Source organism: Oryctolagus cuniculus, chromosome 11 (assembly GCF_051225735.1).
Source record: "Oryctolagus cuniculus isolate XC-2025 breed Fujian yellow rabbit chromosome 11, ASM5122573v1, whole genome shotgun sequence".
Classification (NCBI taxonomy): Eukaryota; Metazoa; Chordata; class Mammalia; order Lagomorpha; family Leporidae; genus Oryctolagus; species Oryctolagus cuniculus.
The window spans coordinates 27362093-27431190 of record NC_142877.1 but is presented as its reverse complement, the minus strand read 5'-3'; the positions used below and the strand labels follow the sequence as shown (position 1 = coordinate 27431190).

The 69098-nt window shown below is 52.5% G+C and overlaps 2 protein-coding genes and 1 pseudogene across 7 annotated transcripts; all 3 read left to right on the top strand.

Moving 5' to 3' along the window:
* Window positions 1–9815: 9815 nt before the first annotated feature.
* LOC100351236 (signal-regulatory protein beta-1) lies at window positions 9816–22505 on the top strand. Of its 3 annotated transcripts, XM_008256207.5 has the most exons (6): window positions 9816–10170; window positions 11225–11545; window positions 13199–13507; window positions 18198–18512; window positions 19356–19465; window positions 20069–22505. In XM_008256207.5, exons 1-5 carry the CDS (start codon window positions 9831–9833, stop codon window positions 19460–19462), a joined length of 1392 nt encoding a protein of 463 aa, XP_008254429.4. In that variant the 5' UTR covers window positions 9816–9830; the 3' UTR covers window positions 19463–19465; window positions 20069–22505. The 3 variants fall into 3 exon arrangements, with proteins under 3 accessions (XP_008254429.4, XP_089163366.1, XP_089163367.1); XM_089307240.1 differs by lacking the exons at window positions 9816–10170; window positions 11225–11545 and adding an exon at window positions 11850–12084; XM_089307241.1 differs by lacking the exons at window positions 9816–10170; window positions 11225–11545 and adding an exon at window positions 12633–12723.
* Window positions 22506–35290: 12785 nt separating this feature from the next.
* On the top strand, window positions 35291–55538 carry LOC100350480 (signal-regulatory protein beta-1). Of its 4 annotated transcripts, none has more exons than XM_070051988.2 (6): window positions 35291–35504; window positions 43090–43446; window positions 47787–48107; window positions 49034–49366; window positions 54282–54402; window positions 54969–55538. In XM_070051988.2, the coding sequence occupies exons 1-5, from the start codon at window positions 35432–35434 to the stop codon at window positions 54398–54400; spliced, it is 1203 nt and encodes a 400-aa protein (XP_069908089.1). In that variant the 5' UTR covers window positions 35291–35431; the 3' UTR covers window positions 54401–54402; window positions 54969–55538. The 4 variants fall into 4 exon arrangements, with proteins under 4 accessions (XP_069908089.1, XP_008254428.3, XP_069908092.1 ...); XM_008256206.5 differs by having other exon boundaries at window positions 54950–55538; XM_070051991.2 differs by having other exon boundaries at window positions 35329–35504; window positions 43093–43446.
* LOC108176686 (regulator of microtubule dynamics protein 3 pseudogene) lies at window positions 38403–39821 on the top strand (annotated as a pseudogene).
* Window positions 55539–69098: the final 13560 nt, after the last annotated feature.

Genomic DNA, 69098 nt, shown 5'->3' with positions numbered 1-69098 from the left:
GAAGGTTCCTGGAGGACAAACCTGCAAGAGAACGAGGGCCTCCCTGCCCTCCTAGGACCATGTCCGCGCTCCTGGGCCTCATGTGCTGCCTGCCTGCACCTGGGCTGCAGCAGTCCACCGGGATGACCAGGGAACGCTCTGGGTTCAAGCAGATCTTGGGGACTGGATCCGTCTGCATGCACCGACTCCCCAGATTTGGGGCTGGCAGTTTATTCTGCAAGCTCAGTTCTCTGATGGGCTCCAGAAAAGCCATTGACTTCCCTCTTGCTCAGCTTTTTCTTGCTATCAGGACGAGAGTAATGACCTCCGGGCTCCTTACATGTCGGAGTTGAAACCAAAGTCCTCACTGCGGCCATTAGGAACGTCAATATACTACAGCTGGTAAGAAATACTAAGAGTCACAAAATCATAGGACTGTCATCTTGGAATCATAAAGCCTTTGGCAATAGACTCGTAGAGTTTTACAGCTGGGGAAACATAAATTCTAAGAATGAAAATTCCTCATTGAAAATCTCCATGGCCTCGCCACTGCTTATGGGATGACACGGACATAAAACGTTTCATGTGATCTGACCCGTTCCATCTCTCCAGCCTCATCTCTCACCACTGTCTCACCTCCCACTCAAGACCCACTCTCCTCCCCACTCCCTGCCAAGAGCAATTTCTGCCTCCCACCCAGGGTGCCTGCCCTGTCTGCAATCACTTGAGATTCCCTGATAGATCCTGAGTGTTGCCTGGAACACAGCAGACTGTCAGCAATTATCTGTTAATCTAATTAAAATTTAAATTATTGGACTGGGCACTTGGCACAGCAGCTAAGACATCATTTGGAGTGCCTGCATCCCATATCAGAGTGCCTGGTTCAAGTCCCAGCTGCTCCACTTCCAAGCCAGCTCCCCACTAATGCGCCTGAGAAAGCAGCAGAGCATGCCCCAGGTGCTTGAGTTCTTGCCGCCCATGTGGGAGACCCAGATGGAGGCCTTGGCTCCTGGTTTCAGCTTGGCCCAGCCCCAGTTGTTTCAGCCTTTTGGGGAGTGAACCCATGGACAAAAGGTCTTTCTCTGTGTGTAAGTCAACTTTTCAAATAAATAAATAAATCTTAAAAAGAAAAAAAAAGGCCCCGTGCTCAGTTGGCCTTGGGTTCAAATTACGGGTCAGCTGGGTGGCCTTGATTAACCTTTCCTGCAACCATTTAAGTCTTAATTTCTCTCATCAGCAAACTGGTAATGAGAAAATGAGCCTCCTCCCGGGGCTGGGTGAACCATGCACCAATCCTAGCCAAGGGCTGAGTGTCTCCCGGCTGTGATGGTGACCATCTGTTTGAATGCCTGTCTCTGTCTCATCCCCCCTTCTCTGTCACTTCTCTCGAGGGCAGGGGCTGATTCTGATGAATCTCTTTGCCCCCGGCACTCAGCATGGCTTATGTTAAACACTGGAGAAATGTGGAGTTATGAATGAAAAGAAAGAAACAAATCTGAGCATGCCATTCTCATCACTTGACTCGTAAAATCCGAGAATCTCATGTCACATTTATAACTGCAAAGTTGGGAGCAGCTTGGAGATCAGCGTCGTGAGGCTTCCAGTATTTTGGATGATCCCCCACAGTTAGTAGCATCCTTTTTCGTGCCTCCTGGTGCAAAGACACACACGCGCACACATGCACGTACATGCACACGTCAAGACAGTACTTGTCCAAGCTATGTGAGATAAACACAGATATGTCCTCTCCCCCTCTTCTCCCTCCCCTTCTGTCTTCTATGTTTTTCCATTTGGAAAACTGCTCATTTCCATCAGCGAAGCTGAAAGCTCTGTGACCTTGGCTTTGAAAGAGCACTTCCCAGTCCAACGGCTCAGCCAGACTCCTTCTGCAGCCCCTGCACCCGGCTCTCCGGCGCTTGCACGCAGCCGTGGGGGGAAGTTCCCCACAGAAGGTGAGAGGTTTCATTGCTGGATAGCAGCCATTGCTAGACAGTCCTTCCTTCTCTCAAGCTGACGGGAGCCTCCGTGACTTCCCCACCGGTCCCCGCCTTGCTCACAGGGCTCTCTGACAGGTCCCCTCGTCTCCCCGAGTGTTCCTCTGTCCTCGCCGCTCCTGCACAGCTGCCTCACCCAAGCACACACATGGAAACCCTCCCCACAAAAAGCCTCTCTTGCAGGTGAAGGCATGGATCGTCACCCATCGCTTCCCATTCTCACATTCACCTGCTCTTCCGGGGCTGGGAGACCATGAGGCCAATTCCTGGGTAGCAGCCGAAGTCTTCAGCTCCTGGAGCAGAGAAGAGCATTGGGACTGCATGAGACACTAAAAGAGGGTTCCCAAGCCCCCACCCCAACTCTCTCCTCTTCTTGTTTCCTTTCTTCGACTGCTTAAGTCTTTCCACTGAGATACCTAGCATTTCAGGAATCAGAACCGGGCAAGGTGAGAGAGTAGGTTGGTGTTTCACACCTTAGTCCGAATTTCCCCGGCCACTCTTTGGCTCCACCACCCTAAGAGCAGCCAGAGGTTGGAATTCTGATGGCAGCCCTCCATGGGGTCTCTTCAGGAGCAGGGAGGGAGGCCCTCACCCCGAGATAACAGAATTCTCAGCTCTGGACAACATCCTTGGCTCGGGAGGTCTAAACTCCTTCTTCACTCATTCCCTGGGCAAGTATTTGTTGATCAAATTGTGCTTGATGTTGAAGATAGCACAGAGGCCAAGCCAGCCCTCCCTGGAGGGTTCAGGGCAGGAGTGATAAGGACAAGGACCCCATGGCAGCAAGATGTGATAGGTGCTCAGTAAGGTCAGGGGTGGAGGGGCTGGGAGCCAGGTCCCCTTAGCTCACTGGGTGCTGGGGCCTGGGAAAGCTTCGTGGAGGGTGCTTTGGAGCTGAGACCTGCAGGACAAGGAGCCTGGGCCAAGTGCTAGCCTCGGGCTCTGGTTTTCCCCATCAGGGTTTTCTTCTCAATCCAGATGCTGCTCTATTTGGTTTAACTGCAGAGTTGAAGACTTCTCTAGGACCCGTGTCTGGGATGGGACCGTGATGGTATCTTGAGATACCATGGGACGGCTGGTATCCTGAGACATCCAGGTCCAGAAGTCCGCCATTTTGGCTTCCATTTGTTCAACTCTCGAAAGAAGAGAGAGGGAAAGGACGCTGAGGCAGCAATGTCAAGGCCATCTTCCTGGGGTTGCAGAGCTGCCCAGGCAGTGACGCAGGGACTGGGATGTCACAGAGGGGTCCTGTTCCTCTGTGGTTGTTTGCCTCACCTCAAAGCAAAGGCCAAGGGCAGCACCTGTCATGGAATAAGCAGTGCCCTTGTTCCAGGTGTTTCAAGGTAGCCACGGCGGAGCAGTGAGTCAGGCTTGCGTCTCTTTGAGCACAGGCCCTGTGGGACCACAGGGGTCAGGCCGCCAGCAGACACTGTGCTGAGGGAGGCCTGAGTCCAGCTGGGACCCCCAGAGTGCAGGAAAGGAACAATGCCTGCAAATATTCAGGACTGAAGGAGCCTTAGAGACCACTGGGCCCGCACCCTTGGCGACCCAGCTATACAGTGCAAGTCCCCGAGAGCTGGCCCAGGCTTACCCTGTAACCTGGAGGCAGAGCCAGACCTGCACCCCAGCCCCAGCTCCCTCTCTCCCTAGATGTCTCCCCTGTTTTCAGAAGCCCCCTACCCCTCGTCTACCACTTGCCAATGTCTAGCCCTCTCCTCAGGCACCTGACTGTCCACACTGCAGCAGCCTCTTGCCTCCTCCTGGCTGCCCCCTTGGCTTCCTCCTTTACCTTCCTTGAAACCATCCACCCCCACCCCATCCCCCAAGCCAGCAGAGCCTAACTTTTCAGTCTGCAAATTGGAGCCAGTCAGCCCTGGGCTCAGCCCAAGACATTGCACACTGATGGCAATCCCACGGCCTCACCTCACACTGCAGATTTGCCTGTGACTGCCTGCCCCCAACTCTGCTCCCACCACAGAGGGAGGCTCAGAGATGCACACTCCTCTCTGGAACACTCCTTTATGCTGACTCTTCTCTGGCACACAGCTTCCCGGAGTGAAGGCCCCTGTCTTGCTCACCTCCCTTACTCAGTGCCCTGCATGGTGCTTGGCACAAAATTGGCCCTCCATAAAGAGTTGTAGGAATGAGTGAACAGAGACCGAAACCAAGTCAGTCAGCAAACACGTGTACAGAGGCTGTTCTGGGTCAGGAGCTGTGGTAAGTCCTGAGGACTCAGGCCTGGAACAAGTGGATGAGAGAGGGTCCTCGTCCCCAAAGTCACCGTCTGGGGAGACACACATCTTTGCCGAAGCCTTGGAGTGACACGAGTGATTTTCCTGCTGAGACCAAGCCCCGTCTAGGAAGATGGAGTGAGAACGAAAGATCCAACTGCAAGGCATTGGGTGTCAGGGACCCTGGAAGTCCCTTTTCAGGGATGTGAGGGGCTCTCTGTCAGCCTGAAAGGCCAGGGTGGGGTCCCCGGGATTTCAGCCCCAACAAGAGGGCAGGCGTATGGACTGGGTGAGAGCCGGGGCCCACTGGGACTGGAGGCAGGAAGAGGACTGAGAGGAAGCAGAGCCTTGGCCAGCAGGCAGGGGCCCAGCCCGGGGGAGCCCTATGGGTCTGTCAGCACTCCTCATCCCCACCCTGGGCCTCCAATCTCCCCACTTCTCCTCACGCCTTCCCACCTCACAAGGCAGGCTGACCGCAGCTCCCCGCCCTGCTGCGGCCATTTCCTCATTCCATGCAGACGCTGTAGATTCGAGAGCCTTTGAAAGCAAACCCACTTCCTCCAGGAAACCTTTTCTGCTTTCCCACTGGGAGTACTTCCTTCTTTCCCTTACCCCACAGCACATACCCTCCTTTTACTTTAGTTAGCCAGTGACCCATCCATTCTTCCATCCACGAATTCATCCACCTGTCTATGGACCCAAACCTCTACCCATGGATCCATCCATCCATCAATGGAGCTATCCACCCATCCATTCTTCCATCCGTGGATCCATCCATCCATCTATAGACCCAACATCTATCCATGGATCCATCCATCTATCCCTTCCATCCATGGATCCATCCATCCATCTGGGAATCCAACATCTATCCATGGAATGATCCTTCCGTCTAACAGATAGATGTGAACCAAACCATCCCACTGACTCCTTAACTGTGTTCCAGATACATATTCACAGTAGTGGACGAGCACATAACCCCTGTCCTCCGGAGTCTACAACCCAATAGGAGAAACAGCGTTGGACAAATAATTGCAAATCTGATTACACCTGTGCTAAGTGCTATGCAAGAGAAGTACTGGAACCCTTGGGGGAGTCAGGGTAGGATTTCCTGAGAAAAGTATGCTTCATCCAAGACCTGGCTGTCCAACATGGTAGCCAGTAGCCACACGTTGCTATTGAGCACTAGAAATGTGGCACCAGATAATTGAATATTTTATTTTATATAATTTTACCTAATTTTTATTTAAAAACTAAGCAGTGAAATTTTGTTGCTGAAACAGGACTTTATTGTTTTGGTGGTGTAACCAGGAGTATTGGGCAAGAGAGGGAACAGAGGCAGAGGATCTGAAACTGTTTGCTGGCTGAAGCCCGTGTCTCGGAGGATGTCGCAGGCGCCTTCTCTTCCCCAACACTGTACTGGGAGGCGGAGAGCTCAGCGGGAGTCAGATTTTCGAATGAAGATGCCTGTGGCTGAGCAGGAAGCGCCCTCCCATGCTCTGGTTTCTACATCCTGGACGCTCCCCTCCCCCCCCCCCCCGACCCTCGCTATAGAACCCTGGCAAACTGCACCCCAGGGAGGGAACCAAACCTCCCCACTGTCTCCTTCACTTGTCCCTGGTAAAGAAAGCTTTCCTGGCCGGCACCGTGGCTCACTTGGCTAATCCTCTGCCTGCGGCGCCAGCACCCCGGATTCTAGTCCCGGTTGGGACGCCGGATTCTGTCCTGGTTGCCCCTCTTCCAGTCCAGCTCTCTGCTGAGCCCGGGAGTACAGTGGAGGATGGCCCAAGTGCTTGGGCCCTGCGCCTGCATGGGAGACCAGGAGGAAGCACCTGGCTCCTGGCTTCGGATCGGCGCAGCGCACCAGCCGTGGCAGCCATTTGGGGAGTGAACCAATGGAAGGAAGACCTTTCTCTCTGTCTCTCACTGTCTAACTCTGTCTGGCAAAAAGAAAAAAAAAAAAAAAAAAAAGCTTTCCCCCTGGGAAAGCCCGCGGCTGCTGATCTGGTGACGCCCCCTGGGCAAACAGAACCCGTGCCCTCTAACAGTAGCACTGCACTTTACTTTGCAGAGAACGCAAGGTATTAAAAAAAAAAAAAAGGCGTGTAAAGTATCACAATATTTTATAATGTTTCACATGTTGAAATGATGCAACTTTGGATATTGGATTAAATAAATTATATTAGTTCAGATGAATTTCACCTAATCCTTTTAAATTTTTTAAACTATTTTATTTGAGATAATAGTTTTTAAAGATTTATTTATTTATTTGACAGGCAGAGTTGCAGAGAGACACAGAGAGGGACAGTGAGGTCTTCCATTGGCTGTTTCACTCTGAAATGGCCGCAAAGGCCAGTGCGGTGCCAGATGGAAGCCAGGAACCAGGAGCTCTCTGGGGCCAAGCCTTGTTGAAAGTCCAGTCCTAACTAGCCTGCTATAAAATGTCAGTTTCATGTCCAATTTAGTGCCTACGTCCCACCTCGCCTCCGCCGAGCCCCGCCCTAGATCCTGCGTGCATGTGAGCTGATCTTTGAATGGGGCTCCTCTGCCCCTGCTGTATTTGGGCCCGGGAAGAGAGGGAGGAGAAGTGAGCCTTTCTCGCCCAACAGCGCTCTGCCCTCTGTGGTGGGATCTAGAAGCTGGCGGTCTCCTGGGCACAGGTGCGGTCCCCAAGAGGCACCTCATGTGCACACGCATGTGTGTGTGTCGCGGGGAAGCTCCCTGCACAGTCTCCCTCACGCCAAGTACACCCTGCTCCCCAACTCCCAGCCTGCAGTCCGTGCTGCATCCCTCCTGCGGGTGGCCAGCGCTCCCAGTGGACTGCAGGCAGAACCCGGTAAGCCCAGCCACCCGCCTCCAGAGGGGACTCTCGAAGGCCCCTGGCCCCGGCTCCTCTGCATGGAGGAAGTCCTGGCTGCTCCCCTGCCACCTGATCTCTCTGCCAGATCAGTCTTTTCAGTACCCTTTCCTTCTGCTCACAGGGGCACACGAGTGGATCATCAAGTCCACAGTTGTCTCGGGAGACACGAGGAGAGAGACGAGCCGGCCTCCTCCTCCTGCAGGCCGTCATATCTCCAGGAGTAACCTGGTCGTTATGACTCGCCGAGCCGGGCGGCCGTGGAGTAGAGAGGAAGGGGAGGTTTCACAAGATGCCCACCCCAGGCCGACAGCTTCTCCTGGCTGGTGCTGCGGTATGGACCGGGGCACTGCGGTGGCCAGAGGAGCAGGCCAGACTTGCTGCCTCCTAATCAGTCCTCAGGACTTCCCCGGCCCCAAAGGCCCGTTCATCGCTACCAAGCACCCACGATGCTCCTGGCACCGTGCTAGCTGCAAGATGTAGCATCTTCCTGGCAAATCCCCTTTCTGGGCGGAGACAGATCAACGCAGGCAAGCCTCTGGGTCAGGGCCAACCGTGGGAAGGCGCAGAGTACAGTGAGGGGATGGCGGGAGGCTGGGGGAAGCCAGGGGAACAGGTGGCTGTTCTGTTACAAATTCCTTTTCCCCCAGCTGGGAGCTCAGTGGATGATTCTGGGCCTCCTGAAATGGCGAGGCAGGGGGGCTTCCAAGTGCATGCCCTTTCTTCTTCGCATGGTGGCATACTCATCCAGTTCTGATCCAGCCAGTAGCAGCAGAAGCCATCCTGAGCCTGGAACAGATCTGCTTCTCAGTGATGCCTGTTTGATGTGGAGGAGCCTCCAGATCCGGGACTCCCAAGGCCAGCATATCAGAAGGCAGCTCCAGGGCCTGAAGCTTGAGGCAGAGCCCCAGCCCCTCCCAGCCCAGCGCAAGTGCATCCGAGAGCCAGTGTCCAGCCAGAGCAGGCAGCAGAAGCCGCCCTACCCAGGGGTTTGGGGTTTGGAAGAGGCCTTGGCCACAGTGACCACTTCTCTCGTGGTGGCTCAAACCTTGCCCCACGCTTGGGGGTGGGTGGGCAGTGGAACGTATAAGGCAGACCCAGCCATCAGGACACCTAGGCTTGTGCAGAGCCTCGTCCAAGGGTTGTGGTCGGGCTGGACCAGGGACGCTGTAGCCTCTCGCCATGCCTGCCCCACCTGGGCAGGCGCTGGACTTCCTCCTGTCCGCCCTGCTGCTGGGACTCACAGGTGAGTCCTGAGCCCTGCCCCTGGGGATTCCAGGGAGACCCAATCCCCACACCTGGGTCCCGGGCAGAACACAGCCTCAGGCTCTCGCCAAGCCATTTTCTTGCCTGCCAGGTGTCATTTCTCCTCCTCGATGAGGACCTTGTGGGAGAAGGGAGACGATGGAGTTGGGGGTGAGAGCAGGAAGATGCGACACATGGGTCAGGGCCGTGGGGAGGCCCGGGTGAAAGAGGAGCCCACCTCCCAGCCGGTGTCCCTGCTGTCAGCTCTGGGCTGGGTCAGAGGGTGTGGGGGGCAGACAGACAGGGGGAGAGAGAAGTCCCCTGACCAACCCAGTAAGCCCTCAGCAGCCACTGACAGGCTGTGCAACCTGGAGCAGCTTGCTAACCCTCTCTGAGTCTCTGCCTCCTTTTCAGAAAGTGGGGGTGCTCATGCCAGACTCCCACGGGTGGGGTGTGGGTGAAGATGAGCACGCACCCCCAGAGCATCTTGCAAATGGCAGGGTGCTGTGTGCAGCGAGAGGACAAGCCCCACAGCCTCCTGCTGCCCTCTGCCACCTGTCCCTGTGTTGTCCCTGCTGGCCTGTCTGCCTGTCCCCCGCATCTACCACTTGAGCAGATGCAGACTCATCTCTGTGCCCCCAGCACCCCACTCCTGGCCTGGTGTGGAGCAGGGGCCCAGGGATACTCTGAGGACCTGGACAGCTGTCCTCGTCTGCTCTTCTGCTCAGAGACAGCACTGGTGCGTCCCAGGATCAGGGCGGAAACTCCTTTGCTTCAGTCCTGGGTGAAGCTGCCAGGGTGGGGAGAGCTGCCCATCACTGGGGGAGAACAAGCAGGGGACCCAACCCCGTGGTGATGGGGGAGTCCCCTGAGGGTGGCTGCCAGGAGGCTTGGTGCTCTCAGTTTACATGTGAAAGGAGAATCTTGACCCTAGCCATCCAGCACGGTCCTCCCCCAGTACTTCCCATCTCAAAAACACAGGCTCACAGCCACCTGATGCTGGGGGTCAGGGGGCCCGGGCAGGGGTGCTCATCCGGGATTCACTCTGCTTCCACCCACCCAGGACTCCGCCAGGCTGGCAGGCTCCGTCTCTCACATGCATTCCCAGTCCCTTCGTTCCTCACCACCCCAGTCCAGGCCACCGTCACATCCCCGTGTGACCCCTTGCTGGGCTCCCTGAGCCGGTCCCCACCGGGGCTGCACGCCCAATGCCCTGCTCATCTCTAGAAAGGGGGAAGGAGCCAGCTCGCCCTCTGCTGGAGGGCCTCTGTCCCCAAGCCTGGCTGCCTCCCACGCTGATGACCCACACAGCGGTGGGTGCCTGCTGTCCCCACACTCAGCGAGGCTCCCGTTCACTCCTCACTTTCAGCTCCACCCTTGGGGAACCAGCCCCTCGCTGTTCTCTGTCTGCATCCCAGCTGTATTTGCTTGTGCCCTGGCCACGTATGTCTCCGTGTGCAGACCCAGGACCTGCCCTGCTGTGCAGCCCTCCACCTCCGTCCCTTGCCAGCCCGCTCCGCTCCGCGCATGCGGTCATGGACCTTCTGTTTTGCAGCTGGGAAGTTCTTCATCACCCTCACGGGCCCTTCCTCAAGGACAACCCCTGGAGCTTCCGTGCCTTTCAACTGCACGGCTGGCCCCTTCGGCTCCCAGGACATCAATGTCACCTGGCTGAAGGACAGCGACGAGCACCCAGCCTCGGCGCAGCACCTGCTGCCTCACGATGGAGGCAATTACTCGGTCAGCAGCAAGGCCTGGGTGACGCTGGCCCGCCAGGACGTGTGGTCCACGATCGCCTGCGAAATCACACACCGCGTCCTGCCCAAGCCCCTGCGGGCGGCCCTGAACCTCTCGCAGGTGCTCCGAGGTGAGCGGGGCAGGGGCCGGCCCTGGCGGCATGGACTTGCAGGGGTTCCCCCAGACACAGCCCCATCTCACAAATGGGGGCCCAGAATCGCCCAGCCTGTTCCCAAGGCCGGTGCCGTGGTGCCGCCCGTTGCACCAGCGTCCCACGGCAGAGCTCCGGTTTGAGTCCTGGCGGCTCTGCTTCCCCACCAACTCCCTGCTGATGCACCTGGGGAAGCAGCCGACAATGCCCCACGAATTTAGGCCCCTGCTGTCCACGTGGAAGACCCAGATGGAGTTCCTGGCTCCTGGTTTCAGCCTGGCCCCGTCCTGGCCATTGCAGCCATTGCAGCCATTCACAGAGTGAACCAGCAGTTGGAAGATCCTCCTTTCAAACTAATTAATTAATCTTCAAAAAAAAAAAAAAAAGGAGAGAAAACACTGATTGCAGAGGACAGCTGTCTGGGCTCTAACACTCCTACTTGAGTCACTGCAGGCCGTGTGGGTTTGCTTGTGCTCCTTCACCCTTTTGAGCCTGTTTCCTGGTGAAATGGGAATGATACTAAGCCCTTCTCTGTCCAACCCCTCTGAAGAGCACGTGTCGCCCTTCATAACACCCCTCGGAGAGCACCGGGCACAGTAGAACCGGCCACACGTGTTTCATTGTCGTGTTCTCCACTGGTGTGGCCTCGCCCTCACAACCTCTTTGTTTGTATGTTACTTTTGACTGATTTAAATGTTTATCATTCATTCAATTAATATGGAGCACCCACGGTGTGCCAGGTACTTTCACAGTGTTAGGGATGTTGCGATGAACAAAGTGAAGTCCTTGTCCTCAGGGGGACTTTTAATCACCCTGAAAATTCGACTGTACCGTATGAATTATTTCAAACACAACAGAAAACAATACGCCAGCCACCCCTGAGCCCCTGCCTGTGTCTAATGGACTTGAACATTTAACCCCATTTGCCTTACACTGAGCGAGCCATCCTGAGGCTGGTCCCCAGGAGGGGGCACAGGGGCGGGCAGGCAGGGGTTAAACCCCACCACACCCTAATTACTGTCTCCCTGTCCAGTCATCCCCACCCTGAGGATCACCACCAACCCGTCTGCGACCCACGTCCGCGAGCGTCAGAGAGTGAACCTCACCTGCCACGCCAGCCACTTCTACCCCTCCCCCCTGTCCCTCACCTGGATGGAGAACAGGCACACCTTCCTGACCGTGGAGTGGCCCGCGGTCACAAGAAACGCAGACGGGACGTACTCTCTGAAGCACACGTGGCAGGCAGAGGCCACGCTGGAAGGGAGTGAGTTTGCCTGCTGGGTGGTCCAGGATGATCAGCCTCCTGTCCAGGCCAACGTCACCCTGCGAGCACAGGCACCCGAGCCCAAGAAAGGTGGGTGCGGCTCTGGCCCGGCTCCCCCGGGGCAGCGTGGCCAGGAAGGGGCGGGGACTCGGGCTAGGAGTGCGTGACGGTGATGGGCGCAAGGGTGCAGAAAACCCTCACACATTCACCCCAAATCCACTTTTCTCCAACCTCATACCTAGAAGGAGGGGTGCGACGCCCCCTTCCCAATCCCACGCACCTGCCTCAGCGCCTGGGTGCGAGTTAAGGACAGCTGGGCACTCAGACTCCTTCTAGGAAGGACCCTCGGAAGCTTTTGAAAGTGAACTGTGCAGAGCAGAATTCCCGACTTACACGGGAAAGAGCGTGGATGGCGAGTCCTCCTTCCCTCGCCCCAGCCCCAGCCTCTTTCTCCTCCAAGTCCTGGTCCATCCCTCTCGCACGCATCCTTAGATCCTTTTGCCCACCAGGGGGCGCTGCCGGCCGCAGTCCGGGCCAAAGGGCCCGCTTTCCTGAGGTCCTGCTAGGAGGAGCGTGGGAGAACGAGTTGCTGGGGGTAGGGGGAGGGGACTACGATTGGCCCCGCCCAGGTGAGCGGGCGTCTGGACCGGCCGCTCTGCCGGAGCGCGGGAAGTGGGACGGGGCGCTCCCCAGGAGGCGGGGGTGTGAGGCGCCCTAGGCGCGGCCGGGGACGGGGTGGGCGAGGCCGCGGGGCTTCCACCGGCCTCTGCCTCTCCGGACCGGCGCTGGCCTCGGCCTGGCCGCCGCGAGGAGCCGGGAGCGGGTCGGGTTGCGTCCGCGTCGAGTCCCGCCCGCCGCAGAGCGCCGCGGGCGTGGGCCCCTGCCCGCTGGCCCGGAGCCGCGCTCCCGTGGCTCCGTCCTTGGTACAAACGCCCGGTGTCTGGGATCCGGTTCGGCCCACACCCGCTGAGCACTTACTTCGGCGCCCGCGGGACGGCCGGGCAGGCCCCTCCGAGGGCCTGGGGAGCGGCGCCGGGGCTGGAATGCAAGCCAGTCCGCTCTCCTGGCCCCCGCCTGCCCCGCGTTTTTCTCTTCTCTCCTGCCTGGGGATGCGAACCCGAGGGTTATCTGAAGCGTCTCCTCAGATCCCGGTCTTAAATAATTTTTTTTTTTTTAGGATTCATTTATTCATTTGAAAAGCAGAGTTATCAGTCAGCGCTGAGAATTGAGTCATTCCCGTCTTACAGATGAGAAAGCCGAGGCTTAGAGTTGAGTGGCTCAGACTCACCCAGAGGAAGGGTTGGGGTGCAGACTTGGACAGGCGACCCCAAAGCCTGTGCCCCTCACCTCTGCCTGGCTGCTCTCACCCCCTCACCACCCACCCATGCCTTGGTCCAGGAGCCTGAAGTCAGGCCCGGGGGCCAGACTGCCTGGCTCAGCACCTCAGCTCTGCCCCTGCCAGCCAGCCAAAGGCCTTGAGCAGTTACCAAGTCTGTCTGGGCCTCTGTTTGCCTGTCTGTGGAATGGGCTGGCAACAGCTCCCATGCCCCAGGCTTTGTGGGAGCTCCCAGTGAGCTGGGAAGAGCCCGTGCCAGGGTCGGCATGATGGGCATGCTCCCCCTCTGGCCTGACCTCGGCTCCTACGAGAGCGCAAACCTCGAGCCTCGGGCAGGAGGAAGCCAGGGCTGGCTCCCAGCCGCCTTGGGCCCGGCTGTGCCCTCACACCGGCGGCTCTCCCTGCAGGCAGGATGGCCCACTCCGTCAACCTGGAAGGCCCGCGTCAGCGCTCCAAGCCTGGCACCAGCATCCAGCTGACCTACAGCTCCTCGGGGGTCTACACGCAGCACGTGACGGTCATCTGGTTTAAGAACAGCAGCAAGCTGCCCAGGTCGCAGACCAGCGTGCAGCCCAGCGGGCACACCTACAACGTGACCAGCAGCGTGCTCGTGCCGCTCCGGGCGGACGACCTGTTCTCCTCCGTCGTCTGCCATGTCAAGCACGGGCCCACGCTGGTCTTCGAGCAGTCTGTCCACCTGAGCCAGTACCTCCGGGGTAAGGCCTTTCTCTCTGCTGCGCCGCCTGAGTGCCGAGCCGGGTCGTGGCCATGGCTGAGCCTTGGTTTCTTCGCTGAAGAAAGCATAGTCCTCTCTTGGCTCACACAGTGATTCAGTGGAGCAGCACCTGCAGGGTACTTAGCACAGTTCTGCACAGGATGCTTAACACCTGCAGAGCACTCAACACAGCACCTGCAGGGTACTTAGCACAGTTCTGCACAGGATGCTTAACACCTGTGGAGTACTCAACACAGCACCTGCAGGGTACTTAGCACAGTTCTGCACAGGATGCTTAACACCTGTGGAGTACTCAACACAGCACCTGCAGGGTACTTAGCACAGTTCTGCACAGGATGCTTAACACCTGTGGAGTACTCAACACAACACCTGCAGGGTACTTAGCACAGCTCTGTACAGGATGCTTAACACCTGCGGAGTACTCAACACAACACCTGGGTGCTTAACACAGTGCCTTGCTCCCACTCGCCGCTCAGACGGGGCAGCTGTTACCAATCATTAGCCTTCAACAGTGCCTTCCAGAGGGTACTCCTTGCACCTGCAAGGTGGAGACAGAATATTTCTCCTCTGAGAATGCGGCTTTATTATTATTGTTTCACATGAAGAAGAGTGAAGGGCTTTGTGAGCTTCGAACTTCCAGGGCTCTGGAGTCTCTAGCTCTTTCGTTGTTCTTGGCGTGGGCCTGATTCTTCGTCTGGTCTTTTGGTTGGTTTTTCCATGCTTTGGCAGATCTGTGAATTCTGTGAGGTCAAAAGGTACCGAGCCCGGAGGGAACGGTAGTGACCATTCTATCGCCGAAGACCATTCTAAAGCCCAGAGAAGGCAAGTGAGGGGTCCAGGCATGCACAGCAGTAAATGCATTCTTTTTTTTTTTTTTTTTTTTTTTGACAGGCAGAGTGGACAGTGAGAGAGACAGACAGAAAGGTCTTCCTTTGCTGTTGGTTCACCCTCCAATGGCCGCCACAGCCGGCACACCACGCTGATCCGATGGCAGGAGCCAGGTACTTCTCCTGGTCTCCCATGGGGTGCAGGGCCCAAGTACTTGGGCCATCCTCCACTGCACTCCCTGGCCACAGCAGAGAGCTGGCCTGGAAGAGGGGCAACTGGGACAGAATCCAGCGCCCCGACCGGGACTAGAACCCGGTGTGCCGGCACCGCAAGGCGGAGGATTAGCCTAGTGAGCCAAGGCGCTGGCCGTAAAATGCATTCTTTAAATGCGTATCGGACTTTACAGTTCGCACAATATTTTCTTCTTCACTTTCTCATCCACAAGATAGGGGAGGAGCGTGCTGTTATCATGGAAGGGAGCCGGTGCTTTTACCAGGAGGCATGCCGGTGGTAAATCCTGAAGCAGCCGAGCGCGCCCTCAGTTACGCATGGACACACGGTCCTGTGGGGTAACGTCCGGTGCACGCAGCTGTTGGTCTCGTCCGTGGTGTCCGGGAGTGAAGGCTTCCAAGATGGTTGCGCTGCCGCGGGGCAGGGTCTCCACTCCACTGCCTGCACCTGCTGCGGGCTCACCTCCAAGCTGCCTTTGTTCTCTCAGCCTCAGTATCTTTGGCTTACAATAGAAAATGGATAGTTCAGGGGGTCCTCCTTATCCGAGTCATTACTGTTCGTATTTGAAAAGCAGAGACAGAGATCGTCCATCCTCTGGTTCACTCCCCCAATGCCTGTAGTAGCCAAGGTTGGACCAGGCTGAGGCCAGGAGCCTGGCGCTCCATCCGGGTCCCCCACAGGGGTGGCCGAGACAGTTGAGCCATCACCTGCTGTCTCACAGGGTGTGCATTAGCAGGAAGCTGGGGCCAGAGCAGAGGTCTCTGGTGTGGAGTGGGTGTCTTAACTGAGGCCAGAAGCCCGTTCCTTGAGCATTTATGACGCAGTTCCCTATAGCAAGGACAGTTGTGTGGAGAAGAAGTCATAGCAAATACAAGTATTGACGAGCGAGATGATTGCATATAAAGTTAGCTGCTGCTCTCGGGTTGTGTCTCCCATCGCACAAGTCTTGGGGGTAGGGTGCGGGGGGGGGGGGTCTTTATTTTGGATCCCCTGAAAGCAGAGCCTGAAGCCCAGAACCAGGGGCAGGAGGTTGGGAAGTGGTGCCCAGGGGGGTGCCCCCAAGGGTGTCTAAGAGACCGTGGACAATGGGGGCTTCTTGCCAGTGTGTGTGGGGGACCATCTGAGGCACGTGCACGCAGGTGATGCCTCAGCGCGTCCCATGGAGGGGAGACTGGGGTGTCCCATAGTTGCAGAGAACCCTGAGGCAGATGGGGCAGGCAGGCGTGGCAGCTGGGGTGGGACTCCATGTGCGGGTGGCCCCCTCTCCGTGTGCAAGGTGGCTGCCTTGCGGTCCGGGAGGGGGCGTGGGAGGGGAATTGGAGCTCAGACGCCTTCTGCAGGAGGCTGGTCACCAGATCGTCCCGTGTGAACAGGACCCACTTCTGCTGCAAGGGGAAATCGGAGGTCTAGCCACAATCATCTGTGAACTTGGTGGGAATGAAGTGCGGCGGTCTCAGACGAAACTCTGTGCACCTGGGTGTGGAAGCAGAGGGGTGGGCGTTTGGTGCAGGGGTGGAGACGCTGCGTACGACGCCCGCGTGCCATGTCTGAGCACCTGGACTTGAGTGCCAGCTTCTGATCCAGCTTCCCGCCAGTGCACACCCTAGAGCAGCTGATGATTCAGATACTGGGGCCCCCGCCACTCACACAGGAGACCCTGACTGAGTTCCAAGCTTCTGCCTTCAGCCTGGCCCAGCCTTGGCTACGCGGGCATTTGGGGAGTGAACCAACAGATGGAACTTCTCTGTCTCTCTGCCTTCCAGATAAATAAAACTAAAAGTTATTTTTAAAAAATAGAAGAAGAAAGGAAAGAAAATCTGTGATAATGACGCTATGGGCACTTTACAGAAGGAACACGGATTAAAAGGGGCCTCTGTGAAAATCGACAAAAGATTTGAAAATTTTCAAATAATTTTCCCAAATTACCTATTAATGGTTGTGCTGTGAATGTGCAACTGGAGATGAAGGATTTGTTGGAACCATAGCATAAGTTTGGGGGAGAAAATTCTATCAGGTTCCTTCCACTGCCAACACTTGTTCCTTCTGTTTGATTCATGGCTGCAATTATATCCTATATCAAATTAAAAATCCACATGAAATAAAATTATTTTTATTAATTACATGTGTTTCAAGATGAGATTTCAAGCAATTCTGCCTTGATTGTTTCTATGAAATTGGGACCTGACTTTGTATAGGTTCCTGCTAAGGGTCGCTTTTTGCTTTTCCCATACCAAGTGATTTTCTGTGTTTACCTCACTCAGTTTTGTGAAGAATAAATAAGAAATACACACACGGGGTCTCAAACACTGCCATGGTGTGCATGGACACAGTTGTCCCCCGCTGCGTCCAGGCCTCTGTCCTCCTAACACTGAGTTGGACACTGTGCAACTGAGAGCTAGAATAGGCCACCTGAGCCCCGTGGCACCTGCCCCGTGGCAGCTCGCCCCAGCTTCTCCCCATGGGCTCCACCCCAGCTGTCAGGCCTTCACCATCCTGGGCCTCCTGTCTCAGGTCTTACTTTGCTCGGTGGGAGTCCCTGTGCTGTTCCGCAGGGAGAGACGCAGCACCCGGAGTGAGCACTGGGGACCGTGTCTTGTCTGAGCTGTCCAACCCATTAGCAAAATCGCTGACAGAATTTTACAGGTCTGAGTGGGCTGTGAGTGAAAAAGGGGAATTTTGAAATCAGATGCCATCACTTCTTGGCCTTTTGGCTAAGATCAAGTGTGAAATCAGATGCCTTTAGTTCTTTCAGATTGCACTACATAAGAATCATTCTTTCTACCCCAGACCAGGACCTGGAATCTGTCTGAACTGTACCCGTGAGAGCTCATCTGACCTTAGAGAATTTCCTCATTGCAGTCTTGAAAACAGAGCACGGATGACTTGTGCAGAGTCTTGCAGCTGACTGTGGTGTCGGTGCCAGGACCAGAAGCCAGGTCTCCCAGCCCTTGCTGAAGCTGTGCCACGCTGGGCGTTTATAGGAAGTCCACTGAACTAGGACAGGGTCCCTCCAGTGTTTCTCATTGTGAACATTTTCTGTTGCACAGCTGGAAAATCTGGTTAAAGGAGAAAAATCTCAGGGTCATTAGGCTAGAGTTGCAGGTGCTCAGAATCAAGTGTTTACTGCTGTATCATTTGGGTGTCAGAATAGCACAGAGCCAAGAACACTGCCTCCAGTGCAATCCCAGCTTTGCCGCGTGTGACGTTGGCAAGTGCCTCACCCTCTCCACACTCAAGGCCTTCCTGTGTAAAGTCTTAGGTCTCGGAGCAGAGCCTAAGAATCTTCAGATCTCAGCACAACCCAGGCATAAGGGAGTCGACCAATTTGTAGCCAGTGAAGTGGAATTCACACCTTATCTTTTCCTCTTCCATGGGCAAAGTGGGAAAAGGGAAGATGAGGCTGGCATCCATCCATCCCATTCGTTCCTCCCTGCACCCACCCAGCCCTCCGAGCGTGCCTTCATTCATGCACTCGCAGCCTCACCCAGCCCGGTCTCCTCTGCAGGCGTCTGTCCCCCAGCGCAGCTCTGGGTTAGGCCTTGAGCAGATGCCCCTGTCCCCCCACGGCAGACTTCCCACGGTCACTTTCTGCTTTCTCTGGGCTTTGTCAGTTTCCCCTGCAGTGACAGTGTCCCAGTCTTCAGCGTCCTCCGGCTTGGTGGCGGTCACCTGCCACGTGCAGAGATTCTATCCACAAAGTGTGTATCTCACCTGGGTGGAGGACTGCCACACGCAAAAGGGAACCGAGCAGCCCCTGTCCAGGAGGAACGGAGACGGCTCCTACAGCCTGAAGAGCTTGCATCTCGTGAATGCGTCGGTGCAGAGGACTGAGCGGGTGGTTACCTGCAGGGTGCAGCACGAGGACCAGCCTCCCATCCAGGCCAGCCTCATCCTGTCCACGACAGCACGCACCCTCGGGAGCCCAGGTGAGGGCCCCTCAGCGGGGATCTCCTGAGTGGGTTCCCGGGACACTGGGAGGAGGGGAAACATGATCATCGTCAAAGTCTTGTTCAGCTTAAGAGCCTGCAGTTCCTTGGATAGCCAGAGCGGTTTCTGGCCAGTGGCTTCCCTCGGCGGGTGGTGGCCCTCTTGGAAGTTTCTGCGGAGAGAGCCGTCTCTGAGCTCGGCCTCTGGGCAGTGGCCCTGAGAGCTCAGCTGGGTGCCCTCCCCTGCAAGGGCTGTCCATGTGGCTGCCTTTTTAAAATGGTTGGTGAATTCTGCGGAGGCAGCCTCGCCTGTGCGTTGATCCTTAGGACTCGCCTGAGCAACCTTACTCATTGCAGGGGTGGGGATGGGGGGAGAATCAGGTGAGGATGGAGAAGTTCTTCCGGTTAACTCAGGCTCTGAATTCCCTGTGCCCAGTTGTGCACCTGGAGAGAGGGTGTGAAGGAGGCTCCTCACTTACTGCGTCCTTGTGAGGATTAAGTGAATTAATATACACGCTTCATTACATTATAAATATATATGTGTAGTCCACACGTATGTCTGTGTGAATGTCAGCTACTGTTACAAGTGTTTGAATTCAAGTAAAGCTATTTTTTAGTTTCCAGTAATTACAGCTGCGTGAACTTAGACAACTGAGTTGATTATCGTCTCAGGCCTCAATGTATTCATCTATAAAGTGGTGCTAAGTGAGCTTGCATTAAGCCAGCCACAAGAGCATGGGCTTGGATTCTGATGGAACTGGGTGTAACTTGGGGACTCGGGGACTTCCGACCTCAGGGCATTGAAGCACACTCACTGGCTCCTTCTGTCCCCTGGCATCTTAGGTCTGGAAATCCCTGCCGTTGTTTTTGTGGCCTTACTCCTGGGCCTCAAGGTTCTGCTGGTGTTGAGTTTCACGGTCACCTACATCTGCAGGTGGCGACACCTGTGACAGGTGAGGTCAAGGTGGACACTAGTCCTTAGGGAAGGAGATCAGGGCCGTGTTTGTGGCCTGGCAAGGGGAGTCCAGGGCAAGCACACGAAGTCACCCAGTGTCCCCAGGGATGATCTAGCCGCAAGAGAAGATTGTGAACACTCTTGCTTTCTCCAGAGTCTTTTGGAATTCTCAGAACCTCCAACTTTATGCACTGGGCAGAGCCCTGGGGTAGGAGATTTCCAAGCCCAAGTCCCTGGGACCCTGGAAGTGGAGATCCAAGGTGTGGGGATGGGATAAAGGTCAAGACCCTGGCTACAGACTCTCTGTATGCTGTTATGCATTTCAGTTTTCATGTGGTGTATCTTTGGAGTGAATAAGGAAAATATTGCTAAAATCAACTAATAGAACCCATGTGAGGAGCATGCAGGTTTGGACTGGTGGCAAAGATGCATGTGGGTGTCCGAGTTCAGAACCCAGACAGTGGGGCGTGGGGGCGTCGCTTCCAATGTGCACCATGAACTTGGCCTAAGCAGAGTAGCAGGTGTGCAGTAAGGGCTCACTGTACACTCGTGGAATCAATACATGAGTGAATGAATGATTGGGTCATTTTTTCTCCTACAGTTCCTGTATGCCCTGTGATACGTTGCCTGCTGCCCTCTCCAGCGGGTTCAATTGGGAAGAAGAAGCTGCAAAGACCCCTAGGTCACCAAGACCCCTGCCCGTCTCTCTGCCATCCCAATGGACATGCTCCCTCCCCAACACTCCCCTGCTCTTCCCTCCCTCAGAGCTCTGGAGCTGAGTTCAGATGAGGCCATGGGCTGCCTTGGTCCCGCCGTGCTGAGTTACACTCCACTCTAAAGAGAAGCAGTCTGCTCAGGGAAACAGGGCTCCATCCTGCCCTTGATCATGACCAGCTCTTAGTTTTCAGAGCACTTTCTTCCTTTTATCTGAGGCTTTTGTAATATGATTTTATTTTAACATGTATTTATTTTGAAATCACCAAAATATTGAATAAGCAGTTTTCTACTCTGAAATCTATAATATAAAAAATACCCATGGACCCATCATTCTGCCTTCACAAAATATTTACTTTTGCCATCGTATCCTTTAGTTCCTTCTTAAAAACCTTGTCTTGAAGTTGGTCATTCCTAAGCATGATTTTACACTGTTATGACATATGGATAAACCCTTAAGGAACGGACAGCATTCCTTGGCATGTTTCAAATTTTACATGTTATTATATTGTACACAGCATTCTGGAACTTTATTTATTATGCATAGGAGTTTATGGAATTTATCCCTGTAGATGTGTGTAGCTCCATTTGATTAATTCCCCGCTGCTCTGTGGTCTTCCATGCAGGCATACCGCACCGTTTATAGATTCTTGTCATGATGGAGAGTGAAGCTTTATTCAATGTTTTTGCTGGGACAGCTTTGCAACAAGACATTCATGTATTTGTTTCCTTGGGTACACGTAGGAGAGTCCCCTTGTTCTCTGCTAGTGTTGTTCACAAAGCAACAGCGTTGTTAGCATTTGGAAGCTTTTGTTACAGAAATTTGTTTGCAGTGTTGCTCTTTTTTCTGGCGAGTGTGTGTGTGTGCACCTGCATGCATGCTATAGATGGTAGCATCTTTTTTCCTGCAAGCATGCATCACCCAGCACTCTCAGAATGCATCTCCATCCCTGCCATCTATCAACTCTCTAGAAACCTGAGCTCTCTTGATGACCTCTTTGTTCCACTGATCTACTTACCCCTCCCTTTGTCAACACTGCACTCTTAGTTTGAATAACTTCGTAATAAGTTTTGATACTCCTTTAGGGCAAATCGCCTCACCTTTTCTTGTTCAAAATTGTCTGGCCTATTCTTGGCCCAAATGTATTTTAAACTCGCCCTGCTGAGTTTCATGAAAACCCTTTTAGAATGATTTGATTGCATTGAATTTATACATTAATTTGGGCAAATGGACCTCTTGCCAATATTGAGTCTTCCCATTGATGGGCATAGCCTATCTCTTCTTATTTGGGTTTTCTTTTATAACTGTCAATTTATAATTTTGCAGTTTCTTCCCCCATAATGGTTGTATGCATTCTTAGAGCTACCTTTAATACTTTCTGGTTTATGAAATCTCTAAAAATTATGATTACTTTTTTTCACTGGTTTTTGACTGCTGAATAGGTTTGAAGCTGGGTTTTGAACATCAATCTTATATTCAGAAAGCTTATAAAATTCCCTCACTATTGCTAATAGTGTGGACAATCTTTTTTGTGTAACTCCTTTACGCTAACCTAATGGTCTTACACTCCATTTTCAGCTGTATCAAGGTTCCACGTGCACACAGGCTAGGAGCAGAACAGCCCTGTGAGTTCTCCGTAGGAAGCCTGGAGCCGGCCTGGCAGCCACGCACAGTCCACTCCCACCGGCTGCCATCTGCAACCCTGTTAGCTGATTATGCCAGGTTTTACATCTCACACACGGGTTGATGATGCTGATTTTGATTTTTTACTCTTAGGCATTACTGATTGACTTCCCACGACCCATGTAATGGCCTCTACTGCTGACTTCCTGTCACACTTGCTCCTCCCATCCCCCCAATGTGATCATCCCATAATTTGGGACAGCTTAACAGACAGTGTCTTCACTATAATGACCAAGTGAATGCTATTTATAACCAAGCCTGACCATTCCCAGCTTCTGCTTAGGTCGAGTCTTTCACACACAGCGCCGTGACCCTAAAGGGTTCCCTGTGGGTTGCGTCTTAGTGACCCCACTCCCACTATTCCAAATCCCTGGCAAATGCTAACCTCTGCTCCATCTCTGTCACTTTGATGGTGATCAGTAAGGACGCTCCTACAGTATGTGACACTGTCTCTCTCTGTTCAACTGAATGCCTTTAAGATCCCTATAAGTTGTCACAAATACTTCCTTCCTTTTCTCCACCAAGTAGTATCTCGTCAGATGGATGGGCAGTTTGTTTAATTATCCACCTGTAAGGTGTTCTGGTTGTTTCCAGCATTCCATCACTACAAAATGATATGCTATAAACATGCATGCATAGGTTTCTCTGTGTACGTAAGTGTTCATTTTCTGGGATAAATATATGGGAATGCAATTGTTGAGTCACTATAATAAGCTTATGGTTCAGATTTTTGAGAAATTGCTAGCCTACTTTAGATCAGCTGTGCCGGTTTACATTCCCACCTGCAATGGGCGAGAGATGCCTTCTCCACGTCCTAGCCAGCATTTGGTATTGTCACCACAGTTTATTATCACTATTCAGTTAAATACATAGTAATATCTCACTGTGGTCTTCACTTGCATTTTCCTAATGGCGGTGAAGTGAAGCATTTTTTCATAGTTTGGTTGCTATTTGTATCTCCTCGCTGGTGAAATGTCTCTTTATGTCCTTTGCCTGTTTATAATAAGAATTCTTGGTTTTTTTCTCATGTTTGCTGTTGAGTTGTGAGAGTTATGTTGGAGATTTGAGGCCTTTGTTAGATGTGTGGTTTGCAGATACTTGCACCCAGTCTGTAGCTTTCTTTTTCTTTCTTTCTTTCTTTTTTTTTTTTTTTTTTTTGACAGGCAGAGTGGACAGTGAGGGAGAGAGACAGAGAGAAAGGTCTTCCTTTGCCGTTGGTTCACCCTCCAATGGCCGCCGCGGCCGGTATGCTGCGGCCGGCGCACAGAGCTGATCCGATGGCAGGAGCCAGGTGCTTTTCCTGGTCTCCCATGGGGTGCAGGGCCCAAGGACTTGGGCCATCCTCCACTGCACTCCCTGGCCACAGCAGAGAGCTGGCTTGGAAGAGGGGCAACCGGGACAGAATCCAGTGCCCCGACCAGGACTAGAACCCGGAGTGCCGGTGCCGCAAGGCGGAGGATTAGCCTAGTGAGCCGCGGCGCCGGCCGAGAAAGGTCTTCCTTTGCCATTGGTTCACTCTCCAATGGCCGCTGCGGCTGGCGCACCGCGCTGATCCAAAGCCAGGAGCCAGGTGCCTCTCCCGGTCTCCCATGCGGGTGCAGGGCCCAAGAACCTGGGCCATCCTCCACTGCACTTCCTGGCCACAGCAGAGAGCTGGCCTGGAAGAGGGGCAACCAGGGCAGAATCCGGCACCCCGACTGGGACTAGAACCCGGTGTGCCGGCGCCGCAGGCAGAGGATTAGCCTAGTGAGCTGCGGCGCCGGCCTCTGTAGCTTTCTTTCCTTGCCTTGACCTGGTGTTTTGGAGAACAAAAGTTTATAATTTCCAGTTTATCGATTTACAAAATGAATCATACATTCAATGCCAAGTGTAAGAACCCCTCATCAAGCCCTTAGTCTGGAAGATATTTCCCTATATTTTCTTCTTTTTTTCTCACTCAAATTATTTATTTTTGATATAACACATAACCTCAATATGAGATGTCTTATTAAAGGAAGCATCTCCAACAAGGCCAAGCCGGCATCTCTTCTAATATTTAGGTTTTGCCCAGAATTCCCGAAACATGGAACAGCCCATACCATGTGGATGAGGTGAAGGGACGTTTTCGTATTTCCCCTGCTCTTCAGTTTGTACAGTCCATAAGCGACAATTGCCACAAAACCCGCCATTCCAATGGGGACAAATGGTGCCTCTTTAGCTTTCGGATAAGTTTGGATCCCTGATCTTCATCATATGAAGAAAGAGAAACATCTATATTGGTTGACATATTGGTTGCTTGAAGAATCTTCCCACAGCAAGAAACCCCAAGCACATTCCCCTACATTTTCTTCTAAATGTTTTATAGTTTTTTATTTCACATTTGAACCTATGATCCATTTTGAGATGATTTTTATGTAACGTGAGGTTTAAGTCTAGGTTCACTTTTTGTTTCTGAATAACCAGCACCTTTTATGCAAAAGGCTTTCTCCTTTAAGGAATCAAGTCTTCATTCATGGAATTGCTCTTGCCTGTTGGAAAAATCAGTTGTTGGTTGTGGGGTTTTGTATCTGAGTTCTCCATTGTGTTCCGCTGATCCATGTGTCTGTCCCTCTGCCAGGATCATGGAGTTCTGAGTGCTGCACCTGTAGAAGTCTTAAAATTGAGTATGGTGAATCCTCCCATTTTTTTCTTTTTTCAAAATTGTTTTTGACTCGTTTCTCTGTCTCTCCCGGTCTGCCTGTGTAAATTTTAGAAACATCTAATGTACACCTACAAATCTATGGCTAAAGATTTTGCTAGGCGCTGTGTTCAACCTATATATCAGTTTGACATTTTTACTACGCAGAATGCTCCAACCCACCAGTACAGCATGTCTCCCCTGTGATGGTTAATTTTAGGTGTCAACTGTCTTGAGTTAAGGGTTACCCAGGAGATTGGTAAAGCATGTTTCTGGGTACGTCTGAGAAGGGGTTTAAACAGGCGTTTGTTTAAGTGAGCAGACTGAGTAAGGATCTGCCCACACCCAGCGTGGGCAGGCCCCATCGCATCAGCTGAGGGCCAGGATAGAACAAGAGGACTGGGGACAGGTGCACCACTCTCTCCTCTGGAGCCAGGCCGTCATCTTCTCCTGGCCCTCGATGTCGCATGCCAGGTTCTCTAGCCTTTGAGACCCCTGCCGGCACCCCCCAGTCTTAGACTGAGAGATACATCATGGACTATCTGGGTTTCCAGCCAGCAGACAGCACATCATGGGACTTTTCAGCATCCTTAATGGCTTGAGCCAATCCTATAATAAATCCTCTCTTGTCTGTCTGTCCTCTATCTTTCTTCCCATCCTATAAGTTCTGTCCATCCCAATAGTTCTGTTTTTCTGGAGTACTCTGATTAATACATTCCCCACTTCTGTGAAAATTCCTTGCTTTTTTTTTTTCCAACAGTGTCTAACAGTTCTCAGTAAAGGTCTTACAAATGTTTCATTATATTTATGTCCAGTATTTCAACTTTTGAGTAATTTAAGTGGTATTGCATTTTGAATTCTGGTTTTCATGGATTGGTTGCCAGTGTGTAGAAATACAGTTGATTTCAGAACATCACGCATCCTGCAACTCTTCTGAATGCACTTCTTATTTTCCAAGAGCCTTGTGCGTAGATTCCTTGGAATGTTCTACAAAGATTATTATGACATCACTTGCAAACAGAGCCAGTTTTATTTATTTCTGATATCTCTGCTTTCTAGTTCCCTCTGGCCTGAATTGCTCTGGCTGGGACTTCCCACCCTGTATTGAAAAAGAATGGTTAGGGAAGAAGATGAACATCTCACTAAGAAATCATCATGGGTGGGGGGAAAGCCCTGTGGCGAAGCTGGTAAAGCCGCTGCCTGCAGTGCCTGCATCCCACATGGGTGCTGGTTCGAGTCCCAGCTGCTGCACTTTTGATCCAGCTCTCTGCTATGGCCTGAGAAAGCAGAAGAAGATGGCCCAAGTGCTTGGGCCCCTGCACTCACATGGGAGACCCAGAAGAAGCTCCTGGCTTCGGATTGGTGTAGCTCTGGCTGTTGCAGCCATCTGGGGAGTGAACCAGTGGATGGAAAAACTTCGCTCTTTCTCTGCCTCTGCCTCTCTGTAACTGCCTTTCAAATAAATAAATAGGCTGGTGCCTGCGGCGCCGGCACTCCGGGTTCTAGTCCCGGTCAGGGTGCCGGATTCTGTTCCGGTTGCTCCTCTTCCAGGCCAGCTCTCTGCTGTGGCCCAGGAGTGCAGTGGAGGATGGTCCAGGTTCTTGGACCCTGCACCCGCATGGGAGACCGGGAGAGGCACCTGGCTCCTGGCTTTGGATCAGCGCGGTACACCAGCCGCGGCGGCCATTGGAGGGTGAATCAACGGCAAAAGGAGGACCTTTCTCTGTGTCTTTCTCTCTCTCACTGTCCACTCTGCCTGTCAAAAAAAAAAAAAAAAAAGTAAATCTTAAAAAAAAATCATCATGGGATGGGGACCCACTACTGCCAATAATACTGGAGCAGGCCGGCGCCGCGGCTCACTAGGCTAATCCTCCGCCTAGCGGCGCCGGCACACCGGGTTCTAGTCCCGGTCGGGGCGCCGGATTCTGTCCCGGTTGCCCCTCTTCCAGGCCAGCCCTCTGCTGTGGCCAGGGAGTGCAGTGGAGGATGGCCCAGGTGCTTGGGCCCTGCACCCCATGGGAGACCAGGAAAAGCACCTGGCTCCTGGCTCCTGCCATCGGATCAGCGCGGTGCGCCGGCCGCAGCGCGCCAGCCGCGGCGGCCATTGGAGGGTGAACCAACGGCAAAAGGAAGACCTTTCTCTCTGTCTCTCTCTCTCACTGTCCACTCTGCCTGTCAAAAAAAAAAAAAAAAAAAAATACTGGAGCAGCAGAGTCGGGTCTAGGAAGTCTGGCAGCCAAGGGGAAGCCATAGTGCTGAAATGCCACACCTTCCCAAAAGCCAAGAATGATCGCTCGAATCCACCATCTTCTAAATCTACCCTCAGAGGCAGTTAGCAACCATGCTGTTTGCTTGTCACTGAGCTCCAGCCCAGACCTGCCAGTGTCACAGGGCCCAGAGCTCACATCGGAGCCACCAAAACTTCTGGGCCTTCCGGATGGGCCTCTTCCTCCCCATAAGTAAGCCTCCCAGCCAGAGGCCACAGCAGCATGAGGCTGGACCATCCACTGGGGGAAAGCTGTCCAGAAAACCCGTGGGGTCACCTAAGAAACTGCAGGTAACAGGCCCAGGCGATGCTGGCTGTGCAAACTGTAGACAAGACTCGCATTGAAAATGAATCTTCAGGTCGCTTTCTAAAAGAGATAAACAGAGATAGCTCACCCTAAACCCTATCAGACTCGAAGAGGGTTACAGTGGGGAGAAAGGCCGGCTAGTCTTCATCCAGGTTCTTGCCTCTGCACATGCAAAAATTCAAGGAGGAGATACGGATGAGGGTGTGCAGAAGAGCAAGATGTACTTAAAGGGGTAGTACACACTCAGACCAAGGTCAGGCAGCCTCCAGAGAAAAACCTGAGTGTTGCAATTTACAAGAGTGAGATGATTCCTATAGGATAGAGGGTGGTGCCCAGCGGCAGGGTCTCATTGAATACTCAAAGAAGGCAGAGTTTGGGATGAGGCTGTCATGCAAATGGTGATTCCGCAATGTCTGCTACATGGCGGAAAGTGGGGCTCAGGCACATGCTGGGAAGTGGCTGTGCTGAGCCTGCAGCCATGGTGAATGGACGTGAAAGGGGTAGGGTTTGGGCAGCGTGCACGGGTGAGCAGATGCTGGCCATCCTCAGCTCTTCCTCAGGAACTTCCCTGTTATGCCAAGAGCAAGCCAGATCCTGAATTATTTACCATGTGTAAGCTAGAGACTAATAATCAGACCAAGAGCAGCCTGGCACTTACATAAGCCTTTGGCAGAATCACAGTGAATAATGCCGTTCCCAAGACAGAGTTAATAGACAGTTTGTTGGAGAAACACAAGTCAAGCTGCCACCAGTAAAGTCACAGCTGCTCGCTAGACAAAATCTTGTGAGACCAGGAGAAAAACCACAGGATTTGTCCCTCCTACTGTAGTCAGACTAAGCACCAAGAACCCCACTGGTCAATAAAGGTTAGCAATGTTAAATACTGTGGTCTTCAGTGGTGAGCAGGCTCAAGTCCACCAGGATGCCGCCCCTGGTGTGACAACGTACTGCAGCTGGTGCCCAAGGAACCTCAACCGGGACCAAGGAAACAACCACGGGAAGGAAACCTCTGCTGTAGCTCACAGAGTGCATCTTGCATCCCGGGTCCCCTGCGGGAAGGGGAACGCATGACCCGTTGTTTGCCTTTCCCTTGTAGATCACATGCGGTGTGAAATGAAATGTCCGTCCCTCCTTAATAACCGAGTCCGTTATGATGTTACCAGGTGTTCTTCAATGTTCAAGAAGGTATGCTTGGATTTGCGATGTGATTGATAACCACCCATAAACCTGTATTGTTTAAACCTGATTCAAGGCAGGTACTCTCCTATAAGAAAAGTATAAGCTCATTGTACTCTATAAAAACTATACACATTGGCCGGCGCTGCAGCTCACTAGGCTAATCCTCCACCTGCGGTGTTGGCGCTCCGGGTTCTAGTCCTGGTTGCTCCTCTTCCAGTCCAGCTCTCTGCTGTGGCCCGGGAGGGCAGTGGAGGATGGCTCAAGTGCTTGGGTCCCTGCACCCGCATGGGAGACCGGGAGGAAGTACCTGGCTCCTGGCTTCGGATTGGTGCAGTGCCAGCCATAGCGGGCATTAGGGGAGTGAGCCAACAGAAGGAAGACCTTTCTCTCTCTCTCTCTCTCACTGTCTATAACTCTACCTGTCAAATTAAAAAAAAAAAAAAAAAAACTCTACACACCCTATAAAAAAAGTGCAAAACTCAGGGCCACTGGCCTGTGTGTCTGGGTTTAAATCCTAAGTTCAACTAGCTGGATAAACGTAAACTTTGATTTTTTAACCTGGCTCTGATTATTTCTGCTAACGTCATGGAAGAACAGTCAAACTAAGTTGTAGTCTTACCCTGTTACTGAACAGAAAGGAAAACAGCAAATACAGAGATATACCCCAGTTTGCTTCAGGGAGGACAAAACCACAGACAGGCAAGCATGAAGTGAGATCAGAAACCCACTCAACCTAGCTCTAGACCTCAAACACTCCGCGGGCTACAAAAATCAAAAGCCATGAGCCACGAAGTATCATCTAACAGCGGCTGTAATTCAGCTATTCCAAGCACCCCTAGCCTAAGAGAAGATAGAACAATGAGGATAAATATGACAACAAGCATGGACTTTGATGTTCAGCTTGGAAAAAGCTCTTCCCAGAACCATTTCCTCAACAGTAACAGCTCCCAAAACTCAGGTTGGAACAGAACCACTAATGGAAAGGAGACCCAGAGGGAGCCCAGACTCATCCAAATATTAAAAAGAAGACAGTAGCAGAGGAACAAAGGAAACAACTGGAAGACTGGCAGAAAACCATGAATGACATGACCCGCTGAGAGACTTGCAGGACAAATAGTAGAACTGAATGTTGCATTCTGGAAGACCACTGAAAAAGAAGAGGAAGGAAAGAAAGCGCAACCTGAATTGCCCAATAAACTTGAGAACTCTGGGGCAGAATGTTTGCATCTCATTGAAGGGGACACTTTCTAATAAAATATGTAACATATTTTCTAGTATTCCTGAGGCCAAAATATTGTCTAAATGGTGGATCTGCAATGCAAAGTTGTTGGCAAATAAAGTGAAGTTATAGAAAGAGGCTGTTAAAAATGAGGCAACACCAATACAAGTGTTGCCGGAGGTGGTGGTGGATAGTTTTCAAGATCCAGCAGAAACGTAGAATAAACTCTCTGCTCCTATAACTGCTGAGAGTAAGGACAACAGCCTGGGACGAGCTCACCAGGGGATGGAATCTGGAGAGGCTCGTCTTTCTCTGTGGGGAAGTAATCCCCATTAAACAAGTCAAGGGTCATAACTCTGGGATCAAACTACAGGTTGCCCCATCCCTGGAACAGGTAGAAGGGGAGAAGTGCAGGATGGGAAGCCGTCGATCCTGTATGGGCTCAGTGTAGTGCCCCGCTGCCCAGAAGTGCTGCAGGACCAAGCTGAACAGAAGCTGCTCTTGACAAACTCTCAGGAGTGGAAGAAGATGCCAGCACTGTGCACAGCTGGTTAAGCCACAGCCTGCAGCGGCCGGCATCCCGTATAGGTGCCGGTTTGAGTCTCAGCTGCTCCACTTCCTTTCCAGCTCCCTGCTGATGCACCTGGGAAAGCAAAAGATGTCCCAAGTGCTTAGGTCCCTGCACCCATGTGAGAGAACCAGAAGAAGCTCCTGGATCCTGGCTTTGGCCTGGCCCAGCCCCAGTCATTGCAGCCATTTGGGAAGTGAACCAGTGGATGGAAGATCAATCTCTCTTTAGCTCCTTCTCTCTCTCTAACTCTGCCTTTCAAATAATAATTTTTAAAAAGTAGAAGAAAGAGTGTTTTATATTCTGTAAAAATGAGTCTAGGCCTATAACAGTAGGGTTTCTAATTCCTGAATCATCATTTTTGACTCTTTCTTTAAAAATATTTATTTGAAAAGCAAAGTGACAGAGAGGGGGAGACAGAGAAGAAGCTCTTTCCTCTACTAGTTCACTCCTCCAAATGGCTGCAATAGCCAGGCCTGGGCCCAGCTGAGGCCAGGAGCCTGGGACTCCATTCAGGTCTCCCATGTAGGTGGCAAGGCCCCAAGCACTTGGGCCATCCTCCTCTGCTTTTCCAGGTGCATTAGCAGAGAGCTGGATCAGAAGCCGAGTACCCAGGACTCAAACTGGTGCTCTGATACAAGATGCAGCGGCTCAACCCACTGTGCTGTAATGCTGGTTCCTCTTGATTCTTTTTTTTTTTTTTTTTTTTGACAGGCAGAGTGGACAGTGAGAGAGAGAGAGACAGAGAGAAAGGTCTTCCATTTCTGTTGGTTCACCCTCCAATGGCCGCTGTGGCCAGCACGCTGCGGCCGGCACACCATGCTGATCTGAAGCCAGGAGCCAGGTGCTTCTCCTGGTCTCCCATGGGGTGCAGGGCCCAAGCACTTGGGCCATCCTCCACTGCACTCCCGGGCCATAGCAGAGAGCTGGCCTGGAAGAGGAGCAACCGGGACAGAATCCGGCGCCCTGACCAGGACTAGAACCCGGTGTGCCGGAGCCGCAGGCAGAGGATTAGCCTATTGAGCCGCGGCGCCGGCCAACTTGATTCTTTTTTTAGGAAGGGAAAAGTCCCCATGGCAGGCAGGGAAGGTGCTCATAGGTGAACGGACGGTCTGGGCCTTCAATGCCAGGCTGGCTGGGAAGAGGCAGGGCATCCAGGGGAACCCCGGGTCATGGATGAGTTGATACTGGCCTTGGCCTTGGCCTTGACTTTGCTTTTGCCCTGAAATTGCAAAGGACACTTACAGGCCATCTGACTTCAGTCAGCATAGGGTAATTCCTGTCCATTCTGTGCCGTCTCTGTGAATGAAACACAGTCCTGAATTGGGGTGGTCATCTAGTTCTTTGGTTTATATCCAAACCTAATTTTATACTTGTTACTCCGAAGTGCTTCAAGTGAAAACGAAAGGCAGCAGGAGAGGGGGTGGGGAGGGGCACTTGCTACTTCACATCAATGCTTTGCTCTGCTCTGGGGACCTCTGGCCTGAGAAGGAATGCAAGTCCCAGGGACAAGGTCAGGGGCAGGTTGCTTTTCTTCCCACCTGAGCAACTGCTCTTGGGAAAGTAAAATCAGGAGGCCAGCATTATGGAGCAGAAGATTTAAGCTACCACTTGTGATGCCAGCTTCCCATTTCAGAGCACCAGTTCAAGTCCCGGCTGCTCCACATCCAATCCAGTTCCCTGCTAATGCACCTGGGAAAGCAGCAGAAGATGGCACAAATGCTTGGGCCCCTGCCACCCACATAGGAGACCCAGGTAGAATTTTTTTTTTTTTTTGACAGGCAGAGTGGACAGTGAGAGAGAGAGACAGAGAGAAAGGTCTTCCTTTGCCGTTGGTTCACCCTCCAATGGCCGCCGCAGCCAGCGTGCTGTGGCCAGCGCACCGCGCTGATCGGATGGCAGGAGCCAAGTACTTCTCCTGGTCTCCCATGGGGTGCAGGGCCCAAGGACTTGGGCCATCGTCCACTGCACTCCCTGGCCACAGCAGAGAGCTGACCTGGAAGAGGGGCAACCGGGACAGAATCCGGCGCCCCGACTGGGACTAGAACCTGGTGTGCCAGCAGCGCAAGGAGGAGGATTAGCCTAGTGAGCTGCGGCGCCAGCCCCAGGTAGAATTCTAAGCTCCTTCCTTTGGTGTAGCCAAATGGAGAGTGAACCAGTGGTTGGAACCTCTCTCTCCCTCTCCCTCTCCCTCTCCCTCTCCCTCTCCCTCTCCCTCTCCCTCTCCCTCTCCCTCTCCCTCTCCCTCTCCCTCTTTGTCACTGCACCTGCCAAATAAGCAAATAAACAAATCTTTTTTTAAAAAAATAAGATCAGAGTCATAATGTAAACATGTAGAAAGATCTTATCAACGTATTTTAAATTTTAGCTTTCTTAACATGTAAGTATTATCTAAAACATGAAACCAGTTGGTTTCTGTTAATCATTCATGCTCAAAAGGAAAGAATGAAAAGAAAAGGATAAGTCCAAGGGCTTGTGCATCTTGTGTCACTTTTGTTCTGGCTTCCGTGTAAGCCACCTGCAGGGCAGCCACAGCAGCACACTTCTGCCTGCTAAGCCTTCAGCCCCCGTTCCTCTGGCCACAGGGGAGTGGCTGCTGAGCCACTTTATAAAGGGAAGTGCTGTGCACACAGAAAAGGAAGGAGCCCTGATGGCGGCTCTGGGATCCATTCATGTGGTTGCTGTGATGGGTGGATGGGTGGGTGGGTAGAAGGAAGGGAGGGAGGGAGAGAAGGGACAAGGAAGGGAGGGAGCAAAAGAGAAAAGACAGAAAACCGTCTCCTCTACAGAAGTCGACACAGCTCCTGCAGGCCCGGCTTTGGCTGCAGGTTGGGCTCTGGATCCAGACCAGACAAGTGAGCGCCTCCTTTCCAGGAAATGTTTCCTGGGGTGCAGATAGCTATAAACATACACCTTGGCCTACATACGCATTTATGATTTATTCCTCAGGCTTCTTTCATGATTTTTCTCTTTACCTTTGACTTTCTGGATTCAGAGCATGATGAGCTTATACCTAGTTGGTTTTTATTTTTACTGCGTTTATCGTTACTGGTGTTCTCTGAGCTGCCTCCAGCTGCGGTTTGGTGGCTGACATGATCTGGGGAAACGTCAGCCATTGCTGTTTCAAGCATTTCTTTCTTTCTTTCTTTCTTTTTTCTTTTTTCTTTTCTTATTCCCCTTCTTCTGACAGTCTCTTAAACGTAACTCACACCGTTTTCATGGTCCATGGCTGTGGGATTCTCTCTTTTGTTTTCAGTCTTTCTGCTTTCTCAGCGTTGGGGGCTTCTGCCGTCTTGTCCTTGAGCCCGGAGTCTTTCGCTTCCCTTGCCCCTCTCTTCAGTTCTGGGTTTTTGATTCCCAGTGTGCCTGTTCTCCTTTTTCTTAGACTTTCAGTCTCTGGGCTCGCATTATCCACCGTTCCTGCCTGTTGCCTGCTTCTGCTGCGAAAGCCCTTAGCGTGTTAATCGTGGTATTTCTTTTCATTTCTGCTCTGGTGATTGCAACATTTCTGCCGCATACGACCGAGGTTCCGACGCCAGCTCTGCCTCTTCCGACGCCAGCTCTGCCTCTTGCAGCTGTACTTTTTGCCGCACAGTAGGCCTTGCCATGTGTCCTCCTAGCTGCGTGTGATGTGCCAGGGGGAGCAAGCTGTGGAAATCAAATCAGGCCTGCAGGGGTGTGGTGCTGAGGAGGGGAGCAAAGGCCGTGACTGGGGCGCCTGGTGACCTGTGCCCATGGGAACGTCACAAGGACACTTCTATGGAACAGGATGGCTGGGGGAGTCGGGGTTGTGTATTTTGTGCCCATGTGTGTGGAAGGCTAGAGGGGGCTGGCATCAGGTGTTCCCTTGGCCCACGAGGAAGGGGCGGGAGGCAGTGCTGCCGGGGCTCTGGAGAAGCTCCACCAGGTTAAAGTAGTTTCTCTGGAAGTCAGGCCTTGTTAACAAGAGACGAATGCTCCTCCCTCTCCCTCCCCCTCCACCTCTCCCCCTCCCCCTCCCCCTCTCTCCCTTTTTTAAGCAGGTAAGTTGGTTTGTTTTTACGTTTTCCTACTTGACACAGACGAAGCTTGCAGGGAAAGAACACAGCACAACAGAAGCCAGCGCCTGCACCTGCAGGCTGGACACGAGGAAAGGCAGCCGATGTGCGAGGTGCTCGGGCTTCTGGATTTGATGGCTCCGCTTACACGCAGCCAGACGGTCCCCCTCCTCCCGCTGTGGGAAGCATGAGGGGCATGTTTTCCCTCCGTCTTCACCGCACAGACCCAGCCAAGTTCCTGGGAACCCCTTTGATTGAGCCCTCTCGGGTCGTTAACCCTCAGACCAGCCACCTAAGCCTCTGGCAGCGCACCAGTGGCCGCACAGGTGTCTCCCTTCCTGGCCTGGGTCCCATAGGTTGTGATTCTCCGTATCTTCTGTGGAGCTCGCCAATTTTTAAATTTCATTTTCATTTATTTGAAAGTCAGAGAGAGAGAGAGAGAGAGAGAGATCCATCTTCCATCTGCTGGTTCACTCCCCAAATGCTCACAACAGCCAGAACTGGGCCAGGCCAAAGCTATAAGGCAGGAACTCTATCTGGGTCTCCCATGTGGGTGGCAGGGACCAAGTGCTTGAGCCATCACCTGCTGCCTCCTAGACTGCAAATTAGCAGGAAGCTGGAATCTGAAGCAGAACTAAGATTCAAACCCAGGTACTCCAGTGTGGGACACGGGCATTCCCAAGCGGTATCTTAACCACTATGCCAAAATCCTAGCCCTAGCTCTGCGATTTTCAGGGCCAGGGCCCAGGGCAGGGGGATTGCCCTGTGATTTCACTCCTTTCACAGAGCTAAGAAGATGTGGATTTTTTTTTTCGGTTTAGCTTTTCATGATTGATTAGTAATTGGTGGTTCAACTGGAGAATAACACATCAAATTAGCATATACACCAACTCATTATATATTCATCTCAATCCAATTTAATTTTAAATGTTTCAGTCTTCACATCAACAAGCCAAAATGCTGAAAGCGCTCGTGTGTCAAAGCCCACGTCTGAGGGTAGAAAAATGTGCTCACCAGTCTGAAGCTTCTGTTCCGGGGACGTGGGCCGCAGCCCCAGTCACTCCTCGAGCCTAAGTTGCTCAGCTTTGCATCTTTGGTTAAAGGGACTTTTGCAGGGGTCATCCAGGGACCCTGTCTCTCTAAAAGTGCATGTTGAGTAACTCCTGGCAGCTGCCTGCCCTGCCGAATTTCTATTTCACCATCTGGAAGGCGACGCTGTCACAGCCACTTCCCCTTGTGGTGCAGGAAGCAGAGCATCTCTCCCCGAGCCCAGGAGCACACGGGAATCCCCCCAGCACAGACGGCTGCACAAAGGTGCTCCGGAGGCCTCCGCAATGCCTGCCCCTGCCTCTCAGCCCCCTCTTCCTTGTGCTTTCCTGCTGCTGATGCTATTGCTGCAACTCACAGGTAAGTACAGCCAGGGGGCAGACGACTCCCTGTCCCCTGACCCCTCCTGCCCGAGGACTTGCAGGGACTCCAGACACACTTGGGTGGTGCTGTGACAGACCAAGGGCTGGGCATTACTGAGAGCACAGAGCCAGGAACCCGAGCATTCTCTCTGCAGCAGTGGCCGGAAGCCTTGAAGCAGAAACGCTCCAAGCAACAGCACTAATATTCACTTCTACTTACATAACATTTTCATCAACAGAAGTTTTTCCGAAGGATCATTATTTAAATCCTTGCAAGTCCTGAGGTTTTGAGGGACAAGGCCACCTGCCCGGGGCCCCAGAGTGAGCTCAGAGGCAGCTGAGAGCGCTGCCTGGCTCCAAGCCAGGGCTTGTCTTTGTGCAGCCTGGGGAGCCCCTGCTCAGAGCTCCCGGAGCGCTTCCCCCTCTCTGCCGTGGAGCTGACCCCGTGATCGCTGGCTGGGCACAGCAGCCCTCCCTGTTCCCCACATTGCTCCAGCTGTGATGCCACCTCAGGGGACACAGAGAGCAGGAGTCTAGCTCTAAGGTTGCTTCACACCCGCTGCACCTGAGTGACAGCAGTAGCCGTTCACTAATGAGCTCTTCTGACCAGAGGGCATAGTCCCTCACACTCTGTGCTCTGAACATCCCTGGGCGATAAATCCTCCTCCCGTGGAGAAACTGAGGCAGAGAGAGGCATGAGCTCAAGGGCACCTCCTTCAGTCGTGGAAGAGCCAAGACCCACATCCAGGCTGGCCAGCTCCAGGCTTCGTCCTTTTAGCAGTGTTGTGCCGTCGGAAGCCGGTGCAGTCTGCTCTCAGAAAATCAGGAGAGGCAGAGAAGCAGTGAGGAGCGACCGTGGCCCACCCCACTGCTCCATCTCTAGGCTGAAAACTCTGCTGCGTCCGTTCCCAGGCTTTCAGAAACAGCGCCCTGGACACTTGCTGTTTTGCGGAGGTTGTCATGCATTACTATGTCCCTGGATCCTCAAAACCACCTGTGCACCAGCGTGCGAGGCCACACACACATTTGTGAATGGCACTCTGTGTGTACATGTGTATGTAGGTGGACAAGAGACACAAGCGGACACACGCGAAGACACAGGCACACAGATAGGAATCTGAAGAAGCCTTTGGCGACTGTTGCAGCACAAAAGGCACGTTAGACATTTGGCCTTCCGGCCGCCCAGCCACCTTCCCGCACTTTCCGCTTCTCTGTCCTCCCCTAAGCTCTTCAGGTGAGCAAAATTCTCCCCTGGTAAAATGAGTGCTCTCTCAAAGCACAATTTCTGTGCCTTACAGGCTGGGAACTTGTTCTTCTGTGCTTGGGGTGGCGGGGAGGAAGAGGGGATGAAAGAGATTCTGCCGCTGCTGTTGCCTCTGACTGTAATTATGTCTACACCCAGGTCGTGGGCTGATGTCAGCTGAGACCTCGTTCCTCACAATCTACAGAGTCATAACGTTTCCGTTTTTTAGAAAAGATTTGTTTGAGAGATTTACGGGGGCAGAGGCGAGAGAAAGAGCTTCCATCTGTTGGTTCACTCCCCAAATGGTTGCAATGGCTGAGTCTGGGCCAGGCAGAAGCCAGGAGCCAGGAGCTTCTTCTGGGTCTCTCTTGTAGGTGCAGGGGACCAAGCACTTGGGTCATCTTCTCTGCTTTCCCAGGCTATTAGCAGGGAGCTGGATCGGAAGTGGAGCAGCTGGGACTCAAACCGACACCCAGATGGCATGCTGGTGCCACCAGCGGCAGCCTAACAGGTTTTGCCACAACACCGGCCCCTGTTCCATTTCTTGAACACTCACCAGGTGCCAGACACTGTTGGAAATGTGTTAGGGTCCCCATCCAGTGTGATCGTTATATCTAAGGGACCCTTGTCGCTCCGCCTGACCAGTAAGGAAACGAAAGGCCTGATAGCAGTAAGGTTCCTCATCGGCAAGTGGCAGCACCACACTTTGACCTCGGGGGGGGCTGGCGGCAAGCTCTCAGGTTCACTCGTTCTTAAACACTCAAGCTTGCGACCTTTGTCCCACAGCCTCTGCCTGTGGGTGGAGAGGAGGCGCCTGGGGCGTGGACACCAGGGCTTGTGGTTTCCTTCTCCTGGGCTCTTCTGCTTCTGTGTCTATGCGAATTGGTTTTGGTTGTTTTTGCCAAGTCATCTAGAGGAGAAACAGCTTCTGACAACTGTACAGAAATGATCCACAGGAAAGCCTTCAGTGTCCCAGGGAGGAATCGCACATTAGGAGGTACCTATTATGTGCCAGGAGCTGTGACAAGGGCTTGGATAACACCAACTGGTTGTGCTTGTGGACCTCAGATCCCACTGCGGGAAATGACCGTAACCAATTCACACAACATGTAGGGCCCTGATGTGGGGAATGAGCAACACTAAGGGCTGAGGCAAAATTATGTAGAGCTGGGTAAGAGAAATGAGATCTGTGGGGGGATATGGATTGAAAACAGGGGGTGGTTGGGGCCGGCACTGTGGTGTAGCAGGTAAAGCCACTGCCTGTAGTGCCAGCATCCCATATGGGTGCCAGTTCGAGTCCTGGCTGCTCCTCTTCCGATCTAGCTCTCTGCTATGGCCTGGGAAAGCAGAAGGTGGCCCAAGTCCTTGGGCCCCTGCACCAAATGGGAGATCTGGAAGAAGCTCCTGGCTCCTGGCCACGGATCAGCGCAGCTCCAGCCATTGCAGCCATCTGGGGAGTGAACCAGCAGATGGAAGACCTCTCTCTCTTTTTCTCTCTCTGCCTCTGCCTCTCTGTAACTCTGCCTTTCAAATAAATAAATCTTTAAAAAAAAAAAAAGAAAGAAAAAAACAGGGTGGTCTAGGTGAGCTTCCTGAGAAGCAGAAATCGGAGCAAAGATCTAAAACAGCTGTGGGAGTGGGTCACATGGCTATCTGGGGTAAAGCCTTCCTGTCTGGCAAACAGCAGGTGCAAAGACTCCATCAATTGACAGAATGAGGCAGTGGCAGCTGCTGCCATGGTGGTTGGTGGCCGGGTGCAACATGTCTAGACTGGGGGCTCTGGGAAGCACCCTGTGCCGGGCTGAGACTGCTGCTGGGTGCTGCTGCTGGCTTTGGATTCCTGTGCGGCCTTTACAGCCAGCAGTGGAAACGGACTCAGCGCCATGGCCAGAGCCAGAGGCTGCCCAACTCCCTGGACTATGGACAGACCAGAGCCTGGATGCCAAGCGATGCTGTTAGGGGCCATCCCGGGTGAGGCAGGCGATGCCGCGGTGCTGCCCGGCCTTCCACAGGAAGGGCAGGAGAAGGTGCTAGACAGCCTGGACTTCACGCTGAACGGTCTTGTGGCGCTGCCAGCAGCCAGGAGCCGGGAGGTGGAGGAGCGGAGAAGCAGCCTGCAAGGACTTGCTGGGGAAATTGTTGGGGAGGTCCGATCCCACATGGAAGAGCCTCGGAGAGTGGCTCTGCAGTGAAGGTTCCTGTTTGCCCAGGAGAGGAGCAGCTCCTCTGACTCCAGCTCTGTGCAGCTCACGGCCTCCTCGGGAGCCATGTACACAGATGCAGAGAGTGAAGGCGGTTACGCCACAGCCAGTGCTGGGTCTGACTGTGAGCGGGACTCTGACAAGGAGAGTGAGGATGGGGAAGATGAAGTCAGCTGTGAGACCATGAATAAGGGGAGAAGGGATCCTCTGGGCCTGGAAGTGGAGGCAGAGGCAGCTGCAGGTCCTGCCGGAGACTCCTTGGACCTGGACGATGCACTGCCAGTCCTGCAGCAGGGGGACGAACTGCACCCGGGCGGTGAGCAGAACAGGCGAGAAGGCCCCCAGCTCCTGCTCAACGACAAGCTAGTGTATGGGAGCCGGCGGGACTTTCTCTGGTGCCTGGCCTGAGCTTACAGTGATGCGTGTGAACTCACTGAGGCGGTGAGCGAGAAGTCCTGTGCCCTGAATGGAAAAGCAGTAGCCGAGGCCACCGTGGAGAAGGCATGAGTGTGCTGTGTGTCACCAGTGGGATGCAGCGCTTTGTGGTCAGCTGGCTGAGCATGAGGGAATCCAGACGCGTATCCAGAGTGGCTTTAGTATCAAGGAACACGTGGACAAAGCCAATGCTCTCCAGCCAGCACCGCCAGCCCCCATGCCTGTTTTCATGTGGTCCTGACCTACATTATCCTAATTACTAGTGTTTCTAAGTGTATTCTCTTGTGCTTATTGGCTATTTGTGTGTCTTCTTTGGATAAACGCATATTCGTGTCCTTTGTCCATTTTATAATTTTGTGGTTGAGTGGCAACTGTTCTTTATATGTCTCTGATATTAATCTCTTCTGAGATACATGCTTTGGAAACATTTCCTCCCATTCTGTGCACTCTTTCCACTTTCTTGATAGTGTCCTTTGATGCACAAATGTTTTAGTTCAGTTCATCCGCATTACTTTGATTCCTTATACTTTTGGTTTCATCTTGAAGAAATCATTGCTAAATCCAATGCCATGAAGAGTTTTCCCATTTTACCTAAGGGTTTTATACTTTTGGTTAATTTACTTAGGTCTTTGATCATTTTGAGTTACCTTTTTTTTTTTTTTAAGATTGACTTAATTTTTTTGAGAGGCAGAGTTACTGATTAGGGAGATACAGAGAGACAGAGATAGATATCTTCCATGCACTGGTTCACTTCCCAGATGGCCACAATGGCCGGGGATGGGCCAGGCCAAAGCCAAGAGCCAGGAGCTTCATCTGGGTCTCCCCTGTGGGTTCAGGGGCTCAAGCACTTGGACCATCCTCCACTGCTTTCCCAAGTGCATTACCAGAGAGTTGGATCAGAATTGGAGCACCATGGGATGCCAGCATTCTAGATGGCAGCTTAACCTGCTGTGCTACAGCACCCCTCCTTGAGTTTTGTATATGGGGTGAGGTAAGGGTCTATGTTCATTAACTTGCATGTGGATATCTGACATATTGAAAAAACTGTTCTTTTCCCATTGAATGTTCTTGGCACTTTTGTTGTAAAGCAGTTAACCAGGGCTTGTGCTGTGGCATGGTAAGTTAAGCCTCCACCTGTGATGCCAGCATCTCATATGGGTTTGAGTTCTGGATGCTCCATTTCCAATCCAGCTCCCTGCTAATGACTTGGGAAAACAGTGGAAGATGGTCCAAGTGCTTGAGCCCCTGCACTCATGTGGGAGACCCAGAGGAAGCTCTTGGCTCCCGGATTCAGATCAGCCCAGTGTAGCCATTGCAGCCATTTGGGGAGTGAACCAGCAGATGGAAGACCTCTTTCTCTGTCTGTCCCTCTCTCTGCCAGTAACTCTGCCTTTCAAATAAATAAATAAATCTTAAAGAAGAAAAGCAATTAACCATAAGTGAAATTATTTATTGACTCTCTATTCTGTCTCCTTAGTCCATGTGTCTATCCACACTGCTTTGAATTTGTAGAGCTTTGAAGTTTTAAAATAAGGAAGCATAATTCTTCCAAGTATAATTCTTCCATATTTTTATTTTTCAATATTATTTTGATTATTTGGGCTCTCTTGAGATTTCATGTGAATTTTAGAATAATCTTTTCCATTTATGTCCCCCCAAAAATGCCACTGACATTTTGATAGGAACTTCATAGAATCTGTGGATTTCTTTGGCTAGTATTGACATCTTAGTAATACTAAGTCTTTAAATCCATAAACAGGTCCATTTGATCTTTTTTTTCATTTATTCTTTCTTTTTAAATTGATTTCAGCAATGTTTTATAGTTTTAAGTTTATAAGGCACTTTTTAAAAGATTTATTTATTTAAAAGGCAGAGCGACACATGTACCAGCATGGGGGTAGGGGGACAGAGAGGCAGTGACAGATTGGCCATCCACTAATTCATTCCTCAAATGGACACAACAGCCAGGACTAGACCAGGACAAAGCCAAGAGCCAGGAACTCCATCTGGGTCACCCGTGTGGGTAATAGGGGCCCAAGTACTTGGGCCATCTCTGCTGCCCCCCCAAGCACATCAATAGGAGTCTGGATGAGAAGTGAAATAGCTGGGACTTGAACCATTACTTTAATATAGGATGGTGGTGTCGCAAGTGATGGCTCAACCTGCTACAACACAAGAGAGCACAGTTAGGCTTGACTCAGGTGCTTATAATCAACCATCTCACAAGAGCTACCTTCCAATGACAGCCCCCCCCACCAACTTAAGGACCCCCCCACTAGTCCCACTCCTAAGCACCACAATTGGATCAATTCTCCACCCTCTTTAATATCACTAATTTATGACTCTAGGAGCCGGCATTGTGGTATAGCACGTAAAGCTGCCACCTGCAGTGCCAGCATCCCATATGGGCGCTGGTTCAAGACCTAGCTGCTCCACTTCACATCCAGTTCTCTGCTATGGCCTGGGAAAGCAGTAGAAGATGGCCCAAGTCCCTGGGCCCTTGCACCCATGTGGGAGACCCAGAAGAAGCTCCTGGCTTCAGATCGGCTCAGCTCCAGCCATTGTGGCCAATCGGGGAGTGAACCAGCAGATGGAAGACCTCTCTCTCTCTCTCTCTCTCCTCTCTCTCTCTCTCTCTCCCTCTCTTCCTCTCTCCCTCTCCCTCTCCCTCTCTCTGGCTTTCCTTCTCTCTATGTAACTCTGACTTTCAAATGAATAAATAAACCTTTTAAAAAAATTTATGACCCCGGGGTTTAAATATCTGCATGAGGAAAGGAGCCAAATGATGCTCCACTGTTGGCACCTGCTTGGTGCTATCATTAAGGCCACTGGGAGTAGTCTAGAGACCCCAGGACGCATGACAGAGGTTGGAAAACCCTCTACAGTAAGGGAGTTTGGCTTTGTCTACTGGCTGGATTTGAAGACAATAATGGTGACTGCTGGTTTTAATTTATATGTAAAAAGTATGTACAGGAAATATGCTGCTGCTAAAACCCCAGAGAACTTACAGATACTGGATTTGGTGTCATTAATAAGAGTTTCAAATGAATGGCCTTGAAGGAGACTAGTGATGATGATGTGTCCCACCTGGAGAAAGGGGGTGTCGATAAGAGCTTATGTGCAAAGACTGTGTCTGGTGGCAAAACTGTTGAGGTCCCCTTGGGGTGGCCTGGGAAGGAGGAACAGTGTCCCGTAGAGGTGGGGGCCGATGGCAGCTGAGCAGCTGTGGTTAGAGAACAGAATAAGTCAGCCAATATCTACGAGCAAAGTTGTTGATTGAGTAGAACCAGTGATTTCAATAATAGATGATTGGCTATGGGGAGCTAGGTAAATGCCTTATGGTGTAGGGTTGTGTCGCATGATGAATCCATTGTTTTTTAATTTTTTCTGAATATTTAAGAACAAGCAAAATTGTGCTGTCAGATGTGCAAGCAGCCGGTTAACCAGCTATTCATTAGGTTTATATAAGAAATGTTAATCCTCAAAAGATCTGGTTCAACTTACTTCGGACCTTATTAATGGGAGTTTATGGGCTTCCATTTATCAAGTCAATATAAGCGTTAAATATTTGTCATTCATTATGTTGGAGCAATATGCCCAACATGGGGTATTTTAGGGCCATAGTACATAGAGTGTGGCACACGCTTCCGATGTAAACAGGATCACGAGAGGATGGATAGGTAAGGTCTGTGTCTTTCCCCCAGCAGCGGCAGCACAGGAGGAGCTGCAGGTGACTCAGCCTGACCGGTGGGTGTCAGTGGCAGAGGGAGACGCGGTCACTCTGCGCTGCACCATAAACACCCTGCTGCCCGTGGGGCCCATGAAGTGGTTCAGGGGGGCTGGGCCAGACCGGAAGATGATCTACAACTTCAAGGGAGACCAAGACCCCCGAGTCACAAACGTCTCAGACACCACAAAGCGAAACAACATGGACTTTTCCATCCGCATCCGTGACATCACCCCAGCTGACGCCGGCACCTACTACTGCGTCAGGTTTCGGAAGCAGGATGCCGATGACGTGGAGTTTAAGTCTGGAGGAGGCACGCAGGTGTCTGTGAGTGGTGAGTACGCTGCGGGCCTGCGTGCTGTCTGCTGGGCGGTACCTCGCCCGGCCCATGACACCCTGCGTTCTGTGGGCCCCAGAACCAGCGGCCGTGCGGGCGCTCACTTTCCCAGCCTGGTTTCCTCCCCTTCCACAGATGAGGACAGTCGAGGCTGCAGGGTCTGTGCTCCTGCTCAAGGCTGCTCCTCTAGGGGACGTCTGCACCCCCTCTGCAGCCGGCCCAGGCTTTGCCCCGCAGCGGGGGACGGCCAGTCAGAGGGACTCCGCCCAGGCCTCGCCTGCTGCCTCCAGGGGGTGCTTCCCATCAGAGTGGCCCCTCGTCTCTCTGTGCAGCAGGCTCTTGTGCCGCCTACTGTGTGCCTGGTCCCGGGGTGAAAAGGCCCCTCCAGGTCCCCTCCCTCAGGCTCCTGAAAGGCGACCACGGAAAGGGCGGGAAGCCTGCAGGCTCCGCCCCCGGGTGGGTCGCGGCTCCGCCCCCGTGTCTGACAGGACCAGGACTGAGCACTGGCGTTTTCCTCAGGGAGTGCGCGCCCTGTGAGCGAGCCCCCAGCAGGAGCCCCCGGCTTCCCCTCTCATCCAGGGTCTCCAGGCCGGGCACCCAGGAGGGCTTCCCGCTAGAGTTGCTTGGAGTCAACAAATCTCCCAGGGCGCGGGCTCCAGGGGAACCTGGGAACATGGAGGGAGGGCGAGGGGGACAGGACATGTCCAGGGGCTGCAGTGAGGGTGAGGACACAGGGCCTTGGTTTCCGACAGCCTCAGTGTTCACATCTTTAAAATGCTGGCAGTTGGGGCACCTTTGGGAGACGCAGAAGGAAATCACGCAGCCCGGAGCAGGCACTGGGCGTCAAGGGCTGCTTCCAGGGTCTGTGATGTGGGCTTGGCCAAGGAGTGCGATCCCGGGCCAGGCCTGGCTTCCCCGCAGTCCTGTTCCCCACCTGTGAGATGGGGATGATCATAGCCCCGATGGGTTCTGTGAGGCCTGCAGAGGACAAGCTCAGAGCCCTGGTCACTGGGCTCAGGGCTGTCCCCGTGCTTCAGTAGTGCGGTGGCCAGGAGAGTGCGCTGTAGCCCACCTGCCCAGGCCCGCCTGGCTGTGCCCCAGCACACGGTGCTCCCCCAGGGGCCTTGGGGTCTCCCTGGCACCCTGCCCCCAGCAGGGCAGGGCTGAGTCGAGTCCTGTGAGGAGCTGAGAGTAGCGCCAGGGGCCGGGGTGCTGGATAATGGAGATTGAGGCTGCGGCCGGGCCACGTGACCTTGGATGGTCACTTCTTCTCCAAGCCCCGGATGGACACAGGGTCTGGGTGGGTTCAGGTGGCTCCTTGGAATCACCTGGGACACTGAGCAAAGTCCCAGAGCCAGGCTCGGCCTGGACATTCCAACAGAACCCACCTGCTGAGGTCCTGGGCAGATGATGTCTTAATTCTACCGGAAGATGCTGAAACAGGGCCAAGGCCCCGAAGCCCTGAGCAAGCCTGAGGCCACAGAGGAGCAGTGGGGTTTTCCCTGCACAGGTGGCCCCTGGGACTGGGGTGAGAACAGCTGTGAGGGTGCGGATGCTTCAGAACAGCAGGAGCCTGGGCAGCCCTCGTGAGCCCCAGAGACCTGGTAGGACCCCTCCCACACACGTCCCAGATACACTGAGCTAGATCCAGTCTCAGCATCTGAAACCTGCCTGTTTCAGCGAGGGCCCTCAGGTCCTGGCCTGCAGCCACAGACCCTCCCTCCTGCACAGCCCTCAGGTCCCTGAGGTCCACCCCTGCTATCCCCAGGCTTCCAGTGCCCGGCAGTTGCACACCCGAGACACCTGTGGTCTTGCTGGGGCTTTGCAAGCCCACTCGCCAGGCTCCTCTCCTGGGGATCATTAAGGGGAGGGGGCGCGACCTCCCTGGGTGATTTCTTCTCCTGTGCCCATTTGGGTTTTGTGGCTGCTGCTGGGGCCGGATTTGAACGCTGCTAGGAGCCTTTGCTTGCGCCCAGCCTGCTGCCGCCACCGAACACACCTGCAGGTTCAGAACCAGGAATGAGCAGGGCACCGGTGCACAGTCACGGGTGCTACTTATTCAGCACCTACTGTCTGCCAGTCTCTGACTTGCATCCCTCCTCACTCCTTCTCACTAGGGTGGTAATGTTATCTGATTTAAACAGAGATTTGGGGCTCTGAAAAGATAAGAACGGGGTTGCTAAGATCAGCCTGTGTGGGGTGGGATGGGCCCCACCCTTTACCAGCTGTGTGCCCTTGGCCAGCCACTGCCTCCTTGAGTCTCCACGGGCACCCACCTCATGGGGCTGCTGGGCTCCCAAGACCCCCCTCACAAATGGTGATAGCCTGGGGGGATTCGTTCCAGGACCCCCAAAGTTAGCAAAATCTGCAGATGCTCCGATCGTTTTGCCCATAGCCTATGCACATCTTCCCAGAGATTTTAAATCATCTCCGGCTTACTTCTAAGCCCCATTACAATGTAATGCTATGGAAATCACTGGTATACTGTATTGTTCAGGGAATAGTGACAAGAAAAAGAAGTCTGCTTGTTTAGTACAATTTTGTTCCTGAGATCAGTTTGATCCGTACTCAGTGGAGTCCGTAGGTGGGGAATCTCAGATCCCAAACGTTGAGTGCAGTGCCCGTTGTCCACAAAGGGACGTCTGGGCTGCTGGGGTCTTGATGACTTGACTGATCAAATAACACCTTTAAAAACAAAGTTAGGGGCTGGTGCTGTGGTACAGTGGGTTAATGCCCTGGCCTGAAGCGCCGGCATCCCATATGGGCGTTGATTTGAGACCCAGCTGCTCCACTTCCAATCCAGCTCTCTGCTATGGCCTGGGAAAGCAGCAGAGGATGGCCCAAGTCCTTGGGCCCCTGCACCCACATGGGAGACCCAGAAGAGCTCATAGATCCTGGCTTTGAATTGGTGCATCTCTAGCCATTGAAGCCAATTGGGGAATGAACCAGTGGATGGAAGACCAACCTCTTTCTCTGCCTCTCCTCTCTGTAACTCTGACTTTCAAATAAATAAATAAATCTTTAAAAAGAAAAAAAACCTTAAACTTGAAAGGCTTAGTGAATGTCAGAGACAGAAGGACATCTTCCATCTGCTGGTTCACTCACCAAATGGCCTCAGTGGCCAGGTCTGGGCCAGGCCAAAGCCAGGAGTCAGGAGCTTCATCCAGGTCTCCCACGTGGGTGGCAGGGACCCAAGCACTTGGGCCATCTTCTGCTGCTTTCCCAGGCGCATTAGCAGGGAGCTGCATTGGAAGCAGAGGAGCCAGGACTCTAACTGGCGCCCTGATAGGGGACGCTGGTGGTGCAGGTGGCAGCTTAACACGCTGTGCCACAGCGCTGGCCTCAGCACCCTCTTTATGATTCAAAATATGTGATGGGTGTTGGGGAGCAGGTTGAATACTCACAGGAGCAAACACCTGTGTCCCCTGTGGCCTGACCTCTCCCACATAAAAGCTGGGTGTGATCTTAGCACTTTGGAGACCCCCGCAGGAGCTGGCTACAGGGAGGGGCTGCCCTGGCTCTTCTGCCTCACCCCGTGTGTGCTTGCAGGAGGTGCTTCTGCCGGCTCGGGGGCTGTGCCTGCGTCTCCTGGAGCTCAGGAGCCACTGGGAAATTAACCACCTTGGCTGTCTCGGCACTCAGTGATCTTTGTTCGCAGTCCACAGCGGGCTCCGCAGAAGACCCCTTGCCCTTCTCCCCTCTCAGGGAGGCCCTGGCACAGATTGGGCCCTGCTGGAATGTTTGTGGGAGATGCAGAGTAGACTCGCTACTCCCTGGAGGGAGAGCTCTGGATAGAAGCAGACCCAGGCTCAAGGGAGAGACCCGTGACGTTTGTTTCTGTGGCGCACCTTGGGTGCCGTCTCCAAAGCCTTGGCTTCGTGTAACTCTCGATGCAAGTCTGGAGGAGAAATGCCTGCCGTCCCATTTCTCAGAGGCCAGCGGGGTGTGTCAGGTCCACCTCCTGGTCCTGGTCGTCCCGGGTCCAGCTGTGAGAGCAGAGAGACTGCCCAGTGCCCCCTGCATCTGCTTCTAGAAACACTTTGTCTGAGGTTTGCAAGGTTTCCTGGGGAGGCTGCTGGGAAGAGTTAGCACAGAGGAGAGGGCAGCTGTGATTCTGTTCCTGGGCAGGGCTGGAGGGAGTAGGCCTTGTAGAGGACTTGAACTCAGACTTGGGAGTGCCCCTGTGCGTGCCCTGCCTGTCACTCACTGTCTGGCCTTGGGAGACTCCGCGACCCCCTCTGTCCCCCCAGCATGATTAGAAAGATTGACGTGACGTGAGTCACTGCCTGTCGCCAGGTCATCATGATCCTCTTTCTTGTCTGATGCTCCTTTTGTAGCCAAGCCCTCCACCCCGAAGGTGTCGGGGCCTGGGGCGAGGTCCACCCCGGAGCAGACAGTGGACTTCACGTGTGAGTCCCACGGCTTCTCCCCCCGCAACATCAGCCTGAAATGGTTCAAAAATGGGAACGAGCTCCCGGCCTTCCAGACCAGCGTGTACCCCGTGGGAGAAAGCGTCTCCTACCACGTCTCCAGCACCGTCAAGGTGGCCCTGGCTTCCAGCGATGTGCACTCCCAGGTCATCTGCGAGGTGGCCCACATCACTGTGCAGGGAGGCCCCCCTCTCCGTGGTACTGCCAACTTGTCTGAGACCATCCGAGGTAGACGACCGCACCCCCACCCACGCCCACACCTGGCTGCCGTGCCTGCCCCTGCTGGCTTTGCTCTGGGGCCTGAGTTGCTGCCTCTAATTCCCAGCAGCCCTGCCCACTGGCCCCGTACCAGTCCACCCCAGTGGCTGGCGTGCCAGTCTCTGACCTTTGAGTGGCAGCTGCCGGGTGAAGCCTGGTTGCGTGCCAAGTGCTGTGCCAGTTACTCCTCTCATTCTACCATTCCAGAATATTCTGCAGGTGCTGAGCACCTGTGTGAGCCAAGCCCCTGTCTCTGCAGTGGCCACGTTCCTCCTGCATCCAGGGTTTGGGCTTGTTGATTTCTTTCTTTTTTTTTTTTAAGATTTATTTATTTATTTGAGAGTCAGAATTACACACAGAGAGAAGGAGAGGCAGAGAGAGAGAGAGAGAGAGAGAGAGAGAGAGAGAGAGGTCTTCCATCCGCTGGTTCACTCTGCAATGGCCGGAGCTGCACTGATCCAAAGCCAGGAGCCAGGAGCTTCCTGCAGGTCTCCAATGTGGGTTCAGGGGCCCAAGCACTTGGGCCATCTGCTGCTGCTTTCCCAGGCCATAGCAGAGAGCTAGACCAGAAGTGAAGCAGCCAGGACTCGAACCGGCACCCATATGGGATGCCAGCACTGCAGGTGGTGGCTTTACCTGCTATGCCACAGAGCCAGCCCCAGGCTTGTTGGTTTCACTCGTTGTTGCCCAAATGGGAGCTCCCTGTCTTGAGTACTGCTTGTGTGCTTGGCACCATGTTTAGTGATGTCATGCATGTGTAGACATGCATGTGACTGCTGCATGCCTGGCCCTGTCGCAGGGGTGCCCTGGCCCTGGTGGTGGGAGCCGAGTTACTCGGCCCCTCCTCCAGGATCTGCCTGTCCCACAAGTTCAGAGCTTCTGCCCTGCTGTTTCAGTTCCCCCCACTGTGGAGGTCACACAGCAGCCCATGGGGGCAGGGACCCAGGTGAACGTCACCTGCCACGTGGACAAGTTCTACCCCCGGAACGTGCAGCTGAGCTGGCTGGAGAATGGAAACGTGCCCCGGACAGAGACGGCTTGGACCCTGGTGGAGAACAAGGACGGGACCTACAACCGCACGAGCTGGCTCCTGGTGAACTCCTCCGCCCACAGGGAAGATGTGGTACTGTCCTGCCAGGTGGAGCATGACCGGCAGCCAGCAGTCACCAGAAGCCACACCCTGCAGGTCTCTGCCCCGCCTAAGGAGCAGGGCACAGACACCAGCCTTGGTGAGGCCGCCCCTCCAGCTGGCCTGGCTCTTTTGAAATTTTATCTTAACCTCATCCTTTTTTATAAAAAATGTTACAAGTTGTGGTCATGCATATTGAAGAATTCTCTGGAAATCTGTAAACAGTGGGCAGAGTTTAAAGTCTGCTGTCTCCTCCAAACCCACACTCCAGGAGTCACCACTGCTGAGTGTGGGACCCATCCTGATGGACTCACGTCAGCAGCACAGGACCCCACGTGAGCGGCTCGGTGTTTCCTGGTTAAGCAGCTGAGACGCTCACTCGGGCTTTCCTGCACAGGCATCTCTGAGTGCTTTGTGGGATTTTGCTGTGAAAACTGTGGGCCCCCAGAAATCTTTCCCGAAGTTGAAAAATTATGAACTCAATTTTCTTAATACTTTTAAGGCTATTCACTTTATTCATTTCATATTGGGCAAATTGTGGTAGGTTGTGCTTTTGGAGGAATTTTTGGTCCATTTTATCTGTTTTTGTCCAATTTCTGTGTGTAGAATTCATCCCAGTATCCCCCTGCCACCCGTCTGGTACCTGCGGTGCCTGTAGTGACAGCCCCTCTTTCGTTTATGATTTTTGGAAATGTGTCCTTTCTCTTTTCTTTGTTAGTATCGCTGGAGGTCTTTCCATTTTATTGACCTTTTCAAAGGACCTGCTCTGTTTCAGTCAGTTCCTCTGCTGTTTTCTGCTTGCAGTTTCCTTGGTTTTCTGCTTGATCGTTCCTTTTTAATTTCCTTTCTCTCGCTTGCCCTGGGGTTATTTTGCTGTTCTTTCTCCCCTTTCTTGAGGTGGGAGCGTAGGTCTCTGACCTGAGACCTCCACTCTTCTCTGGGCTGCGCCTGGCTTGCCTTCTGCAGCTGGGGGTTGGAGTTGGGTCCCAAGATGCTGGCCGTGGTGTCCTTGTCCAGGCCTCAGGCCCCTGCCCTGCTGCCTTCCTCCTCCAGCTTTGATGACCTCCTCTGCTTGCCCCGGCGGTATCTCCAGGGTCCGAAGTTGTCTTCACAGGAGCAGGAAGAAATGAGCCTGCAGCACTGGGACTGACCTGTGTCTGCTTTTTGGTCTTCTGTCCGCTGGCAGGGCTCAGTCCCTTCCGCAGGCTTTCAGTTTGTCTGGCAGCGTCCTAGCTGGCACTAAAGCTGGAGAGGCGTGGTAGGCTATAGCGACATCCACGATGCTGCCTCCTGCACGCCACAGCCTACCCAGGGCTTCGGGGGTCCCCAGCCGTTGCAGCCCCAGATACCACAGGATGCACATCTTTGGCGCCGTGCGTATGGTTTCTGGGTTTTTTACAATATTCCTAACTGAGTTTACCTCTCTCTGTTAGTATAGGAAAATCCAGATATGCTGATATAGTTTGAGTTGTTTGTTTTGATGGTGGGGAAAATGTTCTTTTATTTTTAAAAAATATATTTTTTTATTTACTGGAAAGGCAGAGAGAGAGGAGAGAGGGAGACAGAGAGAGGATCGATCTTCCATCTGCTGATTCATTACCCAAACAGCTGGAGCTGGGCCAATCCAAAGCTTGGAGTCAGGAGCTTCTTCTGGGTCTCCCAGTGGGTGCAGGGGCCCAAGCACTTGGGCCATCCTCCACTGCTTTCCCAGTCACATTAGCAGGGAGCTGGATTGAAAGTGGAGCCACTGGGACTCCAACTGGCACTCACATGAGAAGCCAGCGACCAGGCAGCAGCTTAACCCTCTGCGCCACAATTCTGGCCTCAGCAAAATGGCCCTGAGTCCCCTAATTTTTTGGTTCTTTTCTGTCTTTCAGGATCCTACGTTTCCATCTCCACTTTTTTTCCCCTTTACCAGTAAGATTCCAAAAGAGCACTTCCTTCCTTCCTTCCTTCCTTCCTTCCTTCCTTCCTTCCTTCCTTTTGCTTTCTCTCCCCCAGTGCCTGTCCTTTTCAAATGTCCCTGCCACCCTGTGCAGGGTTCCTACTGATGCGACTGCCACACATCCCCATGAGTTCATTACCCTGCAGTCCTGGAGGGTGATCCCTCCCATGGGTCAGCAAGGCTGGGTCCTCCCTCTGGAGGCTCTGGGGTGCAGAGTTGGGGGTGGGGGCGGGAGAGGCTGTCCCCTTGCCCAAATCATGGAGAGGTGGGGAGCCTTCTTCTGCCAAGGGCCATCCAGATATTTGTAACATCATTCAGGGGCCACACAGAACTGTCAACTTAAAAAACAAGCCTGCTATAGAGGTATTGAATTTTGAGTCTGGCCTGCGGTTGCCTTGGCAGGGCCAGACCACATGACTAACACAAGTGCCCCGACCCGTGAGAGCTCGCCTAGTGAGTGGTCCCACGTCTCTCTGACTTCTGCTTCCATCGCGACCACATCTCCTTCTGAGACTCTGATTCCTCTGCCTCCCCTTTGCACGTCCAAGGCCCCTGTGATTGCTTCAAGCCCACCTGGAGAACCCAAGCTAATGGCCCCGACCCCACCCATCTCACGGTCACCACTGCCGTGTCCTGCAGGGGAAAGGCAAGCATTCACAGCTCTTTAGGTCAGGCCTAATTCAAGGTCCCTTCTTCCGAGGGTCTGTGCTCCGATCTACAGGACGGTTTTCCACGTCAGGGTGGGTGCAATGTTGGCTCCTCTGCGTGGAGCCTTCTCTGTTCTTCCAGCACTTTCCTTCCCCGCCGGGTGATGGTGAGAGGGGCGAGCGAGGGAGAGACTGTGCCCAAGGGGTTGCTCGTTCTCTCTCTCAGTTCTATTCCATGAGTAACGTTGAAGGCCAATTTTGCATAGAATATATTTTTCATTTCTTGTTTCTTTTAATTTGGGGGAGGTATTTGTGGAGATGGCAGTTGCCTTGCTATGCTGGTCCTTCTAGAAGTCAAGGGAAGGTCTCTGAGTGCTCTGGCCCGTATATGCTGTCCCATATCTCGGGCTCCCACCGGGGCCCTATCCTAGCATAGCAGGCTCTGCCCTGAACCTCTGCTACTCTTAGAATCCTCAGCTGTTTCTGCCCTCTGGCTCTAGGAGATCAGAATCTACAATGCTGTCAGGAGGTCCTTTGACTTTCCCATTTAGCCTTTAACTTGTGGTTAATCGATCTTAGCTCCAATGTCTTTCGCCAAAGGGTTGATGCCCAGTGGCAGTCTCCACCCATACTCCTTAGCATGACCCCTTCCCACAGCATTTCAAGTGCCCGGTGTTCCTGGAGTCCCCTTGCTGTGACCACCCCAGATCACTGCCAGTGAAAGCCGTGACCAGCACAGCACCAGCGAGCCAGGGCGCCACCTCCGCTGCACTCCTCACTGCCCGCCTAGGAGTGATCGGGTTCCAAACGTGCGTTTTAGAGCCTGGTTTCCAGACCACTCACCTGGGGTCAGTTTCCTGGGAAGCAGACTCTGAGATGGAGCAGGAATGCAGGGAAGATTCAGGAACGCTGGCAGGGTCAACACACCTGATGGGTGGGGAAGCTGGCCTGGCCCCACAGCTCCCTCGAAGATAGACAGGCAAGGATGGGCTGTCAGGGTTGTTCTCAACTGAGGGGCCGGGCTGGGCCAGGACGTTCCCTTGCTCCCTATTTAACGAGTCTGTGTTGAGGGCTGCCCTTGTTGGAGGCGTGCACTTGGGGGTGCAGCTCTCTCCCCGTTAGTGAGGGTCCTAGAGCTGTCTGCCTCCAGCCCCCCACAGCCACATGTGCGGGGGTCCCCCTCTGCCTTATGGAGCTGTCAGCACAATTTTACTTACAAAATACATTATTTCAGTACCTTTGCTTAATTCTTTTTTTTTTTTTTTAAGATTTTATTTATTTATTTGACAGGTAGGGTTACAGACAATGAGAGAGAGAGACAGAGAGAAAGGTCTTCCTTTCGTTGATTCACTCCCCCAGATGGCCACAATGGCCAGAGCTGTGCTGATCTGAAGCCAGCATCCAGGAGCTTCTTCCTGCTCTCCCATGTGGGTACAGGGGCCCAAGCACTTGGGCCATCCTCCACTGCTTTCCCAGGCCATGGCAGAGAACTGGACTGGAAGAGGAGCAACCGGGACTAGAACCCAGTGCCCATATGGGATGCCAGCACTGCAGGCGGAGGAGTAACCTAGTGTGCCATGACGCCTGCCCCACCTTTGCTGAATTCTAAAAACACAAACATCTCACTGTAAAAATGCAGAGTCCAAATATGTGCTGCTTCAGGTCTTTTTGTGACCAACAAATGTTCTGATGACATCTGCCCCCCAGGGTACAAGGGACTGGACAATGATGGAGGCCCCCTAAGTACAAGATGAGACCCACTTCCTTGACTCGCCGGGATGTTTTCCCACCAGCAGCTTTCACAGACCAAAGCCAGCCTCTCCCTCTCCCACGGGTGGCTCACTCGGCTCCTGAGGGCACGGGGGCCTCCAGCCCACCCTGGGGCAGAGCAGAGCACCTTGCTGCCCTCACTGTGGGACATCCTCACTCCATGGGCGTGCTCTGCTGGTAGCTGCACCTGCAGCCCTGGGAGCTTAGGCTTGCCTTGGTCCAAGGGACACAGCCTCAGGGGTTGTTGTAAGAGACGGCAGGTTTGGATCACCCGTCTCGTGACCTTTCCTAAGCTCTGAGTCTCAGTTTCCCCTTCAGAAGGGGAGCAAATAATTCCCTAACTACAGGGTGGTGAAGATCGAGTAGAAAGCAGGTGCCACCTGTCGGCACCACATGGCTGAGTGTGCACTGTCCACGCTTCTCTCACTGAGGACAGCCTGGCAGCCTGAGCCACGGGTGACCGGCCACCAGGACCCTCGTTACCCAGGTTCCTGCCTTGGGCTTGAGCCAGGGCAGCCAGAGCAGGAGGCAGGTTCCAAAGCGTCAGAGTATTGCTGGGTCCAAGAAGCCTCAGGAGGCCAGAGAGGGCCCCTGGGAATGGACTCCAGCCAGGGTGGCCCCTCCATTGATTCCTCCTGTCTCCTTATTTCCAGGCCAGGACCGGAAGTCATCATCTACTGCTCCACTCCTCACAGCTCTCCTCCTGGGCCCCAAGGTGCTGCTGGCAGTCGGCGTCTCTGTCATCATTGTGCTCAAGAAGCAGAAGACCTGATGGTAAGCTGGGGGTTGGGAGGAGGGGTGCAGGCCAAGGGCTGCCCCAGCACAGCAGGGCCAGCAGAAGGGGCCAGATCACACATCACACAGTGTCAGGGCCAGCTGGGTCTACCAAAGATGACCCACATCTCTCAGCCCCCTTGGGAGTCTTCTGGATCCCTCTGAGAGGTTCCCAGCTCCCCGGAAGTGTAGGGGTGCTGCAGGAGGTGGCACAGGCCAAGCACCCACAGAGTCCCAGGGATTCCACCGTGGCTCCCTTACAGGCCACCATCCATTGGCTGGACTCTGGGGCCAAAGGAATGCACGGCTTAGGTCAGCATCAAGTAGTCCCAGGATGGCTGCTACAGGGCACTGGGTGGCCAAGTGGAAGGGACGGGGACAGGGAGGTAGGAGCTGGAGATGGAAAGCTGAAGAGGCAGAGTCCTGTCTCAGGGGCTGCCCAGCCACTCACAGCCGGGATCCTAGGACAGCAGCTCCGGGGATGTCAGACACAGAAGACAGTCCTTGAAGGTGAGCAGTGATTCCGTGTGGACGTGTTTCCTCACAGCTCCTTCCATCCTCCCCAGCCACGTGAGACTTCGCTCCGAGGGCCTCAGCCTGAGAGAAGGAACCCGCAAGAAGCTTCCATAAACTCCAGTTGCCTCCCTGCTTCCAGGATACCCACCTGCCCATGGTTCCTGCTGCTCCTTCACGAGGTCCTTGACAGCCCCAGAGCTGGCTCTGCATTCGTGGGCAGGGGCCATGGGAGCTGACTCTGGCCACTGACTCTTGGCATCTCCCTAGGAGGTGAGGAACAGCCAGCTCTAAACCCACCAAGGTATCTCTTATCATCTTGGGGTTGGCTTCAAGCACAGGCTCTGGCTACCCTCTAGGGTTAGTCTCCCTGGGGTTTGGTGCCACTTGGGACACCCGCATCCCCAAGTACAAGTCCCAGCTCTAATTGTGATACCAGCATCCAGCTAATGCATCCCCTGAGAGGCAGCAGGTGTGGCTCAAGTGTGTGGATTCCTCCCCTGCATCCCTCCCTCCCTCTCCCTTCTCTCTCTCTCTCCCTCTCCCTTCTCCCTCCCCTCCCTCTGTAACTCTGCCTTTCAAGTAAATAAATAAATCTTTAAAGAAAAATTAAAAAATAAAAACGCCGAGGTGCAGCGATGGTAATGTTTAACAATTTACTCTGAACAGAAAAAACTGATGTGTAGTGCTGCCAATTTCTGGGTGAAAATCCTCTCCTCAGTGGCCAATTTCAAGCTGTCAACCACCAGACGGCAAAACTCCTGACAATTGGCCGGTCGGCTCTTCTGCGCCAGTAGAAGGCCACTCAAGCACAACGCAGGGCTGTGCCCACAGTCTGCACACCTGTCACCCCCACGGTGCTTCCTGCTACACCATGGCTACAGCCTCAGTGGCTTGTGGTGGCCATGGGAGTCAGGTGGAACCCCTCTCCTGCTTCTTCCCAGCGTGTCTGCCTGGCTCAGTCCCTCCCCAATCCAAGCCTCTGGCCAGTGTCACAGGATCCAGGCACCTTCCATGAAGCGCCCTGCAGGAAATGCCACCCCCCTTCTGTAGCCGGCACTCCAGTTCCTCTTGACCTGATTCATGTTTCTCCTTGGCATTTGCTTCTGTGGATAGCATACCGAACACGGGCAGTCCCCACTTTGCATGGCAGGGCAGGATTGGGAACACGATCGTCTACACTGCAGGCCTGGAAAATGACCTTCATGATCAAAGGATTATGAAGTGCTACTTCTGTGAGCTTTCTGGTTTCCTTCATGATGCCAAAATAGTAAAGGCTTTCATCCTGCTAGTTACAAACATATAGGGCAATAAACTAATACTAAAACAAGTATTGGGGCCCCCGCTGTGGCATAGCCATTGAAGCTGCCTCCTGCAGTGTGTGCATCCCATATGGGCACTGGTTCAAGTCCCAGCTGCTCCACTTCCCATCCCCCTCTCTGCTATGGCCTGGGAAAGCAGTAGAGGATGACCCAAGTCCTTGGGCTCCTGCACCTATATGGGAGACCTGGAAGAAGCTCCTGGATCCTGGCTTTGAATTGGCTCAGTTCTGGCTGCTGCAGCCAATTGGGGAGTGAACCAGCAGATGGAAGACCTCTCTCTCTCCCACTCCTTTTATCTCTGTGTGTAACTCTGACTTTCAAATAAATAAATAAAGCAAGTATCTATTTGGTGTACTGTATTTGGACACATTGGAAACATTGAGAGTGAAGTGCGTTATTCCTTTGGAAAACCCTGTCCAAGGCAGTTTGCCTTTTTGTATAATTTACAACAGGAAGCAAGCGTCTTTCCCGCCTTCCCTCCTTTCTGCCTGCATCCTACCCTTTGCGCCACCAAGATTGTGAATCTCACCGGAAGTGTCTTTAACGTGAAGTTTTTTTGCAGGTGTCACTTCCTCTGTCGCCCCACTTTCCTCCCTCAGCTTGGTAGCTTCTCCTTCTCCAAATTCTCTGGTGTCTCAGTGTCAGGGGACCCGTGGTCAGCTATTGCTCCGCCTCGGACTCCGCCTCCGTCCTATTCGTCCTATACCTCCCCGAGTTACACCTTCTCCAGTCTTCGCGGCAGTCGTCCCTTTGTGGCCAAATCCTCCTTTCAATGATTCATTTCTGTAAAACATCATGTGCATTCACCCCTGGGAAAAGAGGAGACCACGCAGCTGCAGGCTTTGACGTCTTGGATGTAAACTGAGACTCGCAGGGAGCAATCAACAGCAGACTTTGAAAGACATGACAAAAAAAAAAAAAAAAAAAAAAAAAAAAGACCATGACAAAATTGGTGAATGGTCAAGATGCACGTTTGTTATTTAGAGGGATTTGCATAGCGACTGAAGAACCAGCACTGAAGTTCGTGCTGCCTGCAGTTTTTACTTTGCTCACTCACAGTACGTCTCAGATTTCCTCAGCGTACGTACGTTCATTGTGGTGACTGGAATTGGAGCCATGCGTTGGGGGACTTGCCTTATTCAAGTGAACTGGGATAACTAAAATGCATGCATATTAACACCAAAGTGAGAAGTTTGCTTTTTCTCTTCAAAGAGCGTGGCAGTTCTAGCAGGGAAGGGGCTGGGCACCTCAGGTGCTAGGAGAGCGACTGCTATCCAGGAGCCGTCAGAGTTCTGTTAATAAATGAAGGAATGTCTCCTCGAGGACATAGGTGTCTACTAGAGACTGGATTTCTTTTACTTTTTACCACTTAGGACATTTTATTGGCATATGACAATTTACAAGGGTTCCTGTTAAATTATGCATTACACTGAGTCAGTATCGTTTAGCCATCTGCATGCATTCTTATTGAGTGACATTCTTCCCTCAAATTATAATTTAATTCCCAACACTGATGTTAACTGTGACAGAGGGAATAAAAGCAATTCCTTGAAGTAGACTTCATTTGGAAAATCATACTTTGCTTTCTATATTAATATGAATTTTCTTCATTCCATCACCTGGCTCTTATACTCCCAGGCTCTGTTCTTAAAGTCTACTCTGTGTCTTTGTGTTTAAAAATAACTCATCAAGAATTCAACATCCTCCAGAAAGCAAGGAAGTACAAACAAACAAACCCACTTTGATTGAAATATGTCGAAAGTGCACAGGAGCCAACTGAAAGAACTCCCAGTGGCCAAAGCTGGAATACCAAAATAAATAAAGTAGTATTAGGTTACAACCCCAAATATAAAATAAATATCATGACTCCTACTGATATAAATAAATGATTGAATAAACTGACAAATAGAAGAGAGGAGATGCATCTCAGGCAGGAGAGTCTCAGACAACTGACGTGGATACTGCCCCTGAGGAGGTGGGACTCAGCTCCCCCCACCCCAAGTGTGGGCTGTGCAGTGACTCCCCTCCCCCCAACAGAGCAGTAGGGACGGGAGGGGGGAATAACCTCACAGTGGAGAAAGCTGACAAATACTGCTGCAGCCAGGTGAGCAAGAGTTCATCCACAGCCAGAAGTCAAGCTCAACAGTCAGAGGTCACATCCACAGCCAGAAGTCAACATCCACAGTCGAAAGTCAATTATCTATGTCAAAAGTCAACATCCACAGCCAGAAATCAACAGCCGCAGTCGGAAGTCAAGCGCAGCAGTCAGAAATCCTGTCAAAAATATGTACCTTAATAGGAGGGAAGTGGTGATTTTCCTCTGTTGCCTTCTTTCCCCAAACCCATAACCTGAATTTAATCATGAAAAAAATCAGATAAATTTTCACAGTAGAGCATCCTATATTATGCCCACCCAGCACTCCTCAAAACTGTGAGGACATCAAAATCAAGGAAAGCCTAGGGAAATGTCACAGCCAAGTGGACCTAGGGAAATAGGGCAAGTTAATGTGACCTGGCATCTGGATGGGCTCCTACAGCAGAGGAAGGGGGAAAATGGCATGGGTATATGAGAACTCTATTATCTTCTCATTGTTTCTGTAAATCAAAGACTCAAATGTAGTCAGCTTAAAAAAAAAAAAAAAAACATTTCAACATCTCTTTGCCTCTGCTCCAAGGATCAAGGCAGGGACAGGGACGTGAGTGGTGTGGAGACTCCGTCAGTATCCCAAGCTTTGTCTCACTTCACAGCCTGAGATTTCCTTTCCTCCCTCCCTCCCTCTCTTCCTTCCTTCCTTCCTCCCTCCCTCCCTCCCTCCCTCTCTTCCTTCCTTCCTTCCTCCCTCCCTTCCTCTGTCTTCTACCAGAGCTCATCACAAGCCCAGATTTGAGAAGCAACTGCTATGTAATCCCTTGAAACCTTTACCCTAAACTTTTTCAAATTAATAAAGCCCACGTCAGATCAAGTGGGGTCTGAGAACTTCGGCTGACCTGAGTGAGGTGTGGTAGCTTTGAGAACCCAACTGTGGGGGAGTGAATGTGTGTTCTGAGCCCAAACATTCGCAGGCAGCAGATGTTCGAAAGAGCAATGTGTGGGTGTTGTGACATACCAGCCCTTTCTGGGATTGCCTCTGCTGGAGGGAGCTACCTTGCCTGAGTCATGTCCGGAACAGGCCATATCTGGTGGTATGAAAAGACAGCTCCGGCCGGCGCCGCAGCTCACTAGGCTAATCCTCCGCCTAGTGGCGCCGGCACACCAGGTTCTAGTCCCGGTCGGGGCGCCGGATTCTGTCCCGGTTGCCCCTCTTCCAGGCCAGCCCTCTGCTGTGGCCAGGGAGTGCAGCGGAGGATGGCCCAGGTGCTTGGGCCCTGTACCCCATGGGAGACCAGGAAAAGCACCTGGCTCCTGGCTCCTGCCATCGGATCAGCGCGGTGCGCCGGCCGCAGCGCGCCGGCCGCGGCGGCCATTGGAGGGTGAACCAACGGCAAAAAGGAAGACCTTTCTCTCTGTCTCTCTCTCTCACTGTCCACTCTGCCTGTCCAAAAAAAAAAAAAAAAGAAAAGAAAAAGAAAAGACAGCTCCCAGGGTCTACATCCTGGCTCAGTGGGCTACCTGTGACAAAGGCGTCCCATATAGGAGTGTCAGGTCAAGCCCTAGCTGCTTTGCTTCCAATCCAGCTCCCTGTTAATGTGCCTGGAAAAGCAGTGGAAGATGGCCCAAGTAATTGGACCCCTGCCATCCACATGGGAGACCTGGATAAAGTTCCAGGCTCCTGGCTCGCCCTGGCCCCCCAGTAGCCATATGGGGAGTGTACCAGCAGATAGAAGATTCTCTCTCTCTCTTTCTCCCATCTCTGCCCCTAAAATAAAATAAATCTTAAAAATGAAATCAATAAAGGCCCAGATCGCTCACCCTAATCAGAACAGCTCTAAAAGAACACCCTAAACCCTGAGCTCCATGTGTGGTCAGCTGAGGTCTCCGTGGCCCCTCAGCTTCTCTCTCTACCCAAGCCTGCTTCCTTCTCCCCCCTTCCTCAGCTGCTCATCCTAAAAGCACTGCCTGAAAAATGGCTTGTTGGCCAATGTTCCTCTCAGAATCTAGGACAAAGAGGCTGAGATAGGGATCCGAAAGGTGGGATCCCTTTGTCTCTCTGGGAACGAAGTCAGTCATGGGTGGAAGGACTGTTCATGTGACTTCAAAAGTGATGAGAATCCACAGAAGCGATTATGCAAGAGAGGGAACTGACCACATCCATGTTGTAAAACACCCCTCTGGCTGAAATACAGGAAAGAGGTGACAGGGGCAAAAGAAGATGAGGTAGCCTAGTTAGGAAGCAATTGTTTTCATTCAAAAGATGATGAGGGAGATGGAGAAACATATCAATTGAAGAGGGATTTAGGAGGTAATTTATGAAGTTTTGTACATATTTACTTTATTTGAAAGGAAGAGAGAGCCAGAGAGAGGTCTACCTTCCACTGGTTCACTGCCCAAATGCCTTCAGTAGCTGGTGCTGGGTCAGGCCCCAGCCCTAGTCATTGCAGGCGTAGGGAGAGAACCCGCACATAGCAAACAACTCTCTCTAGTTCTCTGTCTTGCTCCACCCACCCCCTTCTCTGTCTCTCAAATAAATAAGTTAAAAAAAAAAAAAAGGAAAGACGTTTGCAGAGGTTTCAGTGCTCATGGAACATTGGCCATCAATGGCCACTTCTAGAAGTCTCTCCCAGCCAGCTATGGAAGCTGCGCCCTGCCTAGCTCTGCCCCTGCTTGCTAAAAAAATCTAAGCAGCCCTGCAGTTGCCTCCTCAAACCCTCATGCTGGTAGGGGTTTTCAGTCCTTGTTGCCACACAACAGATTTTTGAGGCATTTGGACCACACAAAAGGGGAAGCAAAACCATCATCTGTGTGTGAGGATGGAGGAGAAAGGCCTGGGGATTTGAAGAGAGACCGCAATAAATGAGACACCCAGGCCCATGAGAATTTAGCAGGCACCAGTCTTAGACACTCTTTATGGCAGAATTAACATGAGTTTTATATAATCTCTCCCAAATAATAGGCGAGGAGGGAACACTTCTCCACTCATTTTATGAGGCCATTATTACCTTAGTAGAAAAACCAGTTACAGACTGTACAAAAATAAAGAGATCTACACACCAATATCTCTTATAAACTTAGATGCAAAAATCCCCAATACAATATTAGCAAATAGAATCTAAAAATGTGTAGACATTGCAATAAAGGCGAGGAGGCAGAGAGAGAGAGAGAAAGGCAAGGCATAGAGATTGGAAAGGAAGAAGTAAACCTGCACCTATTAGTAGATAACGTGATTTTCTACATAGAAAATTCCAAAGAATCCACTTTAAAAAAAAAAAAAACTAGAATTAATAAGTGCATTCCCAAGGTGTCAGGTTACAAGATCAGCATACACAAATCAGCTACAATTCTATATACTAAAAACAAACAGCACCAAAAATTGAGATACAGGCAGGAACTAACAAAATATCCACAAGTTTTATATGAGGAAAATCATAAACAGCAGTGAGAGAAAGCGAAGATGCTGGTCCCCAGATGCCCTTTGTGTCGTCGGCAGGGAGGGCTCCTCTGTAGCTCTAGCACCCCGAGCCGCTCCAGGCCTCCAGCGTGGGACTGCAAGCAGGGGCCTGCATGGCCACACCACAAATTCTGGGACCACAGTCCCCACACCAGGAGTCACTACAAGGGTGTGACCAGCCAAGGCCTTTGGCTGCTCTGAGGAAATATCAGACCACGGGAGCCTCCCCCAAGGCCCAGCCCAGCTGGCACTGTGATGGGAGCTTGCTAAGACCCTGGAGCAAGGAGTTCAGCTAACCTGTGTCTGAAATGCAAATTTGCAGAACCATGAAATAATTATTGCATTGTTTTCAATCATGGAGTTTGATTAGTTTGTTGTTGTTGTTTGTTTTTGTTTTTGTTTTTTGACAGGCTGAGTTAGACAGTAAGAGAGAGAGACAGAGAGAAAGGTCTTCCTTCCGTTGGTTCACCCCCCCAAAATGGCTGCCATGGCCGGCGCACTGTGCCCATCCAAAGCCAGGAGCCAAGTGCTTCTCCTGGTCTCCCATGCAAGTGCAGGGCCCAAGCACTTGGGCCATCCTCCACTGCACTCCCGGGCCACAGCAGAGAGCTGGCCTGGAAGAGGAGCAACCGGGACAGAACCGGCGCCCCGACTGGGATAAAAACGAACACACTAAGTAAGAATGAGACATCAGTCAGAAGAAAGTCCTCCATGGTTTCGTAAGGGGTACACGTTGGGGCTGGTATTGTGGCATAATGGTTAAGCTGTCGCCTGCAATGCCTGCATGCCATATGGGTGCCAGTTCAAGTCCAAGCTGCTCCATTCTCAATCCTGCTCCCTGCTGATGTACCTGGGAAAGCAGTGCAAGGTGGCCCAAGTACTTAGGGCCCAGCACCTACAATGGGAAACTCAGATGAAGCTCCTGGCTCCTGGCTGCTGGCTTCTGGCTTTGGCCTGGCCCAGCCCTGGCCATTGTGGGCATTTGAGGAATGAACTAGCAGATAAAAGATTCTCTCTCTCTCTCTCTCTCTCTCACACTCTGCCTTTAAAATAGATAAATAAATCTTGCTTAAAATAAATAAACGAGAGGCCAGCACTGTGGTGTAGTAAGTTGAGCCTCTGCCTGCAGCTCTGGCATCCCATATGGGTGGCAGTTTGAGTCCCGGCTGCTCCACGTCCAATCCAGCTCCCTGCTCATGGCCTGGGAAAGCAGTGAAAGATGGCTTGGGACCCTGTACCCACATGGGAGATCCAGAGGAAGCTCCTGGCTCCTGGCTTCAAATTGGTCATATCCCTAATTCTGAGACAACTGGAAGTCTGATTCAAAGTCTATTTTGCATTTAATAAAGATATACTCATCTATTCATTTGACCCATGCTTATTTGGTACATAATATATTCCAGACCATCCTCATATACTGATGCTGAAGGAAGGATCCATTCACCTAACTGTGCACTGGTCCCCTTCTCTTCATCCCATGGGGCACCAAGCTTTGCCGTTGTCAAACACTGGCTACAGCAGGGCCTGTCTTGTGGTTCAAGGAGACGCCCAGAATGCCAGTCATCCACAGTTCCAGTGGAGGCCACTGTCCCCAAGTAACCCAAGTGGAAAACACAATGGCCAACTAAACAGACAGTCCCATCTGCATCAGTGGCATGTCACAGAGGATGCTGGCACTTAGGACTACGTGAAGCTGAGTGTGGGACATCCTGACACACGTCTGTGAAAGACAAGCGCAGCCTGAGGCACTCCATTCCCTGGGCTTGTGAAGATGGTTCATTTTTTTTTTTAAGATTTTATTTATTTATTTGAAAGGTAGAGGTACAGAGAAGGACAGAGAGAAATCCTCCATTTTCTGGCTCACTCGCCAAATGATCGTAATGGCAGGTGATGCACCTAGCGCTTTGGATTGACTCTTCCTTCGGGACTGAGGGAGAAAGGTACACTCAGTGTGTGGGCGTGCACACAGGCCGTTAACAGAGCTCATGAATGAGGCATGACCATGAGCTGCCTCCACGCTTCAGGGTTCCGCCTAGGCAACAGCAGGGGAAGTGAGAGATGATTTTCAGTTTCTTTCCAAGAACCACAGGTAAGATGTTCTCGGTGCAACAAGCTGAGCCAACCCAGACCCTGTCAGCAGGGGGCACAATCACCATGAGTTGCAGTGTATCAGACACGTGCCCAAAGGGACCCATCCCATGGGTCAAGGGATCTGGGCCAAACTGGGAACTAATCCAACATTTCAAGTGAGGTCCCCTCCCCAGAGTAACAGCTACTGGAAACACCAGCAAACCTGGCAACAAAGCTTTCCACCTGCATCAGTGTAATCTCCATTGCAGATGTGGTTCTACCATTGCTGGAAGTTTCTGGAAGGAAACCTGACAAGGAGTACCACCCAGGTGCCTGCTGTTGGTGAGTCTGACCCTCTCTACTTCCTGATGTGTGTGTGATATCATCTCAGCAATAATGTCCTCTCTTCACTGAACAACTATGTTATGCTAAATATTATTGAAGATACAATATACCTTTTATTTATTTATTTGACAGGTAGAGTTATAGATAGAGAGAGAGAGAGACAGAGAGAAACGTCTTTCTTCCATTGGTTCACCCCCCAAATGGCTGCAACAGCCGGAGCTACGCCGATCCGAAGCCAGGAGCCAGGTGCTTCCTCCTGGTCTCCCATGCAGGTGCAGGGCCCAAGCACTCGAGTCATCCTCCTCTGCCCTCCCAGGCCACAGCAGAGAGCTGGACTGGAAGAGGAGCAACCGGGACTAGAACCCGGTGCCCATATGGGATGCCGGCACTGCAGGCGGAGGATTAACCTAGTGAGCCACGGTACCAGCCCCAATACAAAATACCTTTAATCTTGTCATTCTCTCAGCAACCATTTGTTTTTGTTTTATTTTTTAAAGATTTATTTTATTTATTTGAAAGAGTTACAGAGAGAGAGGAAGAGACAGAGACAGAGAGAGAGAGAGAGGGGGAGAGAGAGAATCTTCCCTCTGCTGGTTCACTCCCCAGATGGCTGCAACAGCCAGAGTTTTTAGCCTATCCAAAGCCAGGAGCCAGGAGCTTCTTCCAGGTCTCCCACATGGGTGCAGGGGCCCAAGGACTTGGTCCATTCTCTGCTGCTTTCCCAGGGAGCTGGATCAGAAATAGAACAGCTGGGACTCAAACTGGTGCCCATGTGGGATGCCAGAGCTGCAGGCCAGGGCTTTAACCCGCTGTGCCACAGCACCAGCCCCTCTCAGCAACCATGAGCTAGGTGTTTTACAATAGGGAGAAATGAGACTCAGAAACGTTGAATGATGCAGGATATTTTGGTTGATTTCCTAACATTCAACTGATCCCTGATACCTAGACTGAACCAATAAGTTAATTCCATGCCCCCTGCTAGTGGTTGATGCAAATATGGACCAATTTAAGCCATTTAGGTCTACAAGAGAGAAAGACAGGTTTGCAGAGACATGTGGGGGCCTGAAAAGCTTCTCGCTCTGTTGACTGGGAACAAGCGATTGTTTTATATGAGGTGCTCTAGACAGGTATGACCAAGGGGAGAACCAAGCTGAGGAATATTCTACTCAAGATGAGTGTGCAGAGCTGTAAGGAGCAAGGGTTGCAAACATTGTACAGCTGTCCTGCTCCTGGTTCCAACCCCACCTCCAGACTCTTTGTAGTGGGAGAGAAAGCATCTTGTTAAGCCAGCTTACTTAAAGTCAACAGTGTCCCAAAAGGTGCCAGGTGACGGAGGTCAGGCATCCACAGGGTGTTGAATTTCAAGTACAAATCAGTTTCCTTTATGTTCCCAAAGCCTTGCTTGTCCTGAGTGTTTTGTGACTTGCAGTGCTGTCTGAACTCTGAGCAATGCCCACCCTGAGAAATGATTCAATTGGTGGTACCATAATGCTGCCATTAATTGTGCACCTGCCATGTCCCAGGCACTTTACCCCCATTCCCTACATGGCGACCCCTGAGCGTAAGGACCTCTGTGCTCATTGTACAAAGGAGCAAACTGAGATTCAAGGAGATCCAGGGAGGGGTGCGGACTGCAGGGAGCAGAGACGCGGCTGTTCTGGGCTCAGTCCAAGGTGTTCTGTGGTGGTGAGAACCTTTTCTTACAGGGATAAGAGCTCAGTGCATTAATCAAAGTAGGAATTAACTGGTCCTATGGTTAAGGAGGGTTCTGGGCTCCTCGCAGCATCCATGGAGAAGCTGCGAACCAGGGACTGCAGAGTAGGCTGGAGTTCAGTGCTACCAAGACGCCTACCCTCTGACGTTCCCTCTTCTACTCATCTCTGCCTGGCTGCACACAGACCTCTTCCAGGTAAGAGCGGACGATATTGACATTCGATCTCCCAGCTTAGCAACCAAGGGGGTCACAGAGCTTCTTCCTCCCGGCCTCCACCAATGAGTCACAAGTCTGTCCTTGAGTTGCCCTTTCCCTTGTCATGTGCCCAACATTTAACTTACCCATCACTGCCAGAGAGAGCAGGTGCCATGGTTGGGGGGTGGAGGGGCAACCATCAACCCATTGAAAGCAGATGTGGGCCGGCGCCGTGGCTCACTAGGCTAATCCTCCGCCTAGCGGCGCCGGCACACCGGGTTCTAGTCCCGGTTGGGGCGCCAGATTCTGTCCCGGTTGCCCCTCTTCCAGGCCAGCTCTCTGCTGTGGCCAGGGAGTGCAGTGGAGGATGGCCCAGGTGCTTGGGCCCTGCACCCCATGGGAGACCAGGAAAAGCACCTGGCTCCTGGCTCCTGCCATCGGATCAGCGCGGTGCGCCGGCCGCAGCGCGCCAGCCGCGGCGGCCATTGGAGGGTGAACCAACGGCAAAGGAAGACCTTTCTCTCTGTCTCTCTCTCTCACTGTCCACTCTGCCTGTCAAAAAAAAAAAGAAAGAAAGAAAAAAGAAAGCAGATATGAAGCCCACTGGAAGCAAAATAGTCCGCCCGTGGTCCAGCACCTTCACTTCGCAGATGAGGACGTTGAGACCTGGGAGTCTGATTGCCTTGTTTAACGTTACACAGGATATGGATTCCTCAGATCTCAAGCTCCCAGCATCCTCTGGGTTCCTGGCTTTCCTGCCTCACCAGGGAAAAGACCCTCTTCAGAGTGGAAGTGAAGGAGTGCATGAAGATGATTCAGAGAGGAAAATGGGAATGAGTTCCACTTCCCCGGTGAGTCAAACAGGCAGGGCCAGAGCTGTGGAGCAGAGGGTTAAGCTGCCATTTGTGACACTGGCATCACATAGCAGAGCACCAGTTCAAGTCCCAGCTGCTCTGCTTCTGATCCAGCCCCCTGCTAATCTGCCTGGGAAAGCAGTGGGAGATGGCCCTAGTGCTTGGGACCCTGCCACCCACATGGGAGACCAGGACGGAGTTCCAGGCACCTGGCTTTGGCCTGGCCCAGCCCTCGCTGTTGTAGCCATTTGGGGAGTAAAGGAGTAAATCAGCAAGTGGAAGATTCTCTCTCTCTCTCTCACTCTGCTTTCAAATAAATAAATCTTTTCTTTAAAAAGCAAAACTTTCAAACTCAGAAAAATCTGAAATGTATGCCACTTCTACATAAACAAACACATCCACAGAGGGTTAAGATACTGAACTATGTATCAGTTTCCCATGGTTGCTGTAAATAATTGCCACAAACTTTAGGGCTTAGAAGAATAGAAATTAATCTATCCAGACAGCATGACAGTGACAGGAGCTCTGCAGGCCTGCTCCCCAGTAAAACTGGTAAGAGTTATTTTTTAAAATATTCACTTATTTTTTAAAATATTCACTTAGAGCCAGGTGTTTGGCCTACACTGGGGCTACCTATAATACTAATTTGAGCACTGGTTTGAGTCCCAGCTGTTCCACCTCTGATCCAGCTCCATGCTGATGCGCCTAGGAAGGTGGCAGAAGATGGCCCAGGCCCTTGGGTCTCTGTACCCATGTGGGAGACCCTGATGAGACTCCTGGCTTTAGTTTGGCCCAGTCCCAGCTGGTGTAGTCATTTGGGGAATAGACCAGTGGATAGAGGATCCCTTCCCCATCCTGTAATTCTGCCATCTGGGCCTTTCAAATAAATCTTTTTTTAAAAAAAGATACCTGCAGGCCGGCGCCGCGGCTCAATAAGCTAATCCTCCGCCTTGCGGTGCCAGCACACCGGGTTCTAGTCCTGGTCGGGGCACCAGATTCTGTCCCGGTTGCCCCTCTTCCAGGCCAGCTCTCTGCTGTGGCCAGGGAGTGCAGTGGAGGATGGCCCAAGTGCTTGGGCCCTGCACCCCATGGGAGACCAGGAGAAGCACCTGGCTCCTGCCATCGGATCAGCGCGGTGCTCCGGCCGCAGTGCGCTGGCCGCGGCAGCCATTGGAGGGTGAACCAACGGCAAAGGAAGACCTTTCTCTCTGTCTCTCTCTCTCACTGTCCACTCTGCCTGTCAAAAAAAAAAAAAAAAAAAAAAAAACCTGCATCCCCATATTGGCTAGAGTGCAGGGTTTAATATTTGCCTCTGGCTACTGACTCCAACTTCCTGCTAATGTGGACCCTGGGAAACTGGTGATGACTCAAGTGATTGGGTTCCTGCCAATCAGGACTGGAACTGAGTTCCTGTCTCCTGGCTTCAGCCTCAGCTAGGGGCCATTGTGGACATTTGGGGAGTGAACCAGTGAATGGGAGCTGTGTGTGTGTGTGTGTCTATTTCTCTCTCAAATAAACAAATAATAAAAATTTAGTGGAGTGGCATTAGCAAGATGATCAACTAGGGAGTCTTAGGCCCTCATTCGCCCACGGAGGTACTGACTCAAAAATATATGGTCCAGAATGCCCTGGAGAGAACTCTAGAGACCAGCTGAGAAACAGCAGCACCTAGGCTGATGGGAAGCCAAGAAGAGGATCTAGAGAGAGGAGTGGGAAATTCTGTCCACCTTGTGCTTCTGTGCCCTTACCGTGCCCAAGGGATGCACCTTTTCTGGATCATCTCTTTTGAGACAGAAACAAAAGAGTGGCCCAGGAAACCAACCTTCTGGCCTGTCAGGAGGTTGCCCAGGGGATCTGCTTCTGCCTCACCTGACTCAGAGTGTGGATTAGGAACAGCAATGCAGGTGGAAGCTTCTGCAATCAGGGGCAATTTCTGTGGCTCATTACAGCGGCAAAGATTCTGCATTTCCACAGGCAGATGGCAGGGGGAGCAAGAGATTACGGGTAGCTGAGAAGAATCAGCTAAGCTGCTCAGGGAATCTGAGATCAAAACCAGCACACAAACAGGTCCAGAGAAAACGCAGCCCCAGAGAAGTGCCTCTAGAGGCTCCTCTAGCTGGGCCGATGGATGAAGATC

Excerpts from the sequence above, each read along its gene's own strand:
- LOC100351236 (XM_008256207.5), top strand. The coding sequence starts at position 9,831 with ATGCGGTCATGGACCTTCTGTTTTGCAGCTGGGAAGTTCTTCATCACC. Across the intron at positions 11,546-13,198 it reads GGCACCCGAGCCCAAGAAAG|GCAGGATGGCCCACTCCGTC; the intron begins GTGGGTGCGGCT and ends CTCTCCCTGCAG. Across the intron at positions 13,508-18,197 it reads CCTGAGCCAGTACCTCCGGG|TTTCCCCTGCAGTGACAGTG; the intron begins GTAAGGCCTTTC and ends GGGCTTTGTCAG.
- LOC100350480 (XM_070051988.2), top strand. The coding sequence starts at position 35,432 with ATGCCTGCCCCTGCCTCTCAGCCCCCTCTTCCTTGTGCTTTCCTGCTG. Across the intron at positions 35,505-43,089 it reads GCTATTGCTGCAACTCACAG|CAGCGGCAGCACAGGAGGAG; the intron begins GTAAGTACAGCC and ends TCTTTCCCCCAG. Across the intron at positions 48,108-49,033 it reads CTTGTCTGAGACCATCCGAG|TTCCCCCCACTGTGGAGGTC; the intron begins GTAGACGACCGC and ends CTGCTGTTTCAG.